Below are 70104 nucleotides of genomic sequence, written 5' to 3'. Positions count from 1 at the left end.
GGGGTGGGAAGTGGTGGCGGGGAGCGTCGGCGAGGAAAGAGCAGAGTAACGGGCGGGGGGGGTACGGGCCGTTAGGTAGTGTCTTCTTTGCCGTCCGCCCTTTTGCCTCTTTGCCGTCCGCTGGCAGACGGCAAAGAGGTGGGCCGTTAAGTTTTTTCCAAACGGGCGGGGGGTGGGGGCCACCTCTCTCTTTGCCGTCTCTTTGCCGTCCGCTGGCAGACGGCAAAGAGCTCGCGGACGGCAAAGAGCTTCTTTGCCATCCGCCATTTCTTTGCCGTCTGCTTTTGGGTAGCTGATGGCAAAGAGCTTCTTTGCCGTCAGCTAACAGATGGCAAAGAGCTGGCAGATGGCAAATTAGCTGATTCCAGTAGTGTGTAGACATTACCGAGACACCTCCCTGATCAATAACCAATAGCGGAACCTGGATGCTCATATTGGCTCCTAAATATTCTACGAAGATTTTTATCGGTCGAACCATTTTGATAACATACGTAATTCCCTTTGTCCATCGGTATGTTACTTGCCCGAGATTCGATCGTCGGTATCTTCATACCTAGTTCAATCTCGTTACTAGCAAGTCTCTTCACTCATTCCGTAATACATCATCCTGCAACTAACTCATTAGTCACTTTGCCTGCAAGGCTTCTTATGATGTGCATTACCGAGACGGCCTAGAGATACCTCTCCGATACTCGGAGTGACAAATCCTAATCTCGATCTATGCCAACCCAACAAACACCTTCGGAGATACCTGTAGAGCATCTTTATAATCACCCAATTACGTTGTGATGTTTGATAGCACACAAGGCATTCTTCTGGTATCCGGGAGTTGCATAATCTCATAGTCGAAGGAATATGTATTTGACATGAAGAAAGCAATAGCAATAAAACTAAATGATCAATATTCTAAGCTAACGGATGGGTCTTGTCCATCACATCATTCTCCTAATGATGTGATCCCGTTATCAAATAACAACTCATGTCCATGGTTAGGAAACCTTAACCATCTTTGATCAACGAGCTAGTCGAGTAGAGGCTCACTAGGGACATAGTGTTTGTCTATGTATTCACACATGTATTTAGGTTTTCGATCAATACAATTCTAGCATGAATAATAAACATTTATCATGAATAAGGAAATATAAAATAACAACTTTATTATTCTCTCTAGGGCATATTTGCTTCAGATGCTCCTTTCCTGTTAATTGTTAACCACAATGGAGCTCAATTTTTTGTTACTTTTACCCATGATTACAATGACAAATGTATAATGATTTCTAAAGGAAATTTGGAGGATTTTAATACTTTTTTTTATATGCTAGTGTTGTACGCGTTTTATTCCTTCGCCCGACATGCTTTCGTGATAAAAGTTTATCATGAAAGATTGAAGGTGGCATTTCACTCTTTTCGTGTATTTTAGAAATCCTACAAATCAAAGAGGCCCGAAGTGTTCAAATCTGCAGCTATGCACTACTATGTTGTCTTCGTTTGCAGATACTAGCAGGCCCGAAAGTAGAAAATGTTGGGGAATATAACAATCCCATTGAATGCCTTGATCTTCATTTCACGGAAATTACTTTTAACGAGTACCGAGGCACCACACTAGAAATTAAATTCACCAGGTTCTTTGTTGAGAAACAAAGGTTGCTCAAGGTAATGAGGTTTGCCCTATATTTACTGCGTAGAAGTGAATGGATTGATAAAGAGCGCAGGCGTCTACAGCTGAATGGAAAAGGCTTTGCACAAGCTGAATTTCAGTTTGTAACTTCATATGATAGATTATTCGGAAGTCCATGTATCGAGCCGCTATATGACTTCTCGGTGGCTGATCCTTTCACGGAAATAATGCATGAAAAAGATTCTGAAGATGAATTTTATATGTGTCTGAATAGTTTGAACCTTGTAATCTTTGAATTTGGGCCTTGTAATGCTGGAATTTGAACCTTGCAATATTTATGGTATTTGTTATATAACGTAATTGGATCTTTAATTTGGTCTTGCAATCATGTCTTGTTACAAGTATATATATATTGTTCTTCTGTACACAGAGTGTTGGGGATATTACCACTGGGCGTAAACCGGCCAGGAGAGGCCGGGTTAACTTCATAAGTAGTTCATCTATATCTGAAGCCCATGAAGACAGACGGTGACGCCTCATGAAGGCCCAGGGCCCAAAGCCGGTTTAAGGCCTGTAGACACAAACCGGCATTGAGATGTAAACTTGTGTTGTAAGATAGAAGTAGCAGGGACCGAGCCGGACACGATTATGAGCCGGCCTCGGAGTCTGTAAATCGACGGGCGTCAACCCATGTATATAAGGGGACGACCCGGCGGCGGTTCAAGGACAACAGACAACAACTCGAGACTCAGGCAAAGCGTATTCGCTCCCTGGTCATCGAAACCCCATCAATTCCATCACAACTAGACGTAGGCTTTTACCTTCATTGTAAGGGGCCGAACTAGTATAAAACTCTCTTGCGTCCCTTGTCCGCTTTAACCCCTTTAAGCTAACCCGTAGCGATGGCTCCATGACTAAGTCCTTTCTCTAGGACATCTGCCGTGACAAAACCACGACAGTTGGCACCCACCGCGGGGCTATCGCATGATGCTTTCAAGTTCTTGGAGGGCGGCTTCAAAGGACTCAAGGGTTACGCTATGGGCCGGATGACCAAGAGTCGTCGCGGCAAGCTCTACATCGACGATGCAGGCTGGGGCCCCGAGGCCGGCTCAATCGAGTACGGGTACCGGGTCCCCTTTGGTGGCATACACGTTTTCATTGGCAAGATCGGCGAACCGGGCCCTGAGCCGGACATCTGCACCGACCTCGTCGAAACGGCTCAGCGTGCGAGGTCTGCCCGGGTCAAGCCTGTCATGAAGCGTGCCTTCGTGGGAGTTATCCATGGAGGTGAATCTGAGGATAGATCGGAATCTGGTGGTGAGACCGTCGTTTATTCCGGCGACGAGTCATCGACTGGAGAGACCGAGTCGTTATATCAGCTACAAGATGGCCGGATTGGGGGCTGTTCCGATGGCGACAGTATTCCGGACCCCTTTGATCTGCCAAACCGGGTGGCGATCTTCATGGCCGGCACGCAACCAGCGCTCCACTCTTCGACTGCAGCGGCGATGATTTCTAGTTCAGCAGCGACGGCAGCGGCTGGGGCAGGAGGCCCTGTGCGACCGCCAGCTCAGGTTCTATCTGATTTGTTTGATGTGTTAGCAACGCTGATGGCGGAGGTTAACCCGGCGGATCAGGATGCACACAATGCGGAAATCGCGAAAGTGAAGGATCAAATCACCCAGGCAAAAGCCGACTTAGCAGCTGAGGATACCAGGATAGCCGCGGAGCGGGCCGCTTTGGATGCACAAGCTTACCGGATTATGCTGGATCAGAGCGCGTCGAACGAAGTCCTGAAGAGGAGGCACCGATCCCGCCTGCCGCCAGTTTATGACGCTAGAAATCTCTTTAACACCCCAGGAGCGGGGACCAGTAATCCGCCGGTGGTAAACCGGGCAGAGGCACCCGGAGCAGGGGCGCCGGTTCGGCCACGTCTGGTGGATCCGCCTCGTCAGAACAACATTGAGGTACCTCATGTCCCCACGCCACCGGGTCATTATTCTAACCCAATGGACAACATCGTCGCTGCCGCTTCACGGCTGGCGGCCATCCCGATCGAAGGTGATTCTCCAGCAGCGGTCGAGACGCGTCGGGTTAAGGAACTTCTTCAGACAGCCTTGGTTCAACAGGAGGCTTACTCATATAGTCGCGATCAGATTCATTCCACTCCCTGTCCAAGCCGGAGTTACAATAGGCATATGGATGAACCGGCAGTATCAAGCAATGCGCGGAACCGCGATCCGCCCCGTGGCCATAACCCGGTGGGTGGTGCGGGCGATGCTCAGGAGGTGGTGGACCGGGCTCGGGCACGCAGAGAGGCCGAGTTAGCGGCGCAGCATGAGGCTTGCCAGCTTACTCCGGTTCGTCCAACCACATTGGTGGAACCAGGAGTTACCTCTAGTTCCTTGGGAGTGCCATGTCTTGTCCCAGCGTTGCGCAATGTACGCCTGCCCAAGGATTTCAAGGGCCCGCGCAAGGTGCCGAATTACACCGCCGATTTATCCCCTAAAACATGGGTTGAAAGCTATGAGATGGCCATGGAGATGCTGGACGTGGATGATGCGGCATGTGCGAAGTACTTCACCATGATGCTAGAAGGAACGGCCCGCACTTGGCTAAAGAGCTTACCGGCTAATTCTATCAGGTCATGGGCCGAATTGAGAGTTCGGTTTATTCAGAATTTCAAGGATACATGCAAGCAGCCCATGTCAATTGTGGACTTAGCTGCCTGTGTCCAGGAGGAAGGAGAGTCAACAACCCATTGGGTGCACCGGGTTTCGGAGATTTTACATTCATCAGACCGCATCAATGCTGACACCGCAGTTTTAACATTGGAAGGCAATTGCCGGTTTGAACCCTTGAAGTTGAAGTTGGGACGGCTCAAACGTCATTGTAATGACATGGGAACCCTCATGGCTACACTGGTGAAGTATGCCGACTCTGGTAGTACCAAGGATCCCGAGTTTGACGATGATAAGACAGGGAAGGGAAAGAAGAGCGGCAACGCCAAGGGGCAGCACCACAACCCGGCGGGTCATGGAAATGGCGGCAAGCGTAAAGCGGACCACGGTTTAGACTTTGTGGCTAACACTAATACACACGACAAGGGCCAGCGGCGTAAGGGTAAACCGCCCCGGCGCAATGGAATGCCGAATCCTAATCCGGACCGTTTGTCGTATCTGTTGAACCAGCCCTGTCCAAAGCATGGGACGAAGGAGGAACCATCTACACACCTCTGGAAAGATTGTTATATCATGCAATAGTTCAAAAATTCTGATTCTTTCCGGTATGATCATGGATCAGGAGTCGGTTCGGGCTCTGGCTCTCATGGGCCGGGTTATGGCGGAGGAAGTTCCAGTTCAGGATTCCATGGAAATCAGGGTGGACATAACAATCAAAGTAATCAAGGTAACCAAGGTGGCTATAATCATCAGGGCAATCAGCAGCAGCAGCAGCAGTCGGGTTACCAGAGCAACCCGAAGCAGTTGAATAGCGGACAGTATGATGTCTTCACCACTAGCTTGGACAAGCGCGATCAGAAGCTTCATAAAAGGGTGGTGAATGCCGTTGAACCGGCGGTGCCCCGTTATTTGCGCTGGTCTGAGCAGCCCATTGTGTGGAGTAGAGAAGATCACCCACCCCGGGTTGACAATCCGGGTCATCTGGCTCTGGTGGTGGCACCTCAGGTGGGAGGTTATAAGTTCACTAAGGTACTCATGGATGGAGGGAGTAGTATCAATATCCTTTATTATGAAACTTTCCGTCGCATGGGGCTAACAGATAAAAATCTTAAACTGTCCAATACGGTGTTCCATGGTGTGGTGCCTGGTAAGTCAGCATATCCTGTTGGTAAGATAGCTCTGGAGGTGGCTTTTGGAGATGAGCATGACTCCAGATCAGAAACCTTGACCTTTGAAGTGGTGAAAATCAGAAGCCCGTATCATGCCCTATTTGGACGGCCAGCTTATGCTAAGTTTATGGCACGGCCTTGTTATTTCTATCTACAGCTCAAGATGCCAGGTCACAAGGGAACTATCACCGTGCATGGAAGCCGCAAGATTGCTCTGGAGTGTGAGGAAGGTGACGCGGCTTATGCTGAGTCGGTTTGTGCAACAGAGGAGTTGAAGTTTTACAAGGACAATGTTGATCCGGCAGATATGACTTCGTTGAAGAAACCAACTATGGAGCATGATCCGGCCCTGAAGTTTAAATCTGCTGATGAGACTAAACTTGTTGACTTCATGCCTGGCGATTCGTCCAAGCAGTTTAGCATCAGCGCTAACTTGGATCCGAAATAGGAAAGCGCGCTCATCGAGTTCATCCGTGAGAATCAGGACATCTTTGCATGGAAGCCTTCTGACATGCCTGGTGTACCGAGAGAACTCACTGAGCACACTCTCAATGTTGATCCTAAGTATAAACCGGTCAAGCAGTTTCTCCGCCGGTTCAATGAACAAAGACGCAAAGCTATTGGAGAAGAAGTAGCCAGGCTCTTGGCGGCTGGGTTTATCGTTGAAGTATTCCATCCTGAGTGGTTGGCTAATCCGGTGCTGGTCCTCAAGAAGAATGGCACTTGGCGTATGTGTGTGGACTAGACAGATCTCAACAAAGCTTGTCCAGCAGATCCTTTTGCCCTCCCCCGTATTGATCAAATTATTGATGCTACGGCGGGTTGTGAGCGTTTAAGTTTTTTGGATGCATATTCTGGTTATCATCAGATCAAAATGGCAGTTAAGGACCAGGAGAAGACAACCTTCATAACTCCCTTTGGAGCCTTCTGCTATGTGTCCATGCCCTTTGGGCTCAAGAGTGCACAGGCAACTTATCAACGGTGTGTGCAGAATTGTCTTCATAAACAGATCGGCCGCAATGTTCATGCCTATGTGGATGATATTGTGGTAAAATCAAGGAAGAAGGAGACATTGATTGATGACTTGAAGGAAACCTTTGATAACCTGCGGGTTTATAAAATGATGCTTAATCCGGCCAAATGTGTCTTTGGTGTACCTGCAGGGAAGCTCCTGGGCTTTTTGGTGTCTAACAGGGGCACTGAAGCTAATCCGGAAAAGATCAAAGCCATCACCTCCTTGGCTAAACCAAAGTGTATCAATGATGTTCAACGCCTGGCAGGCCGGATTGCCGCGTTGAGCCGTTTTGTCAGTCGCCTCGGCGAGAAGGCCATCCCTTTGTATCAGATGCTGAAGAAAACGGATAACTTTGTCTGGAGTGACGCCGCTAATGAAGCATTTGAGGACTTAAAATGGCAGCTAGCTAATCCGCCGGTTCTCGCTGCTCCGGTTGACAAAGAGCCATTGTTGCTATATGTGGCAGCTAACGCTCGGGCTGTTAGTGTGGCTATTGTGGTGGAGCGCAAGGAGGCAGGAAAGGAATATCCGGTTCAGCGGCCGGTTTACTATATTAGTGAGGTACTCATTGAATCCAAGCAGAGGTACCCGCATTGGCAAAAATTGGTGTATGGGGTTTTCATGGCAAGCCGGAAGCTTAAGCAGTATTTCCAAGGTCATCCCATCACGGTGGTCAGCTCTGCTCCTTTGGGGGATATAATCCAGAATAGGGGGGCAACTGGTCGAATTGCTAAGTGGGCTATCGAGCTCGGGCCTCACGGGTTGAAATACATACCCCGAACGGCGATCAAATCTCAGGCACTTGTGGATTTCATCAATGATTGGACAGAATTACAAGCGCCAGAAGAGAAGCCGGATCACACTTATTGGACTATTCATTTTGATGGGTCCGGGCAATTGGAGGGCTCGGGGGCTGGAGTCGTGTTAACTTCCCCACGAGGTGATAAGTTTTGTTATGTTCTCCGTTTAATGTTCCCTTGCACTAATAATGCAGCTGAATATGAGGCCTTACTCCATGGTGCTTCGGTGACTCGGATCTGGTGGCTCAGCAAGTGTCCAGCACTTGGGATTCCAAGGACCCACTAATGGCAGCATATCGTCGTGAGGTGGATATTGTTGCAGGTCACTTCAAAGGTTATCAGGTGGATCATGTGGACCGGCGAAAGAATGAAGCGGCAGACGCTTTAAGCCGCCTGGGTTCCCAACGTAAACTGGTTCCACCTAATGTCTTCCTGGATGTTTTGCATAATCCGTCCGTCAAGCTCCCTGGTGAAGAGGATTTGGCTGTTCCTGACCCGGAGGCTCAGTTGGTGGCAGCTCTACATGTTATCCCGGATTGGACGGTTCCGTATCTGGCGTATATAAACCGGGGCGAGTTACCAGAGGATGAAACTTTGGCCAGACAGATAACCCGGCGGTCCAAGTCCATGACTATTATCAATGGAGAGTTACATCATTGCAGTGTTACAGGGGCGTTTCAACGCTGTGTATCTCCTGAGGAAGGCCGTGAAATTTTGCGTGAGATCCACGAAGGAGATTGTGGACACCACGTCGGTTCAAAATCTTTGGTGGCCAAGGCGTTTCATCACGATTTCTATTGGTTGACAGCTCATGCTGATGCCGAGGACTTGGTTAAAAGATGTGATGGCTGTCAGAAATTCTCACCGCATGCTCATGTACCAGCTCAAGAATTGAGGATGATTCCAATCACCTGGCCGTTTGCAACTTGGGGGCTGGATATGGTTGGGCCTTTCAAGAGGTCCAAGGACAAGAAGACCCACCTTTTGGTGGCAGTTGATAAGTTCACAAAGTGGGTGGAGGCGGAGCCAGTTAGTAAGTGTGGCGCAGCCACGGCAGTTCAATTCATTAAAAAGGTGATCTTCCGGTTTGGCTTTCCACACAGCATTATAACAGACAATGGTACCAATCTGTCAAAGGGTGCCATGAAGGAGTTCTATCAACATGAGCACATCCGGCTTGACGTATCATCAGTGGCTCACCCCCAGTCCAATGGTCAAGCGGAGAGGGCCAATCAAGAGATCTTGAGATGCATCAAACCCCGGCTTATGGTTCCTTTGCAACGGACGCCGGGTTGTTGGGTTGAGGAGTTACCTTCAGTGTTATGGAGCATCAATACCACACCCAACAGATCGACAGGCTACACGCCGTTCTTCATGGTTTATGGAGCGGAAGCGGTTCTTCCTAGTGACATCCGTCATGACTCGCCTCGTGTAGCGGCATATGTTGAAGCGGATAACGAGAAGGCACGACAGGAAGCTCTTGACCTGTTAGATGAGGAGCATGACATGGCGGCAGCCCGTTCGGCGATTTATCAGCAAGATCTGCGTCGTTATCATAGCCGCCGGGTTAGAACCAGAACCTTTCAAGAAGGAGATTTGGTGCTTCGACTCATCCAGGATCAAACGGATATGCACAAGCTATCCCCACCTTGGGAAGGACCTTTTGTGGTCAGCAAGGATCTGCACAATGGGTCGTACTACCTAATCGATGTTCGAGAGCACAAAGACTCACGTAAACCGGAGGAGGAGACCAACCGGCCGTGGAATATTGCTCATCTTCGGCCCTACTATACTTGAGCTACAGGCTCTGCTTATGTACATATTATGACATTGTATATATTATGATCAATATAATAAACCGGAACCTCAGCTAAAGCGGGGTATCTGTTGTTTTCTTACATCACGTGTGGTTACATGGAGCTTACAAAGCGGCGTCCGGGTTACCCCTTGATTTAGCTTCTTAAAGCTTGATATTAGATCACTTGGGGGCTTGGTCGTGTCTAAACCATAGCTACGCCTCTTGATCGGCGCAATGCCACAACATCACTTGGGGGCTTGGTCGTATCCGAACCATAGCTATGCCTCTTGATCGGCGCAATGCCACAGCATCACTTGGGGGCTTGGTCGTATCCGAACCATAGCCACGCCTCTTGATCGGCGCAATGCCACAGCATCACTTGGGGGCTTGGTCGAACCCGAACCATAGCCACGCCTCTTGATCGGTGCAATGCCACTGCATCACTTGGGGGCTTGGTCGAACCCGAACCATAGCAACACCTCTTGATCGGCGTAATGCCAAAGCATCACTTGGGGGCTTGGTCGAACCCGAACCATAGCAACACCTCTTGATCAAATTTGGGGCCTGGCAGCCCGTGAAAAGCCTCGACTACAACGGTTTTATTTGCCTTTTGCTAAGTTTCTTTTTCTTTTGCTAAGATTTGTGATGTTTTCAAATCAGTGTTTATCAACCCGGTTAGGCTGTCAACTACAAGTTGTCAGTACATGACCAAGTTATAATCCGGAGACTATCAGCCCGGTCTGGTTTTGACTCATAGTCACCAGTATGGAATAAACCAGTGTTTATCACAACCCGAAACGGTTTTTGTTGTAAACCGGCATTATATAACAGGAGATACTTTTACTCCGGATTAAGGTTATTACCCTCATTACAAGGTTAGTCAGCCAACACTATGCCTAAAGGTCGCATGTATCATATATTTCCATGTTTGGTTATCTTAAACAACCTTGGTCATATATATAGTTGGGTATCATGACCCGCTCGGTGGTAAACTACCAGGGCACTTTAAGCTTTTTATCTGCAGGAACAACTGGAATAAATAGCTATGGATTATGAACATCATATCTCAAGCATGGCGGATTAACATGCATCAGTTGCAGCTAAATATGCACGAAGGCATAACAGACCAAGTGTTTAACTAGCCTATTACAAGGCGTTTCAGTGCCCAAAAGAATAATTGTTTCTCAATAAACATTGCAGTATGGAAGATTAAACCGGCCCCCGGGTAATGATCGCTGAGCAGCTTGACCTGACGGCTGCGGATCATCTTGCACCGGTTCATCTTCTTCGTCTCTACCCAGCGGCTGGAAGTCAACAGTTGTCCAGTCGATCCCGGTTAAAGCTTGGAAAACAGCTTCGTCGCTTAGAAGGGTGGACGGTTCAATGTCAGGGGCATAAGTGTGCTTACGGATTGGAGGGATCGGGTTTTGAGCCTCAGGAGTTGGTGCAGCAACCCGCTTGTTATTAGTATCATAGCTCGCCTGGTAAAATGAAAGATCAGCCTCTTCAGCAAGTTGACAAGCCAGTGAACGTACTTCCCGGTTTATGGCGCGGAGATCTTCAGTGCCAAACTCTGACCCGTCTTCTTTTAAGCTTGGGTAGCCTTTAGCCACGTCCGTCGGATCAAGATCAGGCACCCATGCTTTTGCCCGGGTTAGTGCGGTCAGAGCGCCAGCCCTTGCAGCAGACCTCTTCAGCTCTTCTATCCGGGCAGGCAACATAGGTAGCATGGCTAAGGTATCCTTGATCAACGTCGGGGGCGGCTTATTGTGAGAAGCGGTGCAGATAATCCGTTGTGCGCCGGTATACAGTTGCTCTATCAGCGTGTAGGCAGCTTTCAACTTCTTCTGCACATCAGAGCCCAGATGGCTAATGCGAGTTCCTGTATCATTACAAACATCAGTAAACCGGCAACACATGGGAGGATATGTTGAAAGCATAAAGGAAGGATGCTTACCAAACACAGCAGCGGTCATAGCATGCACTTGCCGCTTTACACCAATCAGCTCGTCAACCACCGGTTTAAGAGTGGCTTCTGCGTTTTCAGCCCTTTTTATCAAAGCGGCTTTTTCAGTCTCCCAATCCGCCCGCTCTTTGTTGAAGCCCTTTTTCAGTTTCTCCATAGCGCCTAGAGCGCGGGTCAACTCTTCCTTCGCTTTGGAGGCTTCAGCTTGCTGGGTTTTGATGTTCTCTTGCAGATCAGCGGCTTGGTGTTCCTTCTTGCTCAGCTCCGCCTGTAAAGGGACATATGTATCATGAGTTGACATTACATATTGGAAGTACCAAGCCCATAACAAGTTATGCCCTTGATACTTGGGGGCTAATGCATGTTTGCTCTTGATCAGAAATTTCTACAAGTCCCAAGCACAATACAAGTATTAATCTTGGCACTTGGGGGCTAACGTGTGTTTGCTCAAAAAGTTGTTGGTATGGGAGCTCTTCTACAGTCCCGGTTCATCTTTATAAAGTTAAACCGGCCCTTGGGGGCTATACCGGTGAAAGAGCAGTATGACAAATTTTAAATAAACCGGTTCATCTTAACGCGGTAATCCGGTCCCTGGAGGCTAAATATGCAAAGATAAGTTATGACAAAAGTCCCGGTTTAGATCGGTATCATAAACCGTCACTTGGGGGCTACTAGGAATTGATAAACTACAATTGGACAAAAGAGAAAAATGGTAGTTACCTCATATCGCTCCTTCATCAAGTTTACCAAACTAGCTTCATAATCACGGCTGGTATACGGACGGTTCAAGAAGCCAGAGTGAATGTCTTGAGCATTGAGATGGGCGTAGCTTGATAAATCGGCATTCCATTTGCCTTTGCCGATAGCAGAGAAATCATCCTTGGCAGTATGCTTTGACAAAGCTACAGGATTGCCAGGAGTGGTGTGGCCAGTGCCAGTAATCATAATATCATCATCTTCTTCATCAGCAGCCCTCACCGGAGTTGGCGGTTTATCAGTGTCCTTAACTGGACTGACCGGTTTGTCATCAGTTCGGACAGGGCTGGCTGGCCGGTCTGCATAGCTGGTAGTGTCAACTTGCACTTGTTCAGCAAGGAAGTCATGGTCTTGAGGCGGCGGATCGTGAAGCATGGCGTCAACATCGGTTTCTTCTGCCTCAGGAGTTGTTTCCGGTTCAGCAGCCACATTATCATCAGCCGGTTTGTTTAACCGAGCTTTCTTGCTAGGTCTTGGCTTGGCACTGAGAAAAGATAGACATAAGGATCAGTACAGTACGTAAAACACATCAAGAGTAAAGACATGTGCATAGCTCACCCAGGAACTGTTTTGAGGGGTGGAAGCTGTGTGGCCGATGACTCGCCAGAGGATGAGTGAGAAGTACCCTAATAATTTGAATCAGATGGGTTAAGAGGGTGGCGAAAACAACCTGTTTTTGGGCATGAAGTATCAATGGGATAAGAGACCTCTGATCGGCGTTTCCGAACCGGACTGTTCGGTAAACTGGCGGAGGTAACTACCTAGCCGTTGTGCCGGGTTGTACGGCGAGCTTCGTGCTGCAGCGTCTTCAAAAGAAAGTTTGGGTCCAAGTAAGCAAGAGGGTGAGAAAATTTTACTTCCCGGTTTGCTTGACGGATTTTTGGTGTTGGCAGAGGATCTGAATCGGAGGAAAGAATGGTTACCTCTACGTCCTTAGCGTGACTACCTTCAGCGTCGTCCTGATAATAGTCATTGTCAATGAGATGTAGGAAAAATGAACCAAGAGAGTCAAGTTCTACCTCTGGTTCCGGATTACGCACATTGTCATCAGCTGGTAGATCGGAGGATGCGGTAGTCCTTCTTTTGGCAGGTTTCTTAACAACCTTGGTCTTTGGACGAACTGGCTTGACTGGTTTGTCTTGCGGCTTCGCTGGTTTGTCTTGTGATGGTTTCTTGTTCCAGAATGGATCATCACCCTGTCAAAAAATAATCACACTTTCAGAGAATATTTAGACAGAAGCAAATTCAGATACAAAGGATTGTATGATTCTTACAGCTGGTGGTTTGTTGAAGGTGCAGAAAGGGAGTAGTCCGGTTTGGGCATAGACGGCCTCCGGTTCGTTCAGTATTTTCTTTACAGCCTCAGTGACTTCTTCATCTGTAAGCTGAATGTCAATATGCCGCTGAGCATCCTTCAAACTCCCCGTATATTCACACATCAAACCGGGGCGCCGGCTTAAGGGCAGAATGCTCCAGCTTATCCAGCAACGAGCAAGATCAACTCCTGTCAGACCGTTCGTCATGAAGGCTCTAAGCTTTGAAAGTTGGGGAGCATAGTTGGCCCGTTCTCTTGCTGTCAACCTCTAAGGAAACGGGTGTGTGTTGCTCAGGCGCTCAGGGCGGTAACCCGGCAGGGGGTTTTCGTCAGATGGAGAGGTATCCATGCAGTAAAACCAAGTTTGGTTCCACTCTTTGGGTGACTATGGAGTTTGGGATGGGGGAAGGTGACTTCTTTCCTCTTCCGAACCGCCATTCCGCCCAGTTCCGTATTGGGTCCATCTGAGAACTCGGTGCGACGGTTTAAGTGAAAGAAATCCCTAAACAGTTCGACTGTAGGTTCCTCTTGCAGATAAACTTCACAGAATACTTGGAAGTGGCAGATGTTGGTAACAGAGTTGGGACTGATGTCTTGAGGGCGCAGCTGAAAATTGGCTAGCACATCTCAGAATTTTTTTGAACCGGGAGGGCTAAAACCTCGTCCGAGATGATCAGCAAACACGACTACCTCTCCATCCTTGGGTGTAGGAGGATTTTCTGAGCCAGGAACCCTCCAGTGGATGACATCTTTCTTGGCTAAAGCGCCCGTTTTAACGAGGTTGTTTAACTGCTCCTCGGTTACTCGAGAGGGAGCCCAATTGCACTCATAGACTTGTTTAGCCATGACAAGGAAAATCTGAAAAAGGATTATTACCAGTTTAAGATTTACAGTGGACAACTATACAGCGGTATGAGGATACAAGCATATTGGTAAACCGGATTTGGTTATTCATAAACCGGAGTCTGACAATGGAACGGTATAATGCATTGACGGTTCAACAGGGGACTAATGGTATCTACCGGGTCATCATTTTTTCTGTGAAGTTAAACCGGCCAATCTGGTATTCAAAGTGTGTAAGTGAAGGAAGAAACAAGTTTCACATCTAGCTATGGTAATTTCAGATCTACCGCGCGTAGGAAAACAAAATATATTCTGACCTAAATTCCAGCGTACTAAAAGTTCACCAAGCTCAGATGAGTTGGATATCAAACAAGTGTTGAAACTACTACCGCGTGAGATCTATGTGGCTTAAACTACTACCGCACGAGATCTACGTGGTTTTTAGATCTAATCCATGGATATAAATAAGGAAAAAGAAGGGCGGCGATGAACGACAGAAACCCTAAAGTGCAGATCTATGGTAAGAGAAAGGGGAGACTTACAGATGCTGTTGAACAGCGGCGGCGCGCAGAGGAGCTCTGGTACGTTCAGGTCGATGCATCGGCCAAAGTTGGTGCAGCAGTCGAAGGTTGACGGCGGCGGCCGAGGTCGAAGGGTCGGGCGTCGCGAGGATGAAGATGAAGCGAAGAGGCACGAGGGGGAAAATGGAAAGACCCCCTGGCCCTATTTATAAGGGAGATAAACGACAAATGCGAAAATCGAGGAGCCGGATTTTTTGATATGAGGTGATGCTGTCGCCTCGATTGTCGGAGGCTCATTAATGACGGGTGACGTCACGACGGTTTACCATGATCCTAGAAAATGATGTCATGGCGGTTTACAAGATTGTGTGAAGATGTTGAAGAAGAAATTTTCTTAAGTATTGAGGATTGACATGAACCAGTTCAAATCAATCTGGGGCCTAATGTTGGGGATATTACCACTGGGCGTAAACCGGCCAGGAGAGGCTGGGTTAACTTCATAAGTAGTTCATCTGTATCTGAAGCCCATGAAGATAGACGGTGACGCTTCATGAAGGCCCAGGGCCCAAAGCCGGTTTAAGGCCTGTAGACATAAACCGGCATTGAGATGTAAACTTGTGTTGTAAGATAGAAGTAGCAGGGACCGAGCCGGACACGATTATGAGCCGGCCTCGGAGTCTGTAAACAGACGGGCGTCAACCCATGTATATAAGGGGACGACCCGGCGGTGGTTCAAGGACAACAGGCAACAACTCGAGACTCAGGCAAAGCGTATTCGCTCCCTGGTCATCGAAACCCCATCAATTCCATCACAACTAGACGTAGGCTTTTACCTTCATCGTAAGGGGCCGAACTAGTATAAAACTCTCTTGCGTCCCTTGTCCGCTTTAATCCCTTTAAGCTAACCCGTAGCGATGGCTCCACGACTAAGTCCTTTCTCTAGGACATCTGCCATGACAAAACCACGACACAGAGCATAGGTGTTCTACAGACAGAGCATATCACATCGCACACGGACCACACTAGGTAACCCGTCGGTGATGAATTCATCAATCGCAAATGGTTATATACCAGCAAGCATTTTCCCACAACACACACGGCTAATCCATCACAAACATCTCGGATGGATCAATTGTATGCCATGTATCGCACACGCAACTCTAATCTGATTCGTGCTTGATGTCTCCACCATCGCTCGCACAGTTCGTCTTATTTGCCACGTATCACTGTGCCGGCCTCTGCTCGCGTCCCTCGGCGCGCTGTGCTCGCCGTTAGGCACTGCGGCGCGCTCTGCTCGGATCCGTCGGCGAGCTCTGCTGTCCGTCGGCACGCTCTGATCGCGTACCTCCACGCGCTCAGCTTGTGGACAGCTTTTCCTTGCGTGTTCAACTGCTATATGCATATATATGGTTGCTCGACGTTGAGGCACCGCGGAGCGCTCTGCTCGCGTCCCTGCGCGCGCACTCTGCCAGCGGTTGGGGCCTGCGCACGATCACGTTGGGGGCCCATATGCATGCGGTTGTGCCGTGCGCGTCGCCACGATGCAGTTACGTGCGGCATGATGGAGTTACGCGCTGCAAATTAGAACTGCCATCCGGGCGTGCGGATATTCTAGTCCGTCCGGCTTCCCCATTAATTCCCGCGGCCATTATAACCTTAGTCTCATCAACCTTTCGATCCCGCCCCACAACACAACAAGCACACCCACGACGACACATATAGAGAGGATATCTAGCGGCACTCCAATGGAGTTCGACGAGCATAAAGTTGAGACCCACGCGAGGGACATGGATCTCACGGTGGTGTACACCATTGACCCGGCCGTGGTGGAGGACTACATCAACACCGTGGAGCAGTTGCTTGCTGGAGACAAGTACAAGGTGGTCGGCATCGACCTCCAGTACACCGCTGCTCTTCCCGGCAAAGATCAGAAGGTTGTCGTCGCCCAGTTGTGCGTGCGCCATCATGTCCTCATCTACCACTACTGCATGGCCACAGAGCCTGGCGACCGTTTTGCCAGGTTTGTCAACAACACCGACTACAAGTTCGCTATAGTGGAAACCCCCGACGATGTAAAATCGCTCAGAGTTACGGGCTTGTCCTGCAAGAACCTTATCAAAATCCGTGAGCACTACAGGGTTTGGGGCAGCACGAAGAAGGACTCCCTGGTTAAACTCGCCTCGGCCATCATCGACCCCTACTACGAAAAGATGAAGCAGGATGCCAAGAGAACAAGTCCCGTATCCTGGCACGGGGCCTGGATGCGGCAACTGGATGAACCTTACCTCAGGTTCGCGGCCAAGAGCGTGTACACATGCTATGAGTTGCACAGGCGGATCGTTGACATGAGAAAGTGTCTCGTTACCGAAATCGATGAGGCCGGATCGAGCCACAAGCAGAGCAGTAGCGGCAAGCGTCACAAGAAGTAGATGATGATTAGATGATCGTTTATCCTAGTTAATTATGCATGTAATATATAGTTGACTTTGATGTGTGGAAATGTCATGTGTGTAGTAGCCACATATGTAATTATGTATGTAATAGTTTACTTTGGTGTGTGCAAATGTCATGTATGTGTGTAGTATCCACCTATGTAATTGGATATTAAATTTGGTTATGCAACCATGTCCTTTATAAGTGTGTGTGTGTGTGTATATATGTTGTTCTGTATGCAATCCCAACCATGTCATATATATGTTGTTCTGTATGCAATCCCAACGCACAACACACACACCTTATTAGCAGCAATCGTCTGTGTTATTATCGGTCTTCGCACACATTTTTTATTACAGACCTGTTTGCCGCATATCACACACATCTTATTAAATTGAACCGTTTCTGTTATCTTGGCTCAACGCAAACAGTTCATCCGAGTGAACTGTTTGCCCTCCATCGCACACACCTTGATCTAGCTGACCATTTCGTTTGTTCCACCTAATCACAAACAGTTCATTCGAGTGAACCGTATGCCGTATATCGCACACACCTTTCATCTGGCTGCCCGTTTCTGTTCTTCTGCCTCATCGCAAAAATTTCATTGAACTGAACCGTATGCCCCGCATCGCACACGCAACTAAAATCTGAACCGTGCTTGATGTATCCGCCATCGCAAATATTTTGCATATTTTTTGACGGTTTTTTACATCACCGTTTGCGATTATTACATCGCACACAGTTTCGTCAAAGGGTCTCTCATTGTAGTGTCGCGTTAGCAGCATCCTGTAGTAGTGACCCTTACAGTTGGGGGTTGCCAAACCACTCCTATGGAAGAGCAAGCATGACCTCTTGATGGGAAGCCTGGCAGCAGGCCTGCCTCGGGGCCCAGAAGACTGGATGAAGGCCCAATAACAAGGGGAGCCCGGGGTTCTGATAGAGACCGGAGGGCCGTCTTGGCGTGCAAGCCAAGATGGCAGAGGCGCGAGGTCGATTAGATCCCCGTGTAAATCTTAGCCTCCGCTGTCTATATATGTCAGAGCTAGGGATGATAGTTATTCCAATCTACTCCCGTAGAACCGTACCCTCGGAAGCTATTACATCCACATCCTTGTAACCCCCTTGCACGAGGTGCCTCACCATTAATACAAATCCAAAGCACGGCGGAGGGGATTACTTCGCCATGACGGCCCGAACCTGGGTAACTTCCTCGTGTGAACTCCGTTCTACCACTTCCGGTCGCATTTGCCACCCTACTGAGGGTATTGACGGTTTTATGTACTGTCAAGGCCCTCGACCCTTCACACACGATGCTTTGGTTGACGTTCTGCATGATTAAGGTGGCCCAGTTTGATCGACAACGTCAGATCCTGGTCTGGTCCCCTCACAATCAAGGCTTTGTGATTTCAACATTTTCATAAGCACCATGCCGGAAACCGACGTGCAGGAGCCGCCTTCATGGGATGGCTTCATCATGGAGATCAGCTATCTACATCAACAGTTTAGGACTAAGTGAGCTTCATGAACCGGTTTCGACAAGCTTGCTGATACTTGTGGGTTATTACTTGCACAGGCCGGCTCCAGCAGATCGACCCCGACCAAGAAGCAGCTAGATTCGAAGACCAGTTCGAAGGCTACTGACGGTGTTACGACACAGGGGTGCACCACCTTACAGAAGTCGTCCTGACTAGGACGATCTGGGGGCCCCTAGGTCGTTTATGTCATGGGCCAATCAACCCCCCTATGGCCCTACAACGTGGTGGCCTCGAAAGACTTGGAGTACAAGACAAGGCAACCGGTGTCCGGAGGACTCCTCCTTACTGACTTAGATCATGTAACCCTAGACTTTGGTACCCATATATTCCGGGGCCAGCCTAGTCGAATAAACAACATTAAAACCATAGAGCTTTTGCCTTAATCCTTGATTTTTGTAACCCCTATACAATCAATATACACGAGCATGAGTAGCGTATCACCTTTTCTATCAATGGCCTGAACCTAGGTAAACTATACCCCTTGTTGCCATCCAATCCATTAGTCTCGTCGGATGCCTTATCGAGGGATCCGTCGAAAAATACTCCGACAAAAGGTTTAAATAATTATCATCGCTAACACTGTCTCACAACCATTTCAACAAGATTTCCTCTCTGAACCACTTCCCTTAGTTTGGACACGACACGAGGTTCACCTCGTCAAATGCATGAGTCCAAGACAGTTTGAAGTTTATTTGGACTAGCACCTGAAGAAGGATTTCGCTACAAATCAAACGTTGGATTTTTGAGCATGTCAAATTGAATGTCCAAGATAACAAATTAGTATGTTGTTGCGAGGATTTGCCGTGTTTGCTAAAGAAAATTGCCATCCTCAGGGCATCATAATTTGTCATAAGAAACGTTTGATTTGATGCTTAGACATTCCCGGAACAAAAAGATCTCTGTAAATCTAGCGACAGCAAATTCGAATTGAAGAAACATTCGCATCTAGTAGTACTGTGAAAACCTGGGGAAAACTGAGGAAGTCGTCCCTTTTCGTGTACCCTTCCTCATCGCCATCTATGTCGCGGCCGCTCCCCCCGATGCTCTCCGTCCCGGAGAAGAAGACGGCCGCCGCCGAGCTCTTTCGCGACCGCCACTTCTTCAACTCCCCCGTCTTCACCGATCTCCGCGACGCCCGCGCCTCCCTCTCTGCCCCAAACTCTCAAACCCAGCCCCCCTCCTCCAGCCGCGCCCTCCTCCTCCGCTACCACCGCCTCCTCTCCTCCGCGCGCGACGACCCCTGCGCCTTCGACGACAACCTAGCCTTCACCTGGCACGACGCCTTCAGGCCCAACCTCAAGCACACCTCCGCGTCCCTCCGATTCGAGAAGGCCGCCGTCGTGTTCAACGTCGGCGCGGCCTCCTCGAGGATCGCGGCGGCCGTGGACCGGGCGGCGGAGGGAGGGGTCAAGGAGGCGTGCGGGGAGTTCCAGCGCGCGGCGGGGGCGTTCCGTGCGGTGGGGCAGATGATGGAGGGGGAGGAGGGGACGGTGGATATGAGCCCGGAGGCCTCGGCGATGCTGGAGCAGCTCATGCTCGCGCAGGCGCAGGAGTGCTGCTTCGAGCGTGCTCTCGCGGCAGGAACGTCGCCGGCGGCGTGCTCCAAGGTGGCCAGGCAGGTGAGATTGGCTGCCCTTGCTTGCCGTGTGCTTCTTTCCTAGTGGCATTGCATCCATACGATCTGTGATTGTTCTAGGTTCCACTTAGCTTCCCCTTGGTTTTAGTTTAACAATTGCCTGCCCTTGCCTGCCGTGTGCTTCTTTCCTAGTGGGCATTGCATCCATACGATCTGCGATTGTTCTAGGTTCCACTTAGCTTCCCCTCGGTTTTAGTTCAGTTGAACTAGGAGGGAGTATATCGTAAACCACAATGTCTTTACTTTACAAGCTACAACAGAAAGCAAAAAAAGCGACCGATAAGCTAAGATATCCAAGAGCCCACATGATAAACTCCATGATCTTTGGGCATCCACAAGCCGGATCCTCAAAACATCACAGGATAAGCACCCAGGAAATCTCAAGCAGCAGTTCAGACGCTACCTCTCAATCACCCCAGCTGGAACCAACAAAAAACAAAACTAGACTACTAACAGCTGAGAACCAAAAGTCCTGACGAGAATAAGTTCACTTCTGGATCCTGTTCAGTCCAATCCTCCATCCATGAACCGCATGAAACACCTCATTTTCTAGTAGTTCGTACATTCCTGCCCCCGAGTTCGGCATTTCTTGATCTCCCTGTTTTTCCTGCAGAATAATCCAATCATTAAGAAATCTCACAATCATACTAACAGGAACGTGAGGATCAGCGATTTTAATAAGATTGTCAAACACCACACTATTTCTCAATTTCCAAACTGACCAGAAAATAGCAAACACCCCTGCCATCGTCAGACATTTTTCATTAGAAGGTGCAATGTAGAGGTTGTGAGGCTAATCCAAGGTTTACGCCAATTGCAGTATCCAACTCTCCTAGCCATACTTTATCTCCCACACACACAAGGTTTTGATTCTGTTCAATGCTTTCACTAACTTTGATCGTTATAATGTTCTCTAGCACCTTACGAATTCGGTGTACTCTATGTTATCATTGCCATGCTGATATAGTTTTAAGTTTCAGATTAATTCGCTGTACTACGCTTTGAGATCATTTTTTGTCGAATACAAGAATATGCATCTTCAGATAGAGAATACTAGAAAAACATAAATTAAAGTCCGAAGAAAGTTGAGAAAGAGCTTCATAGGGACCCCAAAACCAGAACAACCGTCATGGAATGTTACCTTGCATGTCTCAGGTCATATCTTGCCTTATCATCTCATCCTCCATCTTAGCTATTAAATCTAAATATGATTTTTTTTTTAAATTTGTTCAAACCAATCAACCTGGTTAGAATTTCTAGTACTCCCTCCGTTACATAATTCTTGTCGTGGTTTTAGAGGGAGTACTAGATTGGTGAAGCGCCATGTATTTTCTGTGCAATCTAGAGGCGGTTTTTGAATTGAAGTTTAGATCATATTAGACCTAAATTTTGCCAGCTTATAACTGTTTCTGGTTGCCACTGATCCGCCATACCCGTGCTGCTCATGTCTGGTTTGCTAGCTTACTCCAACATGTTCTACCATTGTGGCTTGATGAGGATCACATGTTATAGGTATTGTGGGGGGAGGGAGAGGTTGGTGACCTGTTAGCAAACTGGTTGTTGCAAACTGAATTGTGAGTTCCAAAGCAGGCCTAAGCACCTCATTGTCTATTTTTTCTGGGGCCTGGCCCAGTTTTTCGTTTTTCTGTGCACATGTGTCTTCAAGAGAGTTCCATAACAGGCTGCACTGCACATGCAATATTTTTCTCTCTTATTTTAGATTACCTACCTTAGTACAAGATTGGTGTGATTATATGACTGGCAGATATTTTTGGCATGATGTCCCGTCAGCATTCCATGAGAAAAGTGCTGGAGTATGTTTCTTCTTGGATTGGCAAAACATCGAACTGAATCAGAATCTTTGCCATACGCTATTAAAGTAGGAGGATCAGTAGGTTCGTGGGCTTAGGGATTTGACGTAAGGTTCTGCTGCTGAAGTGGCAAAGATAATAGAACATATATTTTGCATCTCTGAACATTAAACACTATAATTCTGTTAAAATGCACAGAAAATATTTGACATCAGAAAAATATTTGCCTCTGGCCTTATGCAGGCTGCCTTGTACTATGAAGAAGCGTATGCTGCACTGGTTATCCCTCCACTGCAGAACCACTTTGAAAGATCATGGTTGTCTCACATCCAGTTGAAGGCTGCTCAATTCAATGCAGAAGCTTGCTATCGGTATGCTATTGAATTGCATGAGAAGATGGAAATTGGCGAGGAGATAGCTCGACTACAGTTTGGAGTTAATGCAGTTGTTGATGCCAAGAGAACTGCCAGGGGAGCTCCCGCTTCCCTTTATGATTCAGTTTCCAGGCTAGAACAAGATATGAACCAGAACTTGGAGAAGGCAGTGAATGAGAACAACCGCATCTATCTTATGAGAGTTCCAGCAGCCAAGTTGTTATCTCCCTTGCCATCAGCTTCACTAGTCCGGTCTGCTTCCAAGAGTGAGGTCTTGGATGCAAAAGCAGAAACTGGCCTTCAGTCCTCATAACTGAATGCTTTGACATCGTGAAATGAAGCAATGGCACGTATCCTGTGCCGCTGTTGCATGCTAAAGACTGTCTGCTGCAGCAGAGATTATCGAAAAAGTTTCGTATAGTCGTCGTGTATCTAGTGTGTAGCTACAATGTGTGTTGGCATGCCAAGCTAGGACCATTCTAGTTGAACCTTGGGAAATGCTTGGTAGGCTGTTGCTGCTGGAATCACTCAGGTTTCTATGATACTCCTTTTGTGCCGTAATGAAAAGTTCATCTGCCGTCAGCCATTTCAGTAAGCACATACTTTTCGTGTTTTAGCACAAGCTTACGTAAATTCTTTGCACTTTGTGTACAAAATGACTTCTCCTTTTGGTACTGTTTGTTTCGGCGTAGAATTGCAAAACCGTTTCTTGATCTAATCTTAATATCCAATGTGTTTTGTTGCTGTGGATAATTACGTTCAGGATGTGTGAACACCAACATGACAGGACAATTTCTTAGCAGACCTGATTTGTAGGAACAATTATACGAACCATTCGGAGCTTACTGAATTTCTATATATTAGAAATAGCTCCTGGGAGCAACTTTTTTTTAGAAATGCCAAAAATATTGGGTTTTTTTCATGTATTTATTCTTGTCCTTTCATTAAGTTGTATTAAAGCAGCGACAATTAACATGGATCGGAGGGAGTAAAAAAACACAAGTACTCCCTCCGTAAAGTAATATAAGAGCGTTTAGATGACTATTTTAGTGATCTGAATACTCTTATATTTCTTTACAGAGGGAGTATTGTGACCTGTGCTAAGAAAACAAGTTTATAGTGCTTAAAAAATGATTTTACAGCACTGGATTTTGTTTTTCCCAGATCCAAAACATATGACATTTATGTGCTTTAGCAAAACTGTTCTTTGTGACACTTTATAATCAGTCAGAAGACACGAACATGTATGCTGTCAAACGAAGTCATTTTTTTATACTTCCTATGCTCCTTTTACTGTTTGAGTGCGGAGCCAAAGCGTCACCCGCAGGAATTTCACAATTCTTTGCTTATGCATTTCATTGTCTGTTGAGTATTTCGTGATCAGGTGCACCGTTTTCTGAGATTGATAACAGCCCCGGGAAGCTTACGATGACAGAGCTACAAAATTCCGGACGTTTCCGAAGCCCGGATGCAACAAAAACAGAAAGCGCCAGAAATATTACAGTACGCAACCCTCGCGCCTCGCACAATCCTCACTCGCTCATCTATCCGTTCCTCCACCTCTCGTTGCCCGGGGCTCCTATCCTGCACTCCTCTCCCGCGCGCCCACCACCTGTTCGACCCGACGCCCCGCCCCTCCACACGCGCCCCACATCCCAGTCGCTCGCCGCCAATGGCAACGACCGCCGCGGCCATGGCGCCCCCCTCCACCTCCGCCTCCTCGGTCCTCCTCCTCCGCCGCCTCCCCTCCCCGGCCTCCGCCGCCCCCCGCTGCTGCCGCCTCGGCCCGCCGCCCCGCCTCCGCACGGCCCGCCCGCGGGTCTCCCTCACCAGCGACGTGTCCTCCTCGTCCGACGTGGCCGAGGAGGAGGCCGAGCACGCGCCCAAGGTCGGCAGGCGCGTGCGCGTCACGGCGCCCCTCCGCGTCTACCACGTCGTCAAGGCGCCCGACCTGGACATCCAGGGCATGGAGGGCGTCATCAAGCAGTACGTCGGCGTCTGGAAGGGCAAGCGCATCACCGCCAACTTCCCCTTCAAGGTCGAGTTCCAGCTCACCGTTGACACGCAGCCCAAGCCGGTCAAGCTCTTCGTCCACCTACGCGAGGACGAGTTCGAGTACATCGGGGACGAATGAGACCACTGTACCTACCTCTCTGTAACTGTCCTGTACATGGCCAAGTAAGCCGACAGCCTTCCTTATATACAATAATAATGGCCGCAGCGTAGGCGTGTGTATATTTTTCCGGTGTGTGCGTGGTGAGAGGGATGAAGGCTGAAGAGGGTAGGAATTAGGAACGCATGACCAGGAAGTTGATTGCTTGCTTGCTCTCGTTCCCTTGTTCCTCCTCTAATTCAACATCTATTTTTTCTCAGATGTGGGGAATTGTTCGGATAATGATGATTGATAGTTCTAAAATAACACCGATAATTTTGCTCTTCCTTGCAGCCTATGCTTGATAATTTTATTCCAAGAGCTTCTCTTAATCTGATTGCTATAATCACATTGCTGCTTCTAGGAATATGTATCCTTTATTTATTGCATCTAGGCTATTTTTTTAATTTGTAAAATATATGTTCTGTTACGAGGGAATTCGGTTAGGCAACAAGTATCTTGCTTTTGGACAACACGATAAGATTTTTGGAGTGTAATGCTATATATACATCGATTTATATATTTTATATATTTTGTTCTTACTGTAACCCTGTGAACTTGAACTTGGATGGCTAAAGTTCGTCTGAATTTGGATACAAGAACATTCATGAAATAACTTCTCTAAATCCATCTTGTGGCTTGTAGAGTGAACAAACAGCTAAGGCTCTAAGCTAGGTTCTTGGCTGACCATAGTTAATCCTAAAATTTAGTTGCTTCCATTCATCATCAATCTATGGTACTATATACTTTCAGTGGAATGGAATGTTCCGAGTAACCTCATGGAGTTCTTTATATCAGCTCAAACTTCCACATTGAACAACAATGTAAAACAGCACATTAGACAGCTTTACATCAATATTCTTCTAAGAGAAATATATGCAGCCATACTGTACCTAGTTATAAACTTACCCTGAGCCTGAGGCACCCTACTACTTGGTGGCTTAATATATAGAGAAGACAATGCGAGGCTAGGCCTCGGAAGCGGGTAGGCAGAGTGTGCAATCACACCGCGAGCCAACAGGGCAACGCTTGGTTCTCTTGTTATGCCAGTACTCCTTCCAATCCAAATTAATTGTTGCAGCTTTAGTACAATTTTGTACTAATGCTGCGACAATCAATATGAATCGGAGGGAGTAGTATTTCTTAAGCAATCAGTTCTCACTTTTCAGCATCCATGCTCCTGGTTATTAAAAAAGAGCATGTTCTAGGATTTGCTAGCGAACTTAGTCACATCAGAAATTTCATTATAATTTAAAATTTCTGACATTGAAGTTGAAGTAGTTAACAAGAGTACATGTGAACTGTTATTCTTCAGTATATAGCATGTACCATTTATTGTGTTGTTATTGATTGCAAAATCTATTTCTCTAACCCATTGATATTATAGAGTTAGCAATGCCCAGTACATAAACTATGTTGCACCAAAAGGGTGCTTGGACTCCTTCATGGTGCAAGTGTTGGAAAGGGCAAATCCGAATTTAGCAAGACAATATGATGGAGGTTTTGGGAAGTTGCCAAGTTATCTGCAACAGAACTACTTTTATTCGCTTATACCATTCATTGAAACTAAAAAACATGGTTGGAACAGAGGATTGGACCTTGCAACACTTTCTGGGTAAGATTTGAATGCTGAGCGTGCAGAAGTTTTACCTTTCCAATACCATCTTGGATTGTGGATGACGGACAAATGTGCTAAAATCTGGCATTTAAAACTTGCTCATGAGGTTTTCATAATATTCAAGGAAAACCACTGTACTCTACAGAAGTTGTTTATGCTTGAATGTAGTGAAGGAAAAATGAACCAAAGCGAAGTTGATATTTTTCTCATTGGTTGATCAGATAATTTCGCTTCATGAACAGTATAGTCAGAGCCATATTATTCAGTAGAAACCACAAGAAATGTACCTCATTCAGTAGGGATGTTCAGGAAAGTCCTATTCAGTAGGAATATATGATTTTGCTAGGGAATAATGCAGAGTGTGACAAATTAAACTTCAGATTGCACATTTGGCACGCCTTTCTGGGCAGCTATGGAGTCGTTCCCCTGACACCTCTGTCAAAACTAGGATCTTTTTTCTTCTTTTTTGCATGGACCATCACAATACTGCGGCATATACATTTGCAGTCCATATTTTGTAATGTTTACATGATTGTGCACCTTTGCATAGTAGGGTAGTACCGCGGGACATAGGTTATTCCACTATGAGACTGACGGTGCTTGGCATTTTAGATGGAGTTCCTGAGAGAAAGAAAGGATCTCAGTATTGTCCATATCTTCACTATAAGAAGCTAACGGTGTATCCATTTCTTCATCAAACAAGCATAAATCCTGCCAATGCATTCCGAATAACTGCAAAAAAGGATTTATCCCAACCTTTTTTTACTGTGTTTTTGTGTCCATTTATGCAAGGAGTGTAGATGAGTTCTTCTCTTTCCATGTGCACATATATCATAATCACTAGTAGTATAGTGTTACCTCCGTCCCAAATTACTTGCCTCAGATTTGTTAGATACAGATGTATCAAACACTAAAACGTCTCTAGATACATCTGTATCTAGACAAATCTAATACACGTAATTTGGACGGAGGAAGGATATACGTTGGTCCTCGGCTTTCTGAACTTTACTTTCCCTTCATTTAAAGCCCGTGAGGTCTTGTTGGCTCAGTGGTCAGTCACTTGATCTCGTCCATGTTTCCAGCAGTATGCTTTTGTTCAAGCATTATTGACCTGTGGTATATGTTCTACCGGATTTAACCAGGCCAAGTGGCCAACTAATACAATGATACATACAGCAGCAGTGCTCCTTAAGTCTAACACTCACTCGTGCTTGATATCACGTTTAGCATTGTTATTTGCAGAGGGCTCCGAATTCAAATGAAGGGGCCACCCATATTAACACGTACAGTACCGTCCTAGACGCATCCTGCCCGTCGTTCATCCGGTATTCAAGTTCAACTCGACCAAACTACAGTACTGATGATGCCCTTTGATGAGGTCTGCTTGCAAGGGGCCCTGCCCTGTCATTGTGTGTGAGGCCTCCCGACTCTGGTTTAATCTGTCATGAGAACATGTGACCACTCAAATCTACTTCCCTGCGTTTCATTGTTCGGCTGACACGTCTTCCTTGGCTTCCGCTGCGTCGCTTTTATACATGTTTTGATCGCTCAGCTGCTTTCAAAAAAGAAGAGAAGAGAGAGGGACGTTACGAAAACGGTCAACTCTAGTTAGTATAAAGTTGAGTCATCTATTTTGGAACGGAGGAAATAGGAAGGGAGCTTTCAGCTTTGGATCATCTTCTTTGTCTACCTTAGCCATGGAGTCTCTGTCTCAGGCATATTTGTTAGTACCGTACATGCTCTTCCCAGTTCTACTGACCTATACTGGTTACTGGGAAGAAGCGGCAAGCCAGCAATTCGTTCGAACGTACTACCATTCACTGCGGGTGGTCCCGTCCCGTTGCAAATGCAAACCATAATTGCCACCTGGGGCACCAAGCCCACGACCTGGGCTGATGCTTCTTGCACGGCCAACACACGGAGACGAGAGTTAATAAGGCATCAGCGAAATCTATCAATGACCTGATGATGTACAACTAGTACGAGGGCTCACGTGCCCACCATTTGTCACACCCGTCACGTGATTAGGTGACACGATCTGACCCCCCCTCCCTGGCTCTGGTGCGATCGCGCAATTAATTAGCGCTCCGATCCGATTCGATCCGATCAAAAGCGGGAGTGAAGAGAAGAGAGGTCGATGTCGTGGGCATGCACACGAGCTCCTCCAACGGTCGGCTCGGCTGCTCCTGCCGTTGGTTCGTTCGTTGGAAAGAAAACTAATTTTACCGGGCGCAACGGTCGGATCCCTCTGGGCGGATGACGGCGCCAAAAGGGATCCATCTTTCCACGAGCGTGCACTTGCGCCCTCGTAGCCGTTGAGGCGTTTGAATCCCGGCGGATACGGATTCCAGATGATGAGCCAATCGGAGCCAGGCCCCACCTAAGCAAAGCTTCCTCCAACGGGCACCACACCGCTGAGAGGATTTCAAATCTCACCTCAGCTCAGATATGACCTTCGTCGAGAGAGGATTTCAACGGCACACGCACAGCACAACGTACTAACACGAAGCACCACGCACACCGATCGCGTACTTAATCCCCCCTCACATTCCCCCCGAAGCTCTGCATAAATACCAGCTCCACGCGTTCCAACCCCAGACTTTCCATTGCTTGCGCCCGGAGCTCACCAACCATCCGTCGTCCCGTCCAGTGAGTCGCCATGGGGCTCTGTTTCAGCAAGAAGCAGCAGGACAAGCCACCGCCGCCGCCGCCGCAGCCGAGCGCGGCTGCGGCCACCACCAAGCCCAAGAAGCCCGCCAAGGTCGCCGCCGCCGCAGTGGTCGCGGGCGACGAGAAGGCCAAGAAGGCGCCGCAGCCGAGGAGGGCGTCCAACGCGGACGAGTCCGCCGCGGACGGCAAGAAGGCGGCACCGATCGTCGTCAAGGCTAACAAGGCGGCCGCGGGCGGGGAGGCGGAGGAGAAGAAGGAGGAGCAGGCGAGGCCGGTGGTGGTGGTGGCCAAGGGGCCGATGCCGGTGCGCACGTCCAGCTGCACCAAGGAGGAGGTGGACGCCATCCTCATCCAGTGCGGCCGCCTCAGCCGGAGCTCGTCCGGGAGCGAGACGAGGGGCGGGCACCGCTCCAAGAGGAGCTCCGACTTTGATCCGTCCGGGGCCGCTGGCGCGGACGAGGAGGGCGACTGGGAGAGGAACGGGGTCCCCGTGTCGAGGCCGTCGCCCCACCGGGGCTCGCCGCAGAGGAAGCGCTCGGGGAGCCGGGAGAGGACCGGCGGAGGGAGCCGCAGGTCGAGCCGATCGCCCGGACGGCGTGGCGAGGGCGGCGCGCCCTCTGCTACCTCGGCGGGCTCCGGCGTCGCCAGACAGCAGCCCGGGAAGATGGTCTCCGTTCCGGCGAGGGAGAAAGGGCGCGCACCGTCGCCCGCGGCCGCGTCCGGCAAGAGGTGCGCGTCTCCGCGATCAAGCTCGCCTGCGAGGGTGACCGCTGCCAATGAGAATGCTGGAGGGGGACAGAAGACGGCGGGGCAAACGCCGGCGCTGAGCCGGAGCTCGTCCAGGAAGGCCGAGCAGTCGCCGCTCCGGCGCAGCCCCATGGCCGAGATCGACGAGAATTCTCTCCGCAATAACAACAGCAGCACCAACACCAAGCCCCAGAAGGTAAGAAACAAAGCAAAGTTCGAATTTTAACGCCCTTCCTTTTGTAACTCCACGTCTTAACATCCGATCAGCCGCTCACAATCTTCAAACTGATATTCAGAAATCGACGGAGATTGCCGTCGCCACCCCGACCCGGAAGACCGCGGAGCGCGCAAAGGAGCAGAGTTCTCAGAAGGAGAAGGCGGAGGAGACCATCGGTGCGGCGTCGGAGACGAGAGCACCGTCGTCCAAGACCACCGAGACGCGCACGGTGAGCATCGTGGCCGAGACCCCAGGACGGAGGTCAGGCCGCCGTTCGCGCCGGGCGTCGCGCGACTTCGACCAGAACCCCGGCTTGTACGCCAGCCATCTCCTCGAGGACATCCAGAACTACCACACCTCCGCTACGGCCACCCCCGGAACGCCGCCATCCTTCACGCTACCGGCCTGCGTCTCCAAGGCGCAGTCCATCGTCGACGCCGTCGCCGACCTCAACTCCTCGTCGTCGGAGAGCCGCACCTGCGAGCCCGATCGGAGCGTCGACGACAAGGCCTCCGTCAACGCGGCGGCCGGCGGGGACGACCTGGACGCGCCGAGCGTGCACAGGTACGTGTCGGTGCGCGACATCCGTGGCCGCGGGGAGATGGAGCTGCAGGAGTCCGCGGGGAGCAACAGCCTCTCCGGCAACCTGTGGACGCCGTCGTGCGAGTCCACGGACCGGACGTGGAGCGGCTCGCGGTCGTCGAACAACGGCGACGAGGTCGTCGAGCAGGTCCCTAGCCACCACGGTGGCGCGCGCAGCCCGGTGAACCGGCCCAGGCAGAGCAAGCAGAGGGCGGCGGCGCAGCTGGAGCCCAGCGGCCGGTCGCGCGCCGGCAGCTCCGGCGTCAATGCTCACCGTGGACGCAGCGCTCACCGCGGCAGCGGCAGCGTGGTGAGCGGCCGATCGGGCGTCCGTGGCGTCTCGGCGAGCTCGTAGTGAGGGAGATCAGGCAAGATGTATGAGATGGTAGTGTTGTTGCTAGCGGCAAGACGGATTGCTGCTTTCACGGTCAGATCTGTAGTGTTTGTTTTTGTGTTGGGTTGTTTGGCGATGCAGTTCAGATATAGTCTTGCTAACGTTATCAATGTGGACCTCATTAGAGTATTTAGGAGCAAACTTGTATCCTCTATTCAGGCGTAGACCTGTGGAAGGTTTCTGATGCTTTGCTTTCGTTCCCATTGTGCAACACAATTTGGCATATACGTGTCCCAAAAGTTAGTGTACCAGCAGAAGCATCAGAAGATCGTCATTTTTACAGACTGTGCTGCTTCTCAGGTTAACACGGTGCCTTTGAGTAAACATTCTACAAAAAGTTCTACACACTAGTTCATTTTGTGGCAGTTAGCTAAAATCAGTGAACCCATCTGTAACTTGCACACTCACAAGAGGAGCTTTTGGGATCGATATGTGCTTGGTGCAATCGAATAAAGAATGACAGTTCAGATGATATCTTACAAAGTACCATGGATAATTTGTCACCAAGCTTTCATAGCTCAGTTGGTTAGAGCACCCGTTTAGTAAGCGGGAGGTCTTGAGTTCAACTCTCAATGAAAGCAATTTTTGCATCTGTATTACATGGTTTTTCTCAGACGGATAATATAGCATTAAAACCTGCGCATTTTTTTTTTGAGTTGTCCGGAAGGCACAGGCTCCAAAATCGGTGGCATGCTAGAAAAATGGTATACAGAAGAGGAAGAAGAACAAGCAAAATACGCAGGTACAGGGACTCAGCAGGTTGGCACGCACTTCTTGCAGACCATGACGCACTTGGTGGCCGGCGGGACGCGGACGAGGCGTGACCTGGCCGTGTAGCACCTCTTGCCGCAGACAATCATCCTCCGTCGGCACGCCGCCGCCGGGACGCACTTGGCCGGCGCGCCTTTCCTGAGCCCTCGCCCCTGTCCGCCCCTGATGATGACCAGCTTTGCATCGTTGGCCGCGGCCCGCCGCCAGCCGCCCTCCGCTTCCCGCTGGTGCAGGAGGCTGTCCACCGGCGGCTCACGGCCCAGAGCGGCGACGGCGAGCGAAACCACAATCAACATCAAGCAAGCCGTCTTCATTATCAACTACGTGGAGATTACGAGTTCCCTCGGTGTGTGCATGTTGGAGTTTAAGAGAGAGCGAGGAGGCGCTGTCAGTGTGCAAGTGTGCATGAGCTACCTACCCAATCTGTTCCAGGGGACATCTGTTGCAGGGGTGAAATTGGGTGTCGATCCAATTCGAATCGGTTACGATTGAAAAAAGGACGCGTCTAGCGGGCGGCTGGGCGCCCGCTAGCGCTCCTGGGCGGCATGCTTTTTTGCAAATAGGGCGCGTACCGTGTTGCGATTAATCATTCCTCTGGCTAAGAAAAACACTGTTAATTAATCACGCATTATATGATCACTTCTCACGTGATGGATGCCTGCATGCCGCTGCATTAATATTCCTCCTATTCGTCCCTTACGCATTAATTTTTGATTTTCAAAATTATAGAAGACGTATCTTTTAAACCGCGTGTCGAAATTCAGATCCATTTTCACCGTTAAAACTCTCGCAACGTGCTCTTCAAAAGTAGATCCCGCATGGTGATGTTTCGACGAACTAGTCTTCCTGCCAACTAAACATCAATGTGTGTGCAACTAGACTGCATTGTCGCGCCAACTGAGCATATGTGTGCCAAATAGTCCTGCCAACTAAGCATCAATATGTGTGCAACGAGACTACATTGCCGCGCCAACTGAGCATATGTGTGTGCCAATAGTCTTGCCAACTAAACATCAATGTGTGTGCAACTAGACTACATTGCCGCGTCAACTGAGTATATGTGTGTGTAACTAGTCCTGCCAACTAAACATCAATGTGTGTGCAACTAGACTACATTGCCACACCAACTGAACATATGTGTGTAACTAATTCTGTCAACTAAATATCAATGTTTGTGCAACTGGACTACATTGCCGCGTCAATTGCACATATGTGTGTGCAACTAGTGTCCTGCCAACTAAACATAAATGTGTGTGTAACTAGACTAAAAAACAAGTCAACTGAGCATATGTATGTGCAACTAGTTTTCCTGCCAACAAAACATTATTGTGTGTGCAACTAGACTACATTACAAGCCAACAAACATCATCGTGTGTGCAACTAGTTCTCCTGCCAACTGAACATCAATGTGTGTGCAACTAAACTACATTATAAGCCAACTAAACATCAATATGTGTATAACTAGTCTTCCTGCCAACTAATAAACTACTCTTAGTAATTTGTACTAGTGCAAATTGTTGGAATCATTATCGGGGCTTTCGGCTGTTGTTAACACATATACTTGGACGAACGGGTATTACATTGCCAAAAAGATGAACTCAATAGCAAGAAAGTAATTGACCACTCGGGTCAAATCACGGCCGGCGTCAAAGTAGGAAATACACTGCCGGGCGTACACATCCGAGTCCAGGTCTCCGCGCGGTGAGCCAGCTCCAGCTTCGAGAAAAAAGGCAGGTGGAGGACACGGCAGCGCTGCTGCTCTGGCTCTATGGCCGCCGTCTCCCCAGGGACATGCTAGCTGCGCTGCTTCGGCTCCACGGTCAGCATCTCCATTCCATAGCAGCCGTCGCCTTCGTCGTGCTTCAGATCGAGGACGAGCTCATTTTCCCTCCCGTGTCCGTGCTTCCTCTGGCCGCTCGACACAGGTGGGAGTGGCGGCGCCTGGATCCAGCCGAGGGGTGCGGCGTCCGTCCCCAACATGCGGCGGCCGGCGCGAGAGGAGCAGAGGCGGCGGCGTGGGAAGGGCAGAGGTGGCCAGCGCGAGGTGTGACAGCGGCAGACGGGAGGGAGATGGGGACGAACGGTGTGGAAAAGGTAGATAGCGACAAATGACAGCTGTTTTGCGGTTGAGAGCGCCCGACCAGATAATAGCTGGCCCACGCGTGCGGCGATTCAGTGCGGGATCGACCGGCCAGGAGCCGGCCGCTCGTTCCGTCTAAACGGTGCGCGTGCACTTTTTAGATTTTAGATTAAAAAATCCATGTACGCTATTCTAAAATGCAGTGTACTAAAATATTACTAAAAAAAATACTAGTACTAAGTTTTTTCTCAATGTAACAAAAATACTGCAACGGATTCTTTTTTGGGTGAATATGAAAATTGTTCACTTGCAAGTTGCAACAATCTCTGCGGAAAGCCACGGGTTGTTTTTTCGGTGTTAACTCTTGGCAAGCTAAACCCAACAAAGTTGATAATCACATAGCCCAGGAAAGGAGTCCCTCTCCTCCAAAGAGTAGAAGTTGGGGGTTCCGTAACACCTCAACTTCTTGAGAGAGGTGGAAGCGGAACTAGGATGAGGGGATCATGGCAGTTCTAAAGGAAGCGCCGCTGAAGAAAACTCCGCGCCGAAAGAAGAGTAGGTGGAGTGGCAGTCCGTCAAAAAAAAATTCTTGAAGATATGCAGAAACCATCATGAGGTGCACGTGAAGCAGGCCAACCCAACGCACATCAAAGCATAAGGGTACTATCTGCAACATTATCCGACAATCATGTACCTCCTTCAAGGCCTTAACATCTTTTCAGGTACCTGTGGCTGCAAATACATCGAAGATCTGATGAATGCAATCTCGAACCTCTCTGAAATCATGTACATGGTCTATAATCAAGTGAGGGCATGTGATGAAAGAAAGTAAACCAGCGGCACCTAACCAATCTAAGAGCCACCACTCTTCAAAAGGTAATAGACAGTATGTTGATGATGAACTTCTTGCTCTTGTGCTTCAAATGGTAGTCTCCCCAACACTCAACTCTCTCTCACAGAGTTGGTTATGGCGGAAGAGGAATTTGAGTGGGAAGCAACTTGGGAAAGGCTAGAAATCAAGGTTCAAATGGTAGGAATGGAATCTCTTGATCTAAACACATGAGTAGGTGGTTCTCTCTCGGAAAATGAATGGTGGAAGTGTAGGCACGTTCTGATGGCTCTCTCTCTGGAGAAGAATGGGTGGAGGGGTATAATATATCTTCCACACAAAATCCAACTGTTACACACTTTTGACCCAACTTGGTGGCATCGATTAGGAATCTCGATGGCACCGACCTGTGTAAAAGATATGCACATTAGGAATCTCGGTGGGACCGACTAGAACAACTCGGAGGGACCGATGTACAATGGCTAGGGCAAACCTCATCTCGGTGGCACCGATTGCATCAACTCAGTGAGACAGAAGTGAAGCAATAAGGCAACAGAGAGTTGTCAAGCCATCTCGGTGGTACCAATTGCATCAACTTGGTGAGACCGAAGCGAAGCAATAAGTAACAGAGATTTGGCATGCCATCTCGGTGGTACCGATTGCATCAACTCGGTGAGACCGAAGTGAAGCAATAAGTAACAAGGAGTTGGCAGGGCCATCTCGGTGAGACCGAGATCCATATCGATGGATCCGATTTGTTAGGGTTTTGCAGTGGCTAAGTCCAGATGAAGTTGGTAGCTCCGGATAGGAAATTTCGGTGGGGCCGAGTTAGAAAGTAGGGTTTGGACATATTGGATAGAGAAAATGGCTGAGGGTTTTGGAGCAATATCTCTAAGCACTTGAGCAAGTAGATCATTAAGCAACACCTCATCCCCTTTTAATAGTATTGGCTTTCCTATGGACTCAATGTGATCTTGGATCACTTAACCAAAAATGAAGAGTCTTAAGCTTTTTGCAGATCCATTTCCTAAGAATTTTTAAGGGAGTGCCCCGATACTCTCCATGAAGACGTGCCAGGCCAGCGTAAGCAGCATCGTGGACTGCCATGTCAATGGTCACCCCAACACCATGAGTAGTGTGTAGCACAGAGGGGGAGTCATCATCACGAGAATAGATACAGACGATGGCACAGTACTGCTCCTGGTTAAAGTCCCGGTACTGCTCGTACACGATATACTCAGGATGCCAGCGATAACCCAGGTAGGTCATCATCTTAACTAGCACAACAGGTGATCGAGAGGCTCCAATAGTCGTCGTGTGGTGCACGACCTGTCTCGTAGGTCCATCTGAAAGCAAAGATGTTTCAAAGGAGTCAAACTTCGGAAACTGAACATAATGAAGTGGTAATTGAAAGTAATCAGGGCTACAAAATGAAATCATTGTGTGATCCTAGAGTTAGAGTTAGTAAAAATTTAATCCGAAGAGAAGAGTGATCAGAATCCCAGAGTAAAGGATCGGAACAAAAGATCCTAATCCCACACATAGGTGATGTGGGCCTGTAAGCCACACAACACAGTTAGTAAAATAGTTTTTCTTTCAAGCCTAGACTCAACTTTGACCAAGGAGTGTGGAAGGGGTTCCTACAGGCAGTCGGCTCTAATACCAACTTGTGACGCCCTGACTTAATCGTGCACTAATCATACACGCAAACATGCACAACCAAGATCAGAGACTCATGGGAAGATATCACAACACAACTTTACGACACAAAGGATAAACATAAATCTTTATATTACAAGCCAAGGGCCACGAGGACTCGAATACATAAGTCATCAAGCAAATATTATCTGAGTACAGACATAGTTAGACAAGTTTTTCCTTAAAAAGGCTGAGCAAAACAAAGAAACTAGATCGAAAGGCGATGCCTCCTGCCTGGGACCTCCAGACTATTCCTGGTCGTCGGTCTCCATGTAGTAGGATTTGCTAGGGTAACATGCATCTGTGGTGCTACCATCTGTTGTAGCAACCGGGTCGAAAGAAAAGGGGAGCAAAGCAACCATGAGTACTCATCTGAAGTACTCACAAGAGTTACATCAGATCTACACTCCTTATGCATCGGTATCAATAAGAGGGGTTGTATTTGTGGACTAAACTTCAGAATGCCAGAATAAGGGGGGAGAAGCTCATCCTATCGAAGACTACGTCTTTTGGCAACCACCATCTTGAAGCAGAAGAAGAGAGTAGGTGGTAAGGTAACAAGTATCAATGTATAGCAATAATCCTACCCGGAGATCCTCTCCTCGTCTCCCTGTGAGAAAGCGATCACCGGGTTGTATCTGTCACTTAAGTAGGTGTGTTTTGTCAAGTATCCGGTTTTAGTTGTATGAGGTCGGAATACAACTCCAAGTCTTCTTGTTACCATGGACACGCTTATTCGAATAGATAAACTTCCCTGGAGGGGTGCACCACATTACCCGATACGCTCAATCACCTCTGGCCGAACACGCTTTCCCGGGTAATGCCCGACCTCGGAAGATCAACACGTCGTAGACCAACCTTAGGCTCTCCAGAGAGATCAACACGCCGGTCTAAATCCTAAGTGCGAAGAGGTCATGGGCCCATCACCCGAAGCACTCCTGCACATTGCGTGACTGGCCGAGGACCAGACCCACCTCCTTATACAAGCGCATGTGGTTACCGTCCACCCCAACAATTAGCCCGCATCTGATGACCCACAAGTATAGGGGATCAATCGTAGTCCTTCCGATAAGTAAGAGTGTCGAACCCAACGAGGAGCGGAAGGAAATGACAAGCGGTTTTCAGCAAGGTAATTTCTGCAAGCACTAAAATTGTCGGGAACAGGTAGTTTGATAGCAAGATAATTTGTAACGAGCAAGTAACGATAACGGTAGTAAAAGTGCAGCAAGGTAGCCCAATCCTTTTTGTAGCAAAGGATAGGCTGGAACGGTCTCTTATAATAAGCAAAGCGTTCTTGAGGGCATACGAGAATTTCATCTAGTCTCTTTCATCATGTTGGTTTGATTCGCGTTTGCTACTTTGATAATTTGATATGTGGGTGGACCGGTGCTTGGGTGTTGTTCTTACTTGAACAAGTCTTCCACTTATGATTAATCCCCTCGCAAGCATCCGCAACTACAAAAGAAGAATTAAGATAACATCTAACTCTTGATTGCTTGTATCCGTGTTGGTTTTTTCCTCGAAGAGGAGAGGATGATGTAGCACCGCAACGGTAAGTATCTCCCTCAGTTATGAAACCAAGGTATAAATCCAGTAGGAGGATCCACCAAACTATGTAAGCAGTATGTTCACACAAATAACAAAAAATTGCAACCCAACGCGTAAGAGGGGTTGTCAATTCATACTCGGTATTGAGATAGATTAAACGGTATAAGATTGGATAAATAGATCTGATGAAAACACAAAATAAAATAAAGAAAGAAAAAGTGTAGCAAGGTATTTTTTGGGTTTTTGGATAAATAGATCTGAAGCAATATGATAGTAAATAGACCCAGGGGGCGTAGATTTCACTAGTGGCTTCTCTCGAGAAAATAGCATATGGTGGGTAAACAAATTACTGTTGGGCAATCGATAGAAGAGCAAATAATTATGATGATGTCCAAGGCAATGATCATGTATATAGGCATCACGTCCAAGATTAGTAGACCGAATCTTGCCTGCATCTACTACTATTACTCCACACATCGACCGCTATCCAGCATGCATCTAGTGCATTAAGTTCCTGGAAAAACGGAGTAATGCAATAAGAACGATGACATGATGTAGACAAGATCTATTCATGTAGGAATAGACCCCATCTTTTTATCCTTAATAGCAACGATACATGCGTGTCACTTCTCCTTCTGTCACTGACATTGAGCACCGCAAGATCGAAGCCATCACAAAGCACCTCTTCCCATTGCAAGAAAAATCAATCTAGTTGGCCAAACCAAACCAAAGTTTGGGAGAAGAAATACGAGGCTATAAAGATCATGCATATAAGAGTTCAAAGAAGACTCAAATAATTTCATAGATAGATCTGATCATAAACTCGCAATTCATTGAATCCCAACAAACACACCGCAAAAAGTCACTACATCAAATAGATCTCCAAGAACATCGAGGAGAACATTGTATTGAGAGTCAAAAAGAGAGAAAAAGCCATCTAGCTACTGCCTACAGACCCGTAGGTCTGTGGTAAACTACTCACGCATCATCGTAGGAGCACCAATGAGGATGATGAACCCTCTGTGATCGTTTCCTCCTCTGGCAAGGTGCCGGAAAAGGCCTCTAGATTGGATCTCGTGGTTCTCGAACTTGCGGCGGTGGAAACTCCGATCTCTCGACTCCCCTAGGGTTTTTGAAATATTTGGGTATTTATAGAGCAGAGAGGCAGTGGAGAGGGGGCCTGTGGGCCCCACTACCCACCAGGGCATGCCAGGGCCCTCTGGCGTGCCCTGGTGCCTTGTGGGCCCCACGGGCCTCCCCTCCAGTACTTCCTTGGCTCCCAAGTTGCCTTCTGGGCAAAAAAAATCTCCAAAAAGTTTCATGGCATTTGGACTTCGTTTGGTACTGATATTCTGCGAAGTAAAAAACAAGCAAAAAACAGCAATTGGCACTGGGCTAGGGATGGCAATGGGTACCCATTACCCGCATACCCTGCGGGCGAAAACACATATTAGGGTAAGGGTATGTGACAAAAAAAAATATCCATGGGTATACAAATAGGGAAACGTTAAACCCATCGGGTAGAGCGTGTACGGGTATGGGATCATATAACCCATATCCACGTACCCATGTACCCATATAAAATTCATATGAACTCAAAATTATATCTACACATTGTCATGAATTTGTGAACTCAAAATATATGACAATATGCTGGTGTTTTGATGCGTTGTTGTTTACGAGAAAGTGATCTTGTTTATTAAATATATTGTTGTTTATGATGTGTTGTTGTTAAAAATGTGTGTTGTTGTTATAATTTATTGTTGTTTATAGATTATAATTATATGTTGTTTTTTATGACTATGAGTTGTTCAAAGTGATGCTTTGCAAACATGGGTAATTTTACCCACGGGTACCCATCTACCCTATCGAGTAACGGGTATGGGAAACAATTATACCCATTGACGGGTATGGATAAGGGTGACGGGTAAGCTCAGAGGGGACGGGTAAGGGTATGGGGTGGCTCCACCCGTACCCAAACCCTGCGGGTGCCATCCCTACACTGGGCACTATGTCAATAGGTTAGTCCCAAAAAATTATACAAAGTTGCTATACAATGAATATAAAACATCCAAGATTGATAATATAACAACATGGAACAATAAAAAATTATAGATACGTTGGAGACGTATCACTAACCATAGCATTAAACACATGGATCCAAATCAGCCCCTTACGGAATAGCACATAAACTAGGTTTTAAGTTTCTGTCACTCTAGCAACCCATCATCTAATAACTACTCCAGAATGCATTCCCTTAGGCCCAAAGATGGTGAATTGTCATGTTGTTGGTGCAATGATAGACCCCTTATGTTTTGGAGTTTGTTGACATAAACAGTATGGGACTTATGTGTTTAATAGTGCACACAGAGTAACAGGTCCCTGAGATCATGAGGAGTTTGAGCTAAAAGACAAAGGTAAATCTCGCTGCACTGCAGTGAAGGTTATCACCGAAGATTATGATAACAAGAGTGACCCCTAAAAAATTGCTGAAGCAAAGCAATTGGTTCGGTGCCTGTCCGGGGAAAATGACTGTGTCTGAGGAGATTGAAGACGTAGCATTTATTTTGTTGTTCTTCTTCTCTTTGTTGATTCATAGGACCACCCTACTATTAAGAGGGGTGTAGCGTTCGAAGCTCTCTGATGCTAAACCGAAATCCTATGAAAATTACGAGAGAAATCTCTTTGTGTTCCAAGCTAATACTTACCAGCAAGAGACTGTGATCTTCTTCACCGCGAGAGATTTGTCTCGGACCGAGGAGTTAGCATTACTTGTTCCTCAAGTAATGTTACCGTTGCTCCAAATTCCGACCATTGTAAATGTGTCAGTTGGCCATTAGCTGGACCGCGTGTCCAAAATGGTCATTTCCCACCAGGGAAGGCTGCGGCTATAAATGGCCACCCCGCACTGGCTTTGCCCGGAGTCTGCTCCTTTGATTCTGAGAAGATTGTTGAGCAACCCCCCCTCTGAGCGATTTGAGTTTAAAATCCACTGAGAGAAAACCCCTAGAGCCGAAGAATTAGATAGTAGTTCAGCATCACTAGAATCAAAGTCCAGTACGCTCCGCCTATTACTCTTCAGAGCCGCAAACTCTCTAGACGGTTAGGTGTCAATTTCTCCAGAGACCAAGAGTGATTGTGGGTCTCGAAAAAGAAGTCTGTGAAGGTTTGGAGATCGCGTCAAGTATCTACCACGAGTGATCGGCATTGGTTGACGAACCAATTGTCGAGGAGAATAGGGTGAAGAGAGTTTACCTTTCATGTTAAGTCACAGCCCCTCCAACCAGACTTAGTCCTTGTGCAGAAGGACGAACTGGTCGAAAAAATACCGTGTCGCCATCGAGCATCACTAGTTACCTCTTCTACCCCTATTTACATTCGATCTGTTTTTGTTCATTTCATTTATCTCGATGCATGTTTGGTTTCCATTCCGTACTTAGTTATAGCTCGTTGTAGTTTGTTTTTCATTTGCTCCGCTATTGGGTTCCGAGAGTTTTGAGATTTTCGAAGAAATTTTAAAACTCCCATTCACCCCCGCTCTAGTAGACATACTTCATTCCTACAATATTGATATCAAAGCGAGGTACTCCTTGACTCTGCTCATTTTGGTCTAACAACCTTGGAGTTTAAGTATGTATTAAGTGAGCTACAAGTCGCATCTCAAGATTCCCATATTCGATGGGACGGACTATCCCTTCTGGAAGGAGAAGATGAAGATCCGTCTCTGAGCCATTAACGATGACATGTGGAACGTGGTGTAGTTGGGGTTCACAATTGAAATACCTCAAGCCCCCACTGATGCCGAGAAGAAACTCATTCAGATAGACGCTCAAGCCAAAGATCAAAATGGTGGCCATCTCTCTCGTGCTCAATTTCTTCGCTATCGACAGTGTGAAACCGTGAAGGAATTGTGGGACATTCTCGAGAAGATAAATGAGAGTGTTTCAACTCAGAAAGAAGCTCGCATTGATACTCTTCGAGCAAAGTTCAATCAATTCAAGCACATTGGAAATGAAAGCTGTCAGTAAACCTTTGATCGTTTGAGTGACATCGCAAATGAGCTGCAAGGCCTCGGCGCTAGAGACATCACTGATCATGAGGTTGTGAAGAAACTGCTCCGATCACTTGACACTTCATTCGACACACTTTTTCTGATGATCAGGGAATGAACTTATTTCAAAGTTCTCGCCTCTGCTGATATCATGGAGAGGCTAAACACCCACGAGTAACAAGAAGAAGAGAAGAGAGATCTATATGGTTCAAACCATCGCAAAAGCCATGCTCTCAAGGCTATGGCTGATTCTTCCTCCAATGGAAATGCTGAAGAAGATTCAGATGACCGAGAAAGGATCAACAAAGATCTCGCGCCGATTACGAAAAGTTTCCAGCGCTTTCACAAGAAGAGTCAGTTCCAGAAGATAAGTTCAAGCAACTCTGGCGGTTCAAAATCTTCGTCAAAACCTACTGGAGAATACACCTACTTCAAGTGCAAAAAGCCTGGACACTTCATTTCGGACTGCCCTCTCTGGAAGCTGAAATCCGTGCTAGTGTAAGATATGATTATGGCAACTATCGAGGCAAAAGCAAGATCAAGAACTACGACTCCGATGATGAGAAGAAAACGAAGAAGTTCTTCAAGAAGAAGGACAACTCCTCGTGAAAATCTTCATCAAGATCTTCCTCAAGGAATCCTTCCAAGTCCTCCTCCAACTGCAAGAATAACTCTCGCAAGGCCAAGGCATACATTGGCAAGGAAATGGATTCTAATGAAGAATAATCGTCAGACTACGAAGAAGCTGATGAATCCGATGAGGATTCCGACTCTGGCATGGCTGGCATTGCATATGCTTCCTCCCTGCCACAAACTTCTTCAGGAATCCATCAAGCGATGATGAGTCTCCTGCCTACTGCTTCATGGCCAAAGCATCAAAAGAAAAGGTATCCTCCAAAAATCACAAGGTTCACTCCAGTGATCAGTATTCTTCTGATGAGGATGACCATGCTAAATTGATCAAGATTGCTAATATTCAACAAAACTAGCTTTCAAAAAAAAATATTCAACAAAACTCTCTAGAGAAAATTGAGAAAACCCTCAGGAAATCTAAAGGATTGTTGGTTGAGGAGATGGAGAAAAATCAGTCATTGACCGAAGAGTATTACACTCTCAAGTCACGAATGGAAGAACTATCAAATCATCATGATTTTCTCTCAGCCGACCACAAAAGATTAACCTATGATTACCTAAAAAGGAAACAGGAACTCGAGGCACTGAGAGAGGCTCATGAGGATTTAATCAGAGAAAATTCTCTTCTCACCCAACAACTTAAAGAGAAACCTGAAGTGTTTGTTCCAGCTTGCTTGAAATGCCTTGAATGATCCAATGCTGAATCAAATGCTGAATCATCTGTGAATGCTAACCCCTCTGTCGAGGAAAATGGTTCTTTCTGATGAAAATGCTAGGTTGAAGGACCTTCTTCGGACAGGAATGTTCAAATCTCTCAAGGGGCATCAAACCCTTTGTGATGTTCTGAAGAAATCCATTCTTCACAAAAATCCCAGGAAGGAAGGCATCGGTTTCAAAAGGAAACTGAATGACAATGGCTCCTACTGGGAACCTGATCAATATCCTTGCACTGTATGGGTGCCTGCTAAGAGCAAAATGCTCAATCCAGCTTTGCTTTTGGGATATAACTCTCCAATCCCTAAATATCTTGATGACGATTCTCCGAAAAACTACAAGTTGTTCAAAAACCAATATGGTGAGGCTGTTGCTCGCTATGTTGGACCAAACAGCAGGAATTACCCCCCAAAGAAAGCTAAATGGGTGCCTAAGAAAACCATTAAAGCATTACCTGTTACCACATTACTAACCATGCAGGCTCAAAATACTCGTTACGTCCTTGAAAAAGTTTGAGAGAATGAATACATGCATACCTCATTCAATCACTATACTCATTCGTCTAGGAAGAATTTCAATGCTTATTCCTTTGATTATGCTCGCACCTCATTGACTAACAACTATGATTACCAAAAGAAATCATATCCTGCTTACTCATTTGTTTCAGAGCCACCTGCAAAGATGTGGGTGGTTAAGAAAGCTTAATTCTTCTGCAGGACTATGTCTCCGGGTGTACAGAATGGATAATGGATAGTGGATGCACTAGTCATATGACCGGAGACAAGTCGTTGTTTGTCGACCCGAACTTAGCTTCTTCACCTGTGAAGTATATCACTTTTGGCGACAACAACAAAGGAAAGGTAATTGGTCTAGGTAAAATTGCCATATCCAAAGACAAGTCCATTGATGATGTTTTACTTGTTTAGTCTCTTGGATTCAATCTTATGTCAGTTGGCAAGGTATGTGATCTAGGCATGCTAGTTCTATTTTCCATATCCAAATGCATTGTATTTATGGCCTCTGATAATTCCTTCGTCTTTGAGGGAATTAGGAAAGGTGATTTGTATATTGTGGATTTCTCTAAGGGTCCCTCAGTCCAAACTTGTTTGCTTGCAAAAGCAACTGAAGGTTGGCTGTGGCACCAAAGGCTTGGTCATGCAGGTATGCGAAATTTGTAGACTCTAGTGAGGAAAAATCATCTCCGTGGCATTCCTGATGTGAAATTCGACAAGGATCGTCTTTGTGCTGCACGTGAGGCTGGTAAATTGGCCAAGAAGCATCATTCATCAAGACTGTTATGACCATGATAAGACCTTTGGAAATTCTTCATATGGATTTATTCGGTCCTCAAAACTATGCAAGTTTCGGTGGCAGTCACTATGGTCTGGTTATTGTTGATGATTTCTCTCGTTATACTAGGGTATTCTTTCTCTAAGACAAAACCTGCACCCAAGACATCTTCAAAAGCTTCGCTAAGAAGGCCCATAATGAATATGATGTGCGAATTAAGCATGTAAAAAGTGACAATGGGACTGAGTTAAAAAATACTCATATAGTTGATTTTCTCGATGAGAATGGTATTACTCACGAGTTCTCTGCCGCATACACTCCCCAACAAAATGGAGTTGTTGAACGAAAGAATAGAACTCTCATTGAAATGGCGAGAACAATGCTCAGTGAGTATAAAACTCCTATTCGCTTCTGGGCTGATGCTATTAATACTACTTGTCATATTATCAATCGTGTTTATCTTCACAAGTTCCTTAAGAAAACTTCATATGAGCTTATCACTGGCAAGAAACCAAATGTTTCTTATCTGCGTGTTTTCGGTGCACCTTGTTACATTCGCGATATGAATCATTCTTCCAAGTTTGCACCCAAGGCACATGAAGGTTTTGTTCTTAGTTATGGCTCGAACTCGCATACTTATCGTGTCTATAACTCTCACCACGGGAAAGTTATGGAAACGGTAAATGTGCGGTTTGATGAATCTAATGGCTCCCAAAAGGAGCACCTGCCAAATGTGATAGATGAACCGCCAATTTCGGATGCCATTTGGCAAATGGCTATTGGGAGCGTCAAGCCAGTTGAAGAAAATGCACCCAGTCTTCTGATGATGATGCTCCTATGACTCGAAGCAGAACTCGCCAAGCCACTGCCGAAGAAAATGTCACTTCAAATACTAATGGCAACCCGAATCCAAATGCTAAGCAAAATGGCAATCCTGAAGGGAATGGCGATACAAATGCTGATGCTGATGAAAATGATAATGATCATCAAGAAGAAAATCCTCATCCTCGAGTGGCTAATCAAGTTGATGCTTCATTAATTCTCGATGAACTCAAGAATCCAGGTTATCGACCCACAACTCGTTCACGCACTCGTTTGGTTAACTACTGTAGCAGTTTCTCCTTTGTTTCATTGGCAGAACCTACCAAGTATGAAGAAGCCATGAATGATCCAAATTGGATGAATGCTATGCAAGAGGAGTTGGTGCAATTCGAACTAAATGATGTTTGGGAATTAGTTGACAAGCCGAATCCTAATAAGCATAATATCATCGGCACCAAATGGATATTTCAGAACAAGCAAGATGAAGATGGCATTGTTGTGAGAAACAAAGCACGTCTTGTCGCTCAACGGTATACACAGGTAGAAGGTATTGATTTCAGTGAAACATATGCTCCTGTTGCACGCGTTGAGGCAATTCATATTCTTCTCGCTTATGCAAACTACAATGATATCCTGCTTTATCAAATGGATGTGAAAAGTGCTCTCCTCAATGGTGAAATTGATGAGGAAGTTTATGTTAGACAGCCACCTGGCTTTGAACACCCCAAGTTCCCTAACAAAGTTTTCAGGTTACAAAGGCTCTATATGGGCTGAAGCAAGCCCCTCGAGCATGGTATGACACCTTGAAGAAGTTTTTTCTCGACAAAGGGTTCAAGCCAGGATCCACTGATCCCACACTTTTCACTCGTGTTGTTGATATTGATCTATTCGTATGTGAAATCTATGTGGATGATATTATCTTCGGCTGCACTAACAATGCTTGCAGCTTAGAGTTCGGGAAAATCATGTCCAAGAAATATCAAATGTCTATGATGGGTGAACTTAAGTTCTTTCTCGGACTGCAAATACGTGAACAAGCAAATGGAATTTTCATATCTCAGGAGAAATATCTGAGAGAGTGTCTGAACAAGTTCAAAATGCAAGATTCCAAAATGAAGGGCTAGAAAACTCCAATGCCCACGAATGGTAAGCTGGCACTACAAAAAAAACACTTCCGTGATGATACGTGTTTGTCACAGTAGGTCACGTTTTCTGTCATGCATGTATGCTAATTCTTGAGCTTGCGTTGGTTTTTCCCTTGAAGAGGAAAGGGTGATGCAGCTAATTAGAGATAAGTATTTCCGTCAGTTTGAGAACCAAGGTACCAATCCAGTAGGAGGTACACGCAAGTCTCCAATGTATGCACCTGCACAAACAATCAAACACTTGCACCTAACGCGATAAAGGGGTTGTCAATCCCTTCACGTTCACTTCCAAGGATGGGATCTGATAGAGATAGATATAAAAGATTACTAAAACATAAAAGAAAAGAAAAGTAAATAAACTGCAGCAAGGTATTTTGGGTTTTTTTGGTTTATAGATCTGAAAATATATGATGGAAAATAGACCCGGGGACCATAGGTTACACTAGAGGCTTCTCTCTTGAAAGAAAGCATACGGTGGGTGAACAAATACTGTCGAGCAATTGATAGAAAAGCGCAAAAGTTATGACGATATCCAAGGCAATGATTATGAATATAGGCATCACGTCCGTGTCAACTAGACCGACTCCTTCCTGCATTTACTACTATTACTCCACACATCGACCGCTATCCAACATGCATCTAGAGTATTAAGTTCATAAGAACGGAGTAACGCCTTAAGTAAGATGACATGATGTAGAGGGATAAACTCAAGCAATATGATGAAAACCCCATTTTTTTACCCTTGATGGCAACAATACAATACGTGCCTCCGCTACCCCTACTTTGTCGCTGGGTGAGGACACCGCAAGATTGAACCCAAAACTAAGCACCTCTCCCATTGCAAGAGAAACCAATCTAGTTGGCCAACCAAACCGATAATTTGAAGAAAAATATAAAGATATCAAATCATGCATATAAAGATTTAGAGAAGATTCAAATAATATTCATAAATAATTTGATCATAAATCCACAATTCATCGGATCTCGACAAACACACCGCAAAAGAATATTACATCAGATAGAACTCTAAGAACATCGAGGAGAACATTGTATTGAAGATCAAAGAGAGAGAAGAAGCCATCTAGCCACTAGCTATGGACCCATGGGTCTGTGGTAAACTACTCATGCTTCATCGAAAGGGCAATTGAGTTGATGTAGACGCTCTCCATGATCGAATCCCCCTCCGGCAGGGTGCCAGAAAAGGCCCCGAGATGGGATCTCACGGGTACAGAAGGTTACGGCGGCGGAAAAGTATTTTGGTGGACGCTTCTGGTCGTTTGGGAATATTTGGGAATTTATAGCAAAAGAATTAGGGCTGGAGGAGTCCCATGGGGCCCACAAGCCAAGGGGCGCGTGAAGGAAATATGCCCTAGAGGCAATAATAAAGTTGTTATTTATATTTCCTTATATCATGATAAATGTTTATTATTCATGCTAGAATTGTATTAACCAGAAACTTAGTACATGTGTGAATACATAGACAAAACATAGTGTCCCTAGTATGCCTCTACTTGACTAGCTCGTTAATCAAAGATGGTTAAGTTTCCTGACCATAGACATGTGTTGTCATTTGATGAACGGGATCACATCATTAGGGAATGATGTGATGGACAAGACCCATCTGTTAGCTTAGCATTATGATCGTTTAGTTTTAGTGCTATTGCTTTCTTCATGACTTATACATATTCCTCTGACTATGAGATTACGCAACTCCCGAATACCCGAGGAACACCTTGTGTGCTATCAAACGTCACAACGTAACTGGGTGATTATAAAGATGCTCTATAGGTGTCTCCGAAGGTGTTTGTTGGGTTGGCATAGATCAAGATTAGGATTTGGCACTCCGTGTATCGGAGAGGTATCTCTGGGCCCTCTCGATAATGCATATCACTATAAGCCTTGCAAGAAATGTGACTAATAAGTTAGTTGTGGGATGATGCATTACAGAATGAGTAAAGAGACTTGCCGGTAACGAGATTGAACTAGGTACGATGATACCGACGATCGAATCTCGAGCAAGTAACATACCGATGACAAAGGGAATGACGTATGTTATTATGTTGTTTGACCGATAATGATCTTAGTAGAATATGTAGGAACCAATATGAGCATCCAGGTTCCGCTATTGGTTATTGACCGTAGATGTGTATCGGTCACGTCTACATAGTTCTTGAACCTGTTGGGTCCACCTGCTTAACGTTCGATGACGATTTGTATTATGAGTTGTGTGTTTTGGTGACCGAAGTTTTTTCGGAGTCCCGGATGAGATCACAAACATGATGAGGAGTCTCGAAATGGCCGAGAGGTAAATATTGATATATTGGAAGGTTATATACGAACATCGGAATGGTTCCGAATTGGTTCGGGGATTTAGCGGAGTACCGGGAGGTCATCGGAACCCCCCGGGAAAGTTAATGGGCCTTATGGGCCATAGTCGAGAGAGGGAGGAAGGCCACGGGAGGTGGCGCGCGCCCCCTGCCCAATCCTAATTGGACAAGGGGTGGGGGAGCGGCCCCCTTTTCCTTCTCCCTCTCCCCTCTTTCCCCTTTCCCCTCTCCGTTGGAAGGAAGGGGAGCGAATCCTACTAGGAGTGGAGTCCTAGTAGGACTCCCCCATGGTGCGCCACCCCTTGGCCGGCCTCCTCCTCCGCTCCTTTATATACGGGGGCGGTGGGCACCCAAAGGCATACCAAGAATTCTCTTAGCCGTGTGCGGTGCCCCCCTCCACAGTTTAGTCCTCCGGTCATAGCGTCGTAGTGCTTAGGCGAAGCCCTGCACGGATCACATCACCATCACCATCACCACGCCATCGTGCTGACGGAACTCTCTCCCGACCCTCTACTGGATCAAGAGTTCGAGGGACATCATTGAGCTGAACGTGTGCTGAACACGGAGGTGCCATACATTCGGTACTTGGATCAGTTGGATCGTGAAGACGTTCGACTACATCAACCGTGTTAACATAACGCTTCCGCTTTCGGCCTACGAGGGTACGTGGACACACTCTCCCCTCTCGTTGCTATGCAGCTCCTAGATGGATCTTGCGCGATCGTAGGAATTTTTTTGAAATTGCATGCTACGTTCCCCAACAGTGGCATTCGAGCCAGGTCTATGCATAGATGATATGCACGAGTAGAACACAAAGAGTTGTGGGCGATAATAGTCATACTGCTTACCACTAACGTCTTACTTTGATTCAGCGGTATTGTTGGATGAAGCGGCCCGGACCAACATTACATGACCACGTTCATGAGACCGGTTCTACTGACGTGCTTCGCACACAAGTGGCTGGCGGGTGTATGCTTCTCCAACTTTAGTTGAATCAAGTTTGACTATGGCCGGTCCTTGTTGAAGGTTAAAACAACACACTTGACGAAAAATCGTTGTGGTTTTGATGCGTAGGTAAGAACGGTTCTTGCTAGAAGCCATAGCAGCCACGTAAAACTTGCAACAACAAAGTAGAGGACGTCTAACTTGTTTTTGCAGGGCATGTTGTGATGTGATATGGTCAAGACGTGATGAGATATAAATTGTTGTATGAGCATGTTTTGTAAAAGTTATCGGCAACTGGCAGGAGCCTTATGGTTGTCGCTTTCTTGTATGAAATGCAATCGCCATGTAATTGCTTTACTTTATCACTAAGCGGTGGCGATAGTCGTAGAAGCAATAGTTGGCGAGATGACAACGACGCTACGATGGAGATCAAGGTGTCAAGCCGGTGACGATGGAGATCATGACGGTGCTTTGGAGATGGAGATCAAAGGCACAAGATGATGATGGCCATATCATGTCACATATTTTGATTGCATGTGATGTTTATCTTTTATGCATCTTATTTGCTTAGTACGGCGGTAGCATTATAAGATGATCCCTCACTAAATTTCAAGGTACAAGTGTTCTCCCTGAGTATGCACCGTCGCTACAGTTCCTCGTGCCGAGACACCACGTGATGATCGGGTGTGATAAGCTCTATGTTCACATACAACGGGTGCAAGCCAGTTTTGCCGTGCAGAATACTCGGGTTAAACTTGACGAGCCTGGCATATGCAGATATGGCCTCGGAACACTGAGACTGAAAGGTCAAACGTGAATCATATAGTAGATATGATCAACATAGTTATGTTGACCATTGAAAACTACTCCATCTCACATGATGATCGGACATGGTTTAGTTGATATGGATCACGTGATCATTTAGATGACTAGAGGGATGTCTATCTAAGTGGGAGTTCTTAAGTAATATGATTAATTGAACTTTAATTTATCATGAACTTAGTACTTGATAGTTTTTGCATATCTATGTTGTTGTAGATCAATGGCCCGTGCTACCGTTCCCTTGAATTTTAATGCGTTCCTAGAGAAAGGTAAGTTGAAAGATGATGGTAGCAATTACATGGACTGGGTCCGTAACTTGAGGATTATCCTCATTGCTGCACAGAAGAATTACATCCTGGAAGCACCGCTAGGTGCAAGGCCCGCTGCAGGAGCAACTCCGGACGTTGTGAACGTCTGTCAGAGCAAAGCTGATGACTACTCGATAGTTCAGTGTGCCATGCTTTACGGCTTAGAATCGGGACTTCAAAGACATTTTGAACATCATGGAGCATATGAGATGTTCCAGGAGTTGAAGTTAATATTTCAAGCAAATGCCCGAGTTGAGAGATATGAAGTCTCCAACAAGTTCTATATCTGCAAGATGGAGGAGAATAGTTCTGTCAGTGAACATATTCTCAAAATGTGTGGGTATCATAACCACTTGACTCAGATGGGAGTTAATCTTCCTGATGATAGTGTCATTGACAGAGTTCTTCAATCACTGCCACCAAGCTATAAAGGCTTCGTGATGAACTATAATATGAAAGGGATGGAAAAGACAATTCCCAAGCTCTTCGCGATGCTAAAGGCTGCGGAGGTAGAAATCAAGAAGGAGCATCAAGTGTTGATGGTTACAAGACCACTAGTTTCAAGAAAAAAAGGGCAAAGGGAAGAAGGGTAACTTCAAGAAGAACAACAAGCAAGTTGCTGCTCAAGGGAAGAAGCCCAAGTCTAGACCTAAGCCTGAAACTAAGTGCTTCTACTCCAAAGGGACTGGTCACTGGAAGCAAAACTGCCCCAAGTATTTGGCGGATAAGAAGGATGGCAAAGTGAAAGGTATATTTGATATACATGTTATTGATGTGTACCTTACCAATGCTCGTAGTAGCGCCTGGGTATTTGATATTGGTTCTGTTGCTCATATTTGCAACTTGAAACAAGGGCTACGGATTAAACAAAGATTGGCTAAAGACAAGGTGACAATGCGCGTGGGAAATGGTTCCAAAGTCGATGTGATCGCCATCGGCACGCTACCTCTACATCTACCTTCGGGATTAGTTTTAGACCTAAATAATTGTTATTTGGTGCCAGCATTGAGCATGAACATGATATCTGGATCTTGTTTGATGCGAGACGGTTATTCATTTCAATCTGATAATAATGGTTGTCCTATTTATATGAGTAATATCTTTTATGGTCATGCACCCTTAATGAGTGGTCTATTTTTGTTGAATCTCGATTGTAGTGATACACATATTCATAATATTGAAGCCAAAAGATGCAAAGTTAATAATGATAGTGCAACTTATTTGTGGCACTGCCGTTTAGGTCATATTGGTGTAAAGCGCATTAAGAAACTCCATGCTGATGGGCTTTTGGAATCACTTGATGCTTGTGAACCAAGCTTCATGGGCGAGATGACTAAGACTCCGTTCTCCAGAACAATGGAGTGAGCAACTGACTTATTGGAAATAATACATACTCATGTATGCGGTCCGATGAGTGTTGAGGCTTGCGGCGGGTATCGTTATTTTCTGACCTTCACAGATGATTTGAGCAGATATGGGTATATCTACTTAATGAAACATAAGTCTGAAACATTTGAAAAGTTCAAAGAATTTCAGAGTGAAGTGGAAAATCATCGTAACAAGAAAATGAAGTTTCTACGATCTCATCATGGAGGTGAATATTTGAGTTATGAGTTTGGTCTTCATTTGAAACAATGTGTAATAGTTTCGCAACTCACGCCACCTAGAACACCACAGCGTAATGGTGTGTCCGAATGTCGTAACCGTACTTTATTAGATATGGTGCGATCTATGATGTCTCTTACCGATTTACCGCTATCGTTTTGGGGTTATGCTTTAGAGACGGCTGCATTCACGTTAAATAGGGCACCATCTAAATCCGTTGAGACGACACCATATGAACTATGGTTTGGCAAGAAACCTAAGCTGTCGTTTCTTAAAGTTTGGGGATGCGATGCTTATGTGAAAAATCTTCAACCTGATAAGCTCGAAACCAAGTCGGAGAAGTGCGTCTTCATAGGATACCCAAAGGAGACTGTTGGGTACACCTTCTGTCGGGGATATACCCGCGGTGTAACCCGCCGGATGTATGACCCGGCTGGATCTTGGTGACTCACTAGACCCGGTAGGCGAGTCAGACGGACGACAAGGCCCAAGGCCTAGAAGGCCGACTCATGTTATGGTGGGCCGGCTTAAGAGGAAAGCATAAGGAATATTCCCTTACAAAGGAAGCAAGACTAGGACTCCACTTGTAATAGAGTAATCCTAATCCTACTAGGACTAGTCATGTAACCCGCCCCTCCAACTTATATAAGGAGGGGCAGGGCACCCCAAGAGGGACAGGCTGAATAATCTCGAGGGCTAAACACAAGTACAGGAGAGCCGCTTTATGCGGCGACTCCCTCATGAGCATAATGAGACCTAGCCACAAACAACATGCAGGGTTATTACCGGATGATGTTTCCCGGGGCCCGAAGCTGTCTAAACCCTTGTCTTGTGTGTTCGCCCACCTCACATCTCTCGATTCCGATCAACCCCGTTTAGGCTACTACCTAGTTGCGTTGGCCTCACGACAAGTCCTCACACTAGGACATCTGCCGTGACATGTCCACGACAGTTGGCGCCCATCGTGGGGCCTGCGCACGGTGGTGTTGAGTTCTTGGGGGGATCTCTCCCAGGGATCGAGAAGTTTGCAATTTTTTCGGGTGAAGAAAGATTCAACATGGAAGGATTCACATCAGCTATTAGTTCATCAGTCAAGATCAAAGAAATTATCAGCAGCGACATGTACAAAAACGAGATCAGGGAAGTTAGGGTTTGATGTTCTGTGTGTCGCCGATCTTATGCGACCCGTCGAATCCGAACAGGAGATCAAATTCCGTTGTTGCTGCTGCGCGTAGCCAAGACCGAGAGGAAGATCGCGTGTATGAGTTGCCACGCCTCGACATCTGCTGGTTTTAGCATCGATTTCAAGTCCGAGTCGCCGGCCGCTTCATCCCTGAGCTGCTGCGGCTTCAGATCGGTTCTGAGTCACGGTAGCCTCCGCGCCCGAGATGCACTTCCAAGCCACCTATTGCTCGCTACGGCCAAACTCGGTCCCGAAACCGGGTCAAACTCCGAGTCATGCTGCCTCCGAGTCAAATCCGCCGGTCCGACCTCGCCTGCAAGCCAAACGAACCGAAGACCTCCGCGGCCTCTTCGAGTCTCTGCAGCCTCTGTGGGCCGCTGACTTGCGCGAACCTCGCATCGAGCCATGGCCGATTCGTCTCTGCCTCTGCAGCTGCGGTCCGCCGCTACTATGAGTCGCCCATGCTTCTGCCGTTGTGGTCAACGGCCGCGACCGTACCGAGTCGCCTTCGCCCCTACTTCCGGCTCATCACATGGCCTCCTTCTCCAGCCGCTGATCGCCCGCCTTGCCGCGGTCAAGCCGCTGCTGTGAGCGGTCGCCTACCTCACTTTGTCGGAATTTCGCCTGTTCTGCTCCCCCGCTTGCCCGTGGACTCCGACCCGCCGCCGGCCTACTGCGCCTGCGTACCCGTCTCTTGAGCCGCTTGCTCGCTGGCTCTGATGCACCGCCCGCGCGCGGTCGCGCCTGTTTCCAAGCCGCCTACTGAGTCACCATGGCTGTCTGACTTGCCGCGGTATGCCGCCTGCGAGCTGCCGTCGGGATCATCTCCGCCACCTGGTCGACCCACTGCCACACCAAGCAGCCGCGCCGGCCTCGCACCCGTTTTTGAGCCGCCCTCGCCGGCGTGCCTAAACTGTTGTTGTAGCCATCACGACCGAATTGAATCGCCGCCTCTCCAAGTCACCTCTGCCGGTTCCGGCTTCTATTGCGGGCCGCCCGCTTCCTTTGTTGTTTCCAATTGGCTGCATCGCAGCCGATGCCTGCACTGCGCCTCAACCCGCCACCGCGCGTTGACCCGGCCTACTATCGCCGCCACAGCCCCGAGCCGCTGCTGTACTGCTACGCTCGCCTCGCGCCGTTCCATCATGGAAGGCCGCTTCTGTCTCTACGGCAAACCGCCTCAAGCCGGCCCATCTCCATTGCCGGCCGCCATCGAGTCAGGTCACCGCGCCTCCAGCCGTTTTAAGTTGCTGACCGCCGTCTCAAGCTGAGTGCCGTTGTAGCTGACCCAGTCGGCCCTGCCCTTGATTTCTACCGTGTGAGGCTGCAGCCTCAAAGCAAGATTATTGTTGAGATGGATGAGATGGTGGAGAGGTCATTGAGTGAGATTGCTAACAGGAAATTTTTAACATGCCCCGAGCGGAGTGCAATGAAGGGGCCATGTTGTGTCACTTTATTTGATCGCTAGTTTCCTTGAGATCTACAGATTAGCTTAGCACATGCACTTGAATCAAGTGTCCATAGTGCCTCATAGACGGAAAATTCAAAACCTGATGGATTGCCATGCTTTTCCACGTGAAGAGCCCTCAACTACTACTCTTACCAGCAAAATTCCAAGGAAGTATAACTACTGTATATACATCGAGGGAGTACAATCACTGTACATGCATGCTCGGGAAAAGGTCATCTGGCGTTCAGATGCATAAGGTGATATCCATCCAAGTTTGTTTTATTAGCACATATTGTTTTTGTCAAAGAACAGTTTATCTTTGCCTTGGTCTGCAATATTCTTTATGCAGGACAATTGTTCATTGCAAAAGTGATGGTCGCGTCATGGATGTATAGCTCGCGCCACCATTATCATGCGCTAGCATCTGACCATGCCATGAGGCTCGACGAATATATGTGCAAACCGCCGTTTTTACGGCCCAATTTACATCAATATGACGTGGTTGATTCGCCCGTCCGCGCGACTTACCATGCCCGCGATTGCCTCGCCCGTCCGCGCTGGCTTACAACACTGCAGCTGGTTCTTCTATCTGCTCCCACGGCCGACTTGGCCGTGATTGATTTCAACTTCACCGTGGTGATCATCAACTCCGCGGTGGATAATTTATGGTCTAACATATCAGGTGAAATCCATCTAGTATATTTTATATTACATATTGCTTTCTTTAAAAGAGGAATTACTCTGGCTTGCAAGTTCTCTAATGCAGGACAAGTTGTCTACTGCAAAAGGGACCGTTAGGTCACTGAGCTGTTGAATGACTCATACCGGGAGTATATAATAGTCAAGTATGAAGAATCTCAAGCCAACTCCTCGAGTTGTCTTGAGACTCGGGGGCTACGATGACATGACTTAACAAATATTGTGAGATTCAAGAACTCCGGGTCATTGGAGGGAAAAATAACCCGGCCCCAGAGGCTACTGCCCTATTGGTGACAATTTAAAGGCTGTCAGAAATTTCCGGCTTAAAATGAAGGATTCCGGTTTAAAATCCGGCTCAAGGGAAATCTATCTCTCACAAAGCTTTGAAGCTCTCAATATCCAGTTTAAAAATTCTGGTTCGAAAAGAATTCATATCTCACAAGTTCGAGTTCTCAGAAAAATTAAAGGTTGCCAAAGAGAACTTGCTGCCATGATGCGCGATTCAAACATGGGTATCCTGCCTTATGGGCTCATCTTATTATGGTCACTTGGGGGCTTCCTGCTCACTGAGCATAGCTATGCTTACCCTCTTGATCCGGCTTGTACGCCATAATTACCAAAACACTTGGGGGCTTCCTTCTCATTGAGCATAGCTATGACTACCCTATTGATCTGGCTTGTACGCCTGGAATGAAATATTACTTGGGGGCTCTTTGTTCAACGAACAAGAGTTTTTATGACCCTTGTAATAGGCTTGGAAGCCAGGTGTATTCACCTAAAAACCCGGGTTATCCTGCCTTTTTAAGTCTGCCACTCCGCCCAGATTGACTGGAATGACTCGCCATACTTTTGACAGTCAATCTTATACAGACCCTGAACTCGTCAAAGTTAAAACGACGATTGGTCATGTGAGTCCCAGCTTATAAGGTTGCATGAAGGTTTAACTCAGCGGCTGTGCGGCCCTTTGAAAGCACTTGACTTGAAGGTTTGGCAGCCTGTGAAAACCTTGTTTTTGTTTTTTTGATTTATATTTGCTTTGAGCATTTTTTGCGGCTCATCTTTTGTACCGTATTGATATATGGTTTAAAATTGATTCGGGCCATGTTGCCTTGATCCTTATGATTCATATTTGAATCTATCCAGAGTTTATTAACCCGACCTGGCTTTGGACGTTAAAGTCGTCAGTGTGTCATGATTATGTGCTTGGAGTTCTGCGCTCTAAGCTTTGGGCTGCTACCCTTACTGCATGCGGCATGATAAGCCGAGAGTATGAATTTGTGGATAGGGCGCTGTGCTCTACATCTTTGGGTTGTTACCCTTACTGCATGTGGCATGTTAAGCTAGCAGTATGAATTGATTTCACAGGCCATGCAGCCTTGATTATATGACTCATCATTGAGCATCTTTGGGTTTGATAACCCGCCCTAATAGCGAACGCTAAGTCGCTAGGATATTTTGCCTTGAGCAATCAAAATGATGATATTTCATGACTCCGGGTTGATATTGGCCTCGGATTATAATTATCAAGGCATGACCATGGTATTAATCTACAGGTATGTCTTTCAATAATGGTATGAATATTTTGGTTTTGATAAACCGCCCTGGCTTTGGACGTTAAGTCGCTGGTATATTTTGGATTGCGCCATTGGAATCATGTGCTTATAAATCATTGGATTATTACCCTCACTGGGTATGGCAATGTAAGCCAACAATATAAATCAATCCTACATGTATGTTTTCCTGGTTATATGAATATGCAAGGTTTGATAACCTGCCCTGGCTTTTAAACTTTAAGTTGCCAGTATGTTTAGGCTTGAATGGCCATAATGCTAGTCTTTTCCATAAACGCATAAGACTATATTATGTTTGGGTTGTTACCCACCCTGGCTTTTGACGTTAAGTCGCCAGGGCATATGTTGTTTAAACTCCATGCAGGATTTGCAGAGCTATGACTTACATAAATGATTAAGTTCAAGCCCATCATCAAAAATTGAAATTGGTGTTTCAAAAGGGTTATCGATTATTGATTTTCACAAAGGCTATAAGCCGTCGGGTTACAAAAATCCTGGATTACAATGGATGCGCATTAAGTCGCCATCGGCCAAGAGGCACTGAGTATTTAAACTCCGGATTTACTTGTCAACCGATAAGGTATTCAAATCTTTAATAGCCAAGCTTGGCTGGATTGTCATGATGATTTTGAATGATTGAGGTTTTCATATCGGATTATATTATTCAAATCTTGAATAGCCAACATGGCTGCATTTTTGTTATGGTTATCAATGACCAGTATTATGATTGAGGTTTTGAAAGTCGCTTCAGCGCAATGGCTATTATTTTATCAATGGAAGGAATAGTCCCGAGTTGTTGCAGGCTTACGACCCGACACTTGGGGGCTACATTATTCAAGTTGAGATTACATCAAATATGCAAGTCCCATGTCACTGCCATCATGCACCATGACACTTGGGGGCTAATGCAAGATCATTTTTTACTTGCCTTATTGAAGATCCGACTCATCACATTGTAATGAGCCGGCCCTTGTGGGCTACTAATTGCTCACGCACGTCGATCACAAGCTTTAATCCATTATATTGAAGGGTTCATTGCTGAGTTGGTAGAGCACAAGGCTCTTAACCTTGTGGTTGTGGATTGAAGCCCTACGATGGAGGCTACATCATATGATGTTATTTTCAATGAAGTGTATATAAAGTCCCAGCTCAGTATTTGTCTTGCTGAGCCAGCCCTTAGTGGCTACACGTTGCTGTTCAAGTCTACATGATCATGTCTACAAAGTCCCTGCTCATTATTGCATAATGGCCCGGCCCTTGGGGGCTACATTGGTTGAATTTTTTTATGAGCATAAGGCAATTACAAGTCCCAGGTTGCTGCAAGCATGACAATCCGGCACTTGGGGGCTACATATATGGAATATTCAGTTTATGACTAGTGACTGAGATGAACAACCCAGATTTCTTCAAGGTTGCGACATTTATATTGAAGCAAGTCTTAAGCTTTACTACACTCCCTTCTTAAGACTTGGGGGCTACAAGTGATATGCATATAAGAGAGGTACATTTTCAAGCTTGATGTTAACAACAATTATGACCCGGTGCCATCAATATTTATAAACCGGCAATTTTGGCAATGATAAACCGGCAAGTTCTACATCTTCAAGCCGGTTGAAAATCAAATGAGTATTCAAGACCAATATTGTTTGTTAAGCATTGGGAGATGAATCAAATGAATTATTCTTTACAATATTTTTCTGCAAGAAGCCAATGTTAACAAAGTGACTATGAAACTGGCCTAGACCCGGACTTTTCAGAAGAAGTGCCCGAATTTTTTGCATTGGCAAAGTTTGAACATATCTGCTAAAGGAGATTTGCTATGAGATTATGGACACGCATCCATGAGGAAATTACAAGGACTTAAGGATGATCAGGTGCCGACTCAGGAAAACTTTTAAACCGGAGCACAACCTGTCAAATTTGTTCTTGTGTTTATTTTACAGCATAAGTTTACCATGGATAAATCCAAGCTAAACTGGGGGCTAATGTCGGGGATATACCCCACGGTGTAACCCGCTGGATGTATGACCCGGCTGGAGCTTGGTGACTCACTGGTAACCCGGCGGGCGAGTCAGACGGACGACAAGGCCCAAGGCCTAGAAGGCCGGCTCATGTTATGGTGGGCCGACTTAAGAGGAAAGCATAAGGAATATTCCCTTACAAAGGAAGCAAGACTAGGACTCCACTTGTAATAGAGTAATCCTAATCCTACTAGGACTAGTCATGTAACCCGCCCCTCCAACTTATATAAGGAGGGGTAGGGCACCCAAGAGGGACAGCCTAAATAATCTCGAGGGCTAGACACAACTAGAGGAGAGCCAGTTTGTGCGGCGACTCCCTCATGAGCATAATGAGACCTAGCCACAAGCAGCATGTAGGGTTATTACCGGATGATGTTTCCCAGGGCCCGAAGCTGTCTAAACCCTTGTCTTGTGTGTTCGCCCGCCTCACGTCTCTCGATTCCGATCAACCCCGTTCAGGCTACTAGCTAGTTGCGTTGGCCTCACGACAAGTCCTCACTCTAGGACATCTGCCGTGACAATTCCACGACACCTTCTATCACAGATCCGAAGGCAAGACATTTGTTGCGAAAAATGGATCCTTTCTAGAGAAGGAGTTTCTCTCGAAAGAAGTGAGTGGGAGGAAAGTAGAACTTGATGAGGTAGTTGTACCTTCTCTTGAATGTGAAAATGGTTCATCACAGAAATCAGTTCCAGTGATGCCTACAGCAATTACTGAGGAAGATAATGACAATGATCATGAAACTTCAGATCAATTTACTACCGAACCTTGTAGGTCAACCAGAGTATGGTCTGCACTAGAGTGGTACGGTAATCCTGTTCTGGAAGTCATGTTACTAGACCATGAAGAACCTATGAACTATGAGGGAGCGATGATGAGCCCAGATTCTGCGAAATGGCTTGAGGCCATGAAATCAGAGATGGGATCCATGTATGAGAACAAAGTATGGACTTTGGTTGACTTGACCGATGATCAGCAAGCCACAGAGAATAAATGGATCTTCAAGAAGAAGACTGGCACTGACGGTAATGTTACTGTCCATAAAGCTCGACTTGTTGCGAAAGGTTTTTGACAAGTTGAAGGAGTTGACTATGATGAGACCTTCTCACCCGTAGCGATGCTTAAGTCTGTCCGGATCATGTTAGCAATTGCCGCATTTTATGATTATGAAATTTGGCAAATGGATGTCAAAACTGCATTCCTTAATGTATTTCTTGAAGAAGAGTTGTATATGATGCAACCAGAAGGTTTTGTCGATCCTAAAGGTGCTAACAAAGTGTGCAAGCTCCAATGATCCATTTATGGACTGGTAGCATCTCGGAGTTGGAATATACGCTTTGATAGTGTGATCAAAGCATATGGTTTTATACAGACTTTTGGAGAAGCCTGTATTTACAAGAAAGTGAGTGGGAGCTCTGTAGCATTTCTATTATTATATGTGGATGACATATTGTTGATTTGAAATGATACAAAATTTCTGGATAGCATAAAAGGATACTTGAATAATAATTTTTCAATGAAAGACCTCGGTGAAGCTGCTTATATATTGGGCATCAAGATCTATAGAGATAGATCAAGACGCTTAATTGGACTTTCACAAAGCACATACCTTGATAAAGTTTTGAAGAAGTTCAAAATGGATCAGTCAAAGAAAGGGTTCTTGCCTGTGTTACAAGGTGTGAAGTTGAGTCAGACTTAATGCCCGACCACTGCAGAAGATAGAGAGAAAATGAAATTCATTCCCTATGCCTCAGCCATAGGTTCTATCATGTATGCAATGCTGTGTACCAGACCTGATGTGTGCGTTGCTATAAGTTTAGCAGGGAGGTACCAAAGTAATCCAGGAGTGGATCACTGGAAAGCGGTCAAGAACATCCTGAAATACCTGAAAAGGACTAAGGATATGTTTCTCGTTTATGGAGGTGACAAAGAGCTTGTCGTAAATGGTTACGTCGATGCAAGCTTTGACACTGATCCGGATGACTCTAAGTCACAAACCGGATACGTATTTATATTGAATGGTGGAGCTGTCAGTTGGTGCAGTTCCAAGCAGAGCGTTGTGGCGGGATCTACGTGTGAAGCGTGATACGTCTCCAACGTATCTATAATTTATGAAGTATTCATGCTATTATATTATCTGTTTTGGATGTTTATGGGCTTTATTATACACTTTTATATTATTTTTGGGACTAACCTATTAACCGGAGGCCCAGCCCAAATTGCTGTTTTTGCCTATTTTAGTGTTTCGCAGAAAAGGAATATCAAACGGAGTTCAAACGAAATGAAACCTTCGGGAGAGGTATTTTTGGAACGGAAGCAATCCAGGAGACTTGGAGTAGACGTCAGGGAAGCTTCGAGGTGGCCACGAGGCAGGAAGGCGCGCCTGCCCCCTGGGCGCGCCCCCCACCCTCGTGGGCCCCTCGTGGCTCCCCTAACTGACTTCTTTCGCCTATATATATCCATATACCCTAAATATATCGGGGAACACAATAGATCGGGAGTTCCACTGCCGCAAGCCTCTGTAGCCACCAAAAACCAATCGGGACCATGTTCCGGCACCCTGCCGGAGGGGGGATCCCTCACCGGTGGCCATCTTCATCATCCCGGCGATCTCCATGATGAGGAGGGAGTAGTTCACGCTCGGGGCTGAGGGTATGTACCAGTAGCTATGTGTTTGATCTCTCTCTCTCTCTCTCGTGTTCTTGAGGTGGTACGATCTTGATGTATCGCGAGCTTTGCCATTATAGTTGGATCTTATGATGTTTCTCCCCCTCTACTCTCTTATAATGGATTGAGTTTTCCCTTTGAAGTGATCTTATCAGATTAAGTCTTTAAGGATTTGAGAACACTTTATGTGTGTCTTGCATGTGCTTATCTGTGGTGACAATGGGATATTCACGTGATATACTTGATGTATGTTTTGGTGATCAACTTGCGGGTCTCGTAATATTGTGAACTTATGCATAGGGGTTGGCACACGTTTTCGTCTTGACTCTCCGGTCACTCTTTGTAATGCCCAGGATCCGATGCGCCAGGTGTCTTCCAGTTATTCGCCGGCGTTGCCATGTCTTTTGCTTGCATGTTGCATTTTGCCATGGCATCATATGCATTGCATCCTCATATTTTCAAACTTGCATCCGTCCCGGTCTCCCCGTTCCTTCCGTTGTCCGTTCTGAGCCCAGACATACTTGCACGCGCCCCGGCACCCCCGAAATATTATTTTATAAGTGGGATAAAAATATTCTCGGAATGGGTTGAAAGTTGGCGTGCGGTCTTATTATAGTGTAGATAGACCGCCTGTCAAGTTTCGTCGCATTCGGAGCTCGTTTGATAGCCCAACCGTTAAACATATAGCGGCATTATAGCCGGTCAAACGTCGGACGTTTTCGGTCTCCGAAAACCCGTGCCGGGCCGTTTTCTCTTCTCTCCTCTCAGCCCGAGACCTTTCCTACACAGCCCACTAACCCCACCTAGGCTCAGCTAACCTCCCCCTCTGACTGGTGCCGTCCGATTACGATCGGAGGGTACAAATCTTCCTCAAAACCCACTAAACCTAGCACCTACTCTATATATACATCCCTCCTTTCAAATTCGGACCCTAGCCCTCCACCTACCCCTAGCCCTCCTTCCACCTGCAGCCGCTGCCCTCCACCTCCATTTCCGTGCCCGGCCACCTCCAATCCGCCACTTGGCGCGCCGCCATTCGTCAGCGCCGCCGCTTCAGCCTTCCCCGCCAACCGCGCACGGCCACGTCGCCCTCCTCTCTCTCCCCGCCGCTGTCTCCACCGCGGCGCAGCCCTCGCGAGGCCCGCGGAACCCGGATCGGGGCCCGCCGGAGCTCATTTGGGCCCGGGACAACCGCCGCCCAATCCCGAGCCGCCCGCTCGCCTGGAGCCCCGCGCCCCTCGTCCCGAGCTCCCCAGTGTCACCGCCTCCGCACGAGCTCCCACCGGAGTTCGCCGGCCTCCTCCCGTCGGCCATCACGACCAGCAGGCTAGGCCCCTCGCGCCTCTCCTCCTCCCGTTCTGCTCGCTCTCTCCCTCACCTACGAACTCTCTCTGGAACCTCGCAGGAGCATGATGGCCGGCCCGGATCCCCATGCTGGCGCCGCCCCAAGCCTCCTCACTGTCGGAAATGGATCCGTCGCGGCCAGCTCCGCCGGAATCCGGCCGGGCCCCGCCGGATCGGGCCTCCCCCTCGCCCCATGTCGCCGGAACCATCGCTGCCATGGCCTGCTTCTCCTCCAGCGGCCTGGATCCCTCCATCCACTCCCGTCCCAGATCCCGCGAGTCAAACAAGATCCGGAACAGTGCTGTCCCGTTTTCGCGCTGGGTAATTTTCTCCAAGTCCTAGGATTTTATCATTATGTGTGCATGATCGTGAGGCTGTAACTTTGTGCTTGGTGATCCAATTTGAGTGTATGATATATCAAAATGTTCGTTTTGAGAAGCTCTTCACTTCATTCCACTGTGACATTATTCTTTGAGTTCATATTGATGCCCTAATTATCATTGCAAAAGTGCTACATGATGTTAACCTGCTGAGACTGTTATAACTTACTGTTTTGTCATTTTCGTTGCATTTTGTGTGTGCATCCTTTGAGCATGATGTCTACATGTTCTAGGAGCATATTCATGCCATATTTACGGTGGTGCAATCCATGCATTTTTGTGTGCCTTGTGGTGAGTGCAACAAACTTGTGAATTGGGCTACTTGCTGTTACTGTTTTGTTAGTCTGAATCTGTTATATCATGTTGCTATGTTTACTTGATGCTACAAGTGAATCCATGCATAATTTGGAGATGCTCATTAAGAATGTTTTGTTATACATGTTATGATTTATCCATCCGTGCCTTGGTTTGCACTTTTAGCCTAATGTCACTTGTTGTTATCATGCTCCAAACTTGCTAAATAATCTTGCTGTCAGCCTGTTAATATTAAGTTCAGTTTTGCCATGTGTTTTGCTAGTGATCCATGCACCCTAGGAACTTGATCTTGCCAAGCTTACCATCATAAATATGTCAGCTTACTGTCGGTTATCTTCATATGCCACGAAATTCTATGTGGCGAGTTGTATAAGCTCACCAACATGCCTACGTATCGTTGTTCCTGCCATTTACTGTTTTTTTCACCAAGTTTGAATCTGTCATATCTTTTGCCATGATTGCATGGATGCTACCATCTTTTCTGTTGATCTTTGGAATAAGTTCAGTAAGGAAGTTTTGTTAATTTCTTTTAGTACTAGCATGACATGTGAAAGTTTTCCACGATAGCTTGTTGTAACATATATTTTACTAGCTCTAAACATTGCAACCTGATGTTATTTCTGTCATGTCCAGTGATTTTCTGCCAAGTCTGTGAATCTGTTATTATTTGCAATGTTGTCATGTACTTTTGAGCATGTTCTAGTGGTTTCTAGAGATAGCTCAGTGTTCATTATTGGTAATGCTTCACCTGTAATTCATGACCATGTCTTTTGTTTTCATGTTGGCATTCTGTAGCATGTTGATTTGATGCTTGCAAGATGCCTAGTTGCTGTTTTGGACAGCTTGTCTTTTAAACTTGTTTTGTGTGTATGTGTTGAACCGTTGCTCCGTTTTGAGTGTGCTCTATATGAAACCTGCTTAGTTTTGCATGTAGCTTCATGATACCTTGTTGCATCCATGTTTTGATGTGTGTGCTTGATGTTTGTATGCATTTTGCATCAATGCCATGTTTATCTTGTGTTGCTCATATCTTCTAGGCCGTAGCTCCGAATCTAATGAACTTTATATGTAACTTGACTAGAAACTCGTGTAGATTGTCTTGGTGCTCCTTAACTTTAGGTTTAAAAATTTCAACTTAATGTTTTTTCCAGAATAGTACCAAATTCTAAATTTTCATACGGGGTCTTTCCGGAATTGTTATATGTTGTATCCGGCCAGATTTAAACTTGCTTTGATGTGTTGTTCTTGTATGCATCATCTCTTGCCATGAGTAGCCTCATATAGCCTTGTCATGCATCATACTTGGTTGAGCATATCGTCTTGTTTTGTGTTGTGTGTTTACCTTGTTGTTTGCTTCTTTTCGGTTGTGCTGCTTCTCGTTAGTTCCTGTTTTCGTTGCGATCGTGAGGATTCGTTCGACTACGCTTGGCTCGTCTACGTGGCTTCGTCTTCTTCATGGACTTGTTCTTCTTCCTAGCGGAATTTCAGGCAAGATGACCGTCACCTTGGATCTCACTACTATCATTGCTATGCTAGTTGTCTCGATGCTATCGCTATGTTGCGCTACCTACCACTTGTTTATCAAGCCTCCCAAATTGCCATGATAGCCTCTAACCTTTTTCACCCTTCCTAGCAAACCATTGTTTGGCTATGTTACCGCCTTGCTCAGCCCCTCTTATAGCGTGTTAGTTGCAGGTATAGTTGAAGATTGCTCCATGCTGGAACATGTTTATGTTGGGATATCACAATGTATCTTATTTAATTAATGCATCTATATACTTGGTAAAGGATGGAAGGCTCGGCCTTATGCCTGGTGTTTTGTTCCACTCTTTCCGCCCTAGTTTCCGTCAGATCGGTATTATGTTCCTTGATTTTGCGTCCCTAACACGGTGAGGGGTATGGGACCCTCTTGACAGTTCGCCTTGAATAAAACTCTTCCAGCAAGGCCCAACATTGCCTTTTCCATTTGCCTAACAACCTACTAACTTTACCTTGGGTTTTCAAACCCGAGGGTCATCTTTATTTTAACCCCCAGGCCAGTGCTCCTCTGAGTGCTGGTCCAAACTAGAGCCCCTTGCAGCGCCACCTCGGGGAAACTCGAGGGCTGGTTTTAGTTGTATGGACTGCTCATCCGGTGTGCCCTGAGAATGAGATATGTGCAGCTCCTATCGGGATTTGTCGGCACATTCGGGTGGTCTTGCTGGTTTTGTTTTACCATTGTCGAAATGTCTTGTGCACCGGGATTCCGAGTCTGATCGGGTGTCCCCCGATGGAGGATTGTCTCCGCGGATCGTGAGCTTATAATGGGCTAAGTTGGGACACCCCTGCAGGGTTTAAACTTTCGAAAGACGTGCCCGCGGTTATGTGGCAGATGGGAATTTGTTAATATCCGGTTGTAGTAAACTTGAAGTAAACTCATTTTAAAATACACCAACCACGTGTGTAACCGTGATTGTCTCTTTTCGGGGATGTTCGAGAGGAGAACACGGTTGGGTTATGTTTGAACGTGAGTAGTTCAGGATCACTTCTTGATCTTTTTTAGTTGGCGACCGATTCCGTAGTTTCTCATCTTACTCTTGTATTCGTAAGTTAGCCACCATACATGCTTAGTCGCTGCTGCAACCTCACCACTTTACCCCTTTCTTACCCATTAAGCTTAGCTAGTCTTGATACCCATGGTAATGGGATTGCTGAGTCCTCGTGGCTCACAGATTACTACAACACCAGTTGCAGGTACAGGTTATGCGATGATCATGACGTGAGAGCGATGCTTATAGTTTTGGAGTTCTTGTTCCGCTTCTTCTTGTTCGAGGGATAGGATCCTGGTCGGCAGCCTGGGCTAGCAGGGTGGATGTCGTTTGAGCTTCTGTTTGTGTTTCATCCGTAGTCGGATGTTGATCTTATGTACGGTGTGCTGATGTATTCTTGGGGCGTTTGTGCCTTCTATGTATCCCCATCTATTATGTAATGTTGATGTAATGATATCCACCTTGCAAAAGCGTGTCAATATGCGGTTCTACCCTTGGTGGGACCTTCGAGTCTCTTTAGGATAGTATCGCATATTGGGCGTGACAAGTTGGTATCAGAGCCTCGACCGACCATAGGAGCCCCCTTGTTTGATCGTGTAGTTGGCCATTGTCGAGTCTAGAAGAATTTTTTTTCGGAGTCTAGTTATATCGGAGAGTAGGACTTCTTTTTACTCCTCTGCCCCTTCGTCGCTCTGGTAAGGAATCTTGACGTAGGTGTTTTGAACTACTCCTCTTCCCTTTCAAATTTTTTCTTTAGGATCACGCGGTTAGTTTTCGTTCGTTGTCCATCCTCTTTTCAATCCGGCGCACTTCTCTTCGAGTGGTTTCGATCCTCGTCATCTTTTGCAAGATCAGGCCTCAGTTCTTTCTCAACCGATGTTGTTTTCTCCATCCGAAGTTGTCTTTCTTTTCCCACCCGCCCACCCCTTTTCTTCTCGGAGCCGGAGCCCATAATTGAGTCGCCATCCTACTCGTGTGAAGCCTTTTCATTCTTTCCTCAATTATTTCAATCAGTGCTTTTCTCTTCAAGTTATTCGTTGGTTCCCCGTTCCAGTTGCCTTGTTTTCCCGCCCTCCCACCCCTTTTATTCCCAGAGTCCGAGTCTCTATTCGAGCAGTTATTTCATTCATGCGGAGCCTCTTCAGTCTTTCCTCAATTGTCTCAACCGGTGAATTCTTGTCTGGTTCATCATTGTTCGTCTTGTTTTTCTTTCCGGTGGATCGAATTCAAGTTCTCGGGTTGATCATATTCCTCAAGTGTTTCGTCTTGCTTGTTCGCTTCTCGCTATTTAATCGTTCCGGAGTGATGAAGACATCTCAGAAGAGTAGTGTTTGCATTCAACTATTTCGAGGTTGTCACCTCATTCAAATCTTTCAATCGTTCCGGTGCATCGTCTCTTCGTCAATTCCTCTCAACGGTGTTTCTTTTTAGTGGGCCCTAACCAACATGTCTTTTCCCAGGATCTTACCTGACTCTTCTATGTATTTCGAAGTTATTCTCGAGTTCTTTTCGAAGTATGCCGTAAGTATGGATTCCATCAGTCATATGCCTTCGCTGAGTTCGCTTTCAAATTCTTTGCAACTTCGGCTCAACATTTCTAGTATTCATTGTTCCGGAGCATCTCCCTAATTCTTCAAGGTGTTTCTCGTCGTCATTCTAAAGACCGAAAAAGAGTTTCTCTTAAATCTGGTTCGCTCTACCGGAGATTCGCGGTGCTAGCTCGATGTTATCCTATCAAATTGTTTTCAATCGTGCAAATTCTTTTCAATCAGTCGATGCATTTCGGGAGTTGCCTTCTCTCTCGATCATCCGGAGGCCATCATTCGGAATAGTTCTTCGTTTCAAGTTTTCAGCTTCATTCTCCAATTATTCTATATTCACGGCTTTTCGTTCGTCTCCATATTCTTCCGGTGCTTTGCTCTTTAATCAGTTTGCGATCTCTTCGTTCTCTTGTCTCTAGATTCCCGCAAGTATCTTCGCGATTGTTCTAATTCCCCCGGAGATTCATTCTCTTTTGTTCGTTCATTTTCATTGTCACGGTGGTTCGTGGAAGATTCCTTTTCCGTTCTTATCACATATATTCATTCGTTCTTTCCAATCCTACCGGTGGTTCAGATTCTTGAAGGCGAAGCTGAAGTATTCTTCTTCTTGATTCTCGAAGTGCAATTAATTCTCCGTATTCATTTGAAGGGGAGTTTTGCATTTCTTCTTTCTCAGCTATTCAAACAATTGATAGTGGCGGAGAATTCACCTCAAGTTCGGAGATGTTTACATAAGCCACACAAATCAAATCTTTTGTTGTTGATTCTTCAACAACTCCCTTCAAGCCTTTCTCGTGAAGATTCTCTTTCAAATTCTTTTGTGGGAGAAGTTGTCTTTTTCTTCTCCGTTCTTTCATTCCACTATTTCAATTCTTCCGGAGGCATTGTCTTGTTCCTATCGTCAAGTGTCGTGCCATCTTGTTAAGTTCAAGTTCTATTCCATTCTATGTTCAACTGGGATCCTATCGCAATTCTTTCAGTCTTATTCCATTCTTATCTTGTTCTAACCGGAGTGGTTTCAGAGTCCATCTTATTCCTTGAGCTTTTGGTTCTCGTCTTAGCCGTTGTTCCTCTCTTCTTCCCGAGTGCTCTCGACTCTTTTCATCTTCTCTTGCACTCTTGTTTCACCTCATCCTCTTTCTCTCCCGTCTCGTTCCAAAGATCTCGGGACGAGATCTCTTGTTAGTGGAGGAGAGTTGTAACGCCCCGAATCCGATGCGCCAGGTGTCTTCCAGTTGTTCGCCGGCGTTGCCATGTCTTTTGCTTGCGTGTTGCATTTTGCCATGGCATCATATGCATTGCATCCTCATATTTTCAAACTTGCATCCGTCCTGGTCTCCTCGTTCCTTCCGTTGTCCGTTCTGAGCCCAGACACACTTGCATGCGCCCTGGCACCCCCGAAATATTATTTATAAGTGGGATAAAAATATTCTCGGAATGGGTTGAAAGTTGGCGTGCGGTCTTATTATAGTGTAGATAGACCGCCTGTCAAGTTTTGTCGCATTCGGAGCTCGTTTGATAGACCAACCGTTAAACATATAGCGGCATTATAGCCGGTCAAACGTCGGACGTTTTCGGTCTCCGAAAACCCGTGCCGGGCCGTTTTCTCTTCTCTCCTCTCAGCCCGAGACCTTTCCTACACAGCCCACTAACCCCACCTTGGCCCAGCTAACCCCCCCTCCGACCGGTGCCGTCCGATTACGATCGGAGGGTCCAAATCTTCCTCAAAACCCACTAAACCTAGCACCTACTCTATATATACATCCCCTCCTTTCAAATTCGGACTAACCGAGCCCTCCACCTACCCCTCCACTCCGCCACTTGGCGCGCCGCCGCTTCAGCCGTTCCCAGCCAACTACGCGCGGCCATGTCGCCCTCCTCTCTCTCCCCGCCGCTGTCTCCACCGCGCCGCAGCCCGCGCGAGGCCCACGGAACCCGGATCGGGGCCCGGAACAACCCCGCCCGATCCCGAGCTGCATGCTCGCCTGGAGCCCCACGCCCCTCGTCCCGAGCTCCCCAGCGTCACCGCCTCCGCCCGAGCTCCCGCCGGAGTTCGCCGGCCTCCTCCCGCCGGCCACCACGACCAGCAGGCTCGGCCCCTCGCGCCTCTCCTCCTCCCGTTCTGCCCTCTCTCTCTGGAACCTCGCAGGAGCATGATGGCCGGC

General features: G+C 46.8%; 3 protein-coding genes and 1 non-coding gene across 4 annotated transcripts; all 4 read left to right on the top strand.

Moving 5' to 3' along the window:
• The first annotated feature begins 19402 nt into the window (after window positions 1-19402).
• Window positions 19403-22995, top strand: LOC123144924 (vacuolar-sorting protein BRO1). The gene is made up of 2 exons (XM_044564193.1): window positions 19403-20069; window positions 22141-22995. Exons 1-2 carry the CDS (start codon window positions 19470-19472, stop codon window positions 22582-22584), a joined length of 1044 nt encoding a protein of 347 aa, XP_044420128.1. The 5' UTR covers window positions 19403-19469; the 3' UTR covers window positions 22585-22995.
• Window positions 22996-23943: 948 nt separating this feature from the next.
• LOC123144925 (ferredoxin-thioredoxin reductase, variable chain) lies at window positions 23944-24710 on the top strand. Its single transcript, XM_044564194.1, has one exon. It carries the CDS (start codon window positions 23944-23946, stop codon window positions 24403-24405), a length of 462 nt encoding a protein of 153 aa, XP_044420129.1. The 3' UTR covers window positions 24406-24710.
• Window positions 24711-28487: 3777 nt separating this feature from the next.
• Window positions 28488-30846, top strand: LOC123144922 (uncharacterized protein At1g65710). Its single transcript, XM_044564192.1, has 2 exons — window positions 28488-29654; window positions 29755-30846. The coding sequence occupies exons 1-2, from the start codon at window positions 28701-28703 to the stop codon at window positions 30610-30612; spliced, it is 1812 nt and encodes a 603-aa protein (XP_044420127.1). The 5' UTR covers window positions 28488-28700; the 3' UTR covers window positions 30613-30846.
• A 312-nt stretch (window positions 30847-31158) lies between these two features.
• Window positions 31159-31232, top strand: TRNAT-AGU (transfer RNA threonine (anticodon AGU)). Its single transcript has one exon. It is a non-coding gene; the product is annotated as a tRNA-Thr (tRNA).
• Window positions 31233-70104: the final 38872 nt, after the last annotated feature.

Source organism: Triticum aestivum, chromosome 6D (assembly GCF_018294505.1).
Source record: "Triticum aestivum cultivar Chinese Spring chromosome 6D, IWGSC CS RefSeq v2.1, whole genome shotgun sequence".
NCBI lineage: Eukaryota > Viridiplantae > Streptophyta > Magnoliopsida > Poales > Poaceae > Triticum > Triticum aestivum.
Note: the sequence above shows the minus strand (reverse complement) of the source record. Positions and strands in the feature narration are given on the sequence as shown.

Coding starts and splice junctions, on each gene's coding strand:
- LOC123144922 (XM_044564192.1), top strand. CDS start 28,701: ATGGGGCTCTGTTTCAGCAAGAAGCAGCAGGACAAGCCACCGCCGCCG. Junction 29,655..29,754: donor CCAACACCAAGCCCCAGAAG/GTAAGAAACAAA, acceptor ACTGATATTCAG/AAATCGACGGAGATTGCCGT.
- LOC123144925 (XM_044564194.1), top strand. CDS start 23,944: ATGGCAACGACCGCCGCGGCCATGGCGCCCCCCTCCACCTCCGCCTCC.
- LOC123144924 (XM_044564193.1), top strand. CDS start 19,470: ATGTCGCGGCCGCTCCCCCCGATGCTCTCCGTCCCGGAGAAGAAGACG. Junction 20,070..22,140: donor GCTCCAAGGTGGCCAGGCAG/GTGAGATTGGCT, acceptor GGCCTTATGCAG/GCTGCCTTGTACTATGAAGA.